The 72089-nt window shown below is 43.6% G+C and overlaps 2 protein-coding genes and 1 pseudogene across 5 annotated transcripts; all 3 read right to left on the reverse strand.

Annotated features, from left to right (window-relative positions):
* Positions 1–1037: 1037 nt before the first annotated feature.
* On the reverse strand, positions 1038–5580 carry LOC117853523 (uncharacterized). The gene is made up of 3 exons (XM_072293442.1): positions 5333–5580; positions 1607–1932; positions 1038–1393 (listed from the first exon to the last, which is right to left on the reverse strand). The coding sequence occupies exons 1-3, from the start codon at positions 5578–5580 to the stop codon at positions 1038–1040; spliced, it is 930 nt and encodes a 309-aa protein (XP_072149543.1).
* Positions 5581–6769: 1189 nt separating this feature from the next.
* Positions 6770–7862, reverse strand: LOC140222610 (uncharacterized; annotated as a pseudogene).
* A 13990-nt stretch (positions 7863–21852) lies between these two features.
* LOC117851716 (mitogen-activated protein kinase 11) lies at positions 21853–30904 on the reverse strand. Of its 4 annotated transcripts, none has more exons than XM_034733592.2 (10): positions 30345–30903; positions 29309–29717; positions 28906–29033; positions 27977–28036; positions 25071–25220; positions 24821–24976; positions 24514–24725; positions 24235–24333; positions 23097–23225; positions 21853–22961 (listed from the first exon to the last, which is right to left on the reverse strand). In XM_034733592.2, the coding sequence occupies exons 1-10, from the start codon at positions 30369–30371 to the stop codon at positions 22940–22942; spliced, it is 1392 nt and encodes a 463-aa protein (XP_034589483.1). In that variant the 5' UTR covers positions 30372–30903; the 3' UTR covers positions 21853–22939. The 4 variants fall into 4 exon arrangements, with proteins under 4 accessions (XP_034589483.1, XP_034589484.1, XP_034589486.1 ...); XM_034733593.2 differs by lacking the exon at positions 30345–30903 and adding an exon at positions 30188–30330; XM_034733595.2 differs by lacking the exon at positions 25071–25220 and having other exon boundaries at positions 30345–30904.
* Between the last annotated feature and the right edge of the window lie 41185 nt (positions 30905–72089).

The raw sequence follows: 72089 nt of genomic DNA on the forward strand, positions 1-72089 counted from the left end.
GAATAAGCTGAGAACACAACCAAAATGGCTTTCTAAAATTGATGAATTGGCTATTGGTAAAACATCTAACAAGAAGCAGAATATAAGCTCAACTGCTGACCCGAATGCAGGTTCACCAAGTGAAATAGGACAAGGTGAGATTCAAGGTCTAGAGGATAATGCATTGACAAGGCTGATTGGTAAGAAGAAGGCAAAAGCAGCACTGCTGCAAGAGAAGAAAAAAAGTGTGACAACAACCTTAGAAAATATGTGGGAACAGAAGAAAGAAGCTGATGTGGAGAAAGAGCTAAAAAAAGAGGATATGTTCAACAAAGCTTTTGCTCTTGAACAAGATCGAGTTGCTCTTGAACATGATCGAGTTGCAAATGAAAAACTACTTCTTGAGTTGAGGAGCCAGGAGGTCCAGTTGCAGAAAAGAAGGGATGAAGAAAGGATTATGACCATGGACCTAACTGCCATGGCAGATGATCAAAAGAAATACTACATGTCCTTGCGGGCTGAGATTATGAGCCGACTATCATGATCAAAAGAATCAGTTGTCTTATTCCTCAATTTATTGTTTGTACTAAACTCTATCACTTGGTAACTTTATTCCTCAGTTTATTGTTTGTACTAAACTCTATCACTTGGTTATTCAGGTTACACAAAGTAGAAAAATGTCGTGTTTCAACCAGCATTCTTGATGTTTGTGTTCATATTTGTCTGGCAGTAGCATCCTTACTCAGATGGACAGTAAACCCAAATATTGCACTTCAAAGCTCCTGCCTTGGCCGTCTGCTATTGCTGGCAATTACAAATACTGCTGCTGCAAACCCAAATACTACTGCTGGCAATTACAAATAAATTTATAAAGTAGCAAAAAAATTAAAAATTACAATTACTATAAACTATAGGTAATCATTTGTAGAGGTCTGGATGATGTTGCCACAGGTGCTCGATGAGGTCATCTTGAAGCTGATTGTGAATATTTTTGTCCCTTATATTCTTATAATTTTTAATAAACTCCTCAAGTTCAGGTGTTTCATCATGAGAAATCTTCACCTTTTCTCCACCCCATCATAATTTAAATCATCTTCCTCATCGCGCTCATCCTCAAGTATCATGTTGTGCATAATGACACAAGCCCTCATGATTTGTCCGATGGTGTCTTCATCCCAAAATCGAGCTGGCCCCCTAACGATAGCGAAACGAGACTGTAGAACCCCAAACGCTCGTTCCACGTCCTTCCTACAAGCTTCTTGGGCAGTTGCAAAATATTTCTTCTTGTTACCTTGTGGATCAGGTATGCTCTTCACAATTGTGGCCCACGAGGGATATATGCCATCAGCAAGATAATAACCCATTGTATATTCGTTGTTATTAATGGTATTCACCTTTGGAGCTTGACCTTCAGCTACTCGTGCGAATAAAGAAGATCGGTGCAAAACGTTGATGTCGTTGTGGGAACCAGGCATCCCAAAAAAAGCATGCCAAATCCAAAGATCTTTATCCGCAATAGCTTCAAGTATAATTGTAGGCTCATGCACATGCCCGGTATACATACCTTGCCATGCCGAAGGACAATTTTTCCACCTCCAATGCATACAATCAATCGACCCAAGCATACCAGGAAAACCTCTACTCTCTCCAATGGAAAGTAATGTAGCAGTATCATCTTCATTAGGTGATCTCAAGTACTCATCTCCAAAAACCTCAACAACAACATTGACAAACCTTCTCAGACTCTCAATAGCAGTACTCTCACCAATACGGACATAATCATTTGTAGCATCAGCTGCTACTCCATAAGTTAACATCTGAAATGCTGCAGTAATCTTTTGCAGACTAGAAAGGCCAAGTACACCAGCAGCGTTTCTTTTCTGCACAAAATATTCATCGTGTTGCTCTACGGCATTCCATATGCGTACAAACAGTGTATGCCTCATTCGAAACCTACATGTCAAGAGTAACGAGACACATGTATAATATGATTTTTTGAAATAAAATGGTCGAAATAAATCTATTGTTTACGTACTGTCATCTGAAATAACTATGTCCGTACGTAGGATCATCTGAAAAATAATCTTGATACAACCTTTGATGCCCTGCCTGTCTGTCTCGCCGAAGTACTTGATAACCGATGATAGAACCACGATGTTTTTTTCATCATCGGACTCATCCGCATTCACGGCTACATGAGTAACAGAGATGAGGAAATTATCATCGTCATCGTCTGACGATGAATCCAGCACCAGATGCAACGAAAAGCTTCGTCGACTCATAGGGAATCTTGGACGGCCGGCACAAGATGCAGGGCTGCCGGCGTTGCACGGCGCAGTGCGCAGGGGCTTTCGCCGACCGGCGTGACAGGGACTGCACAAAGACCCTGCAGGGCTGCCGGCATTTGAGAACGCCATGCGCACCTGGGTCTGGCGGCGTGATCTGAGTTGTGATGATGGCGTGAGTCCTGATGATGGCCTGGGCCTAGCTACGTGCAATCGGTGATATGGCCTGGTTCTGGTGGTAGAAATTAAAATGGGTCCGGCGGCTGTCACGCCAGCGAAGCCCAGTGACACTGTTTAAAAAAAACGGATTCTAAAATGGGCCTACGATGACGTGGCCTCATTTGAAATATTGGGGGACTAATTTTTAGCATTCTGCTGTGGCTTGATATATTTTTTGGGGGAAAATTTTTTAGCATAGCTCCCAATACCTCGTTTTGGGGAAGAATTTTTTGGGGAACTCTTGGAGTTGCTCTAAGGCACCTTCCAAAAGAAGGGGGAGCAAAACTCACGGATGAAAAAGTCCCACTAAGAAGAAGGATGATAATTAAAATTATGGTAATGCTATAATCCAGGCGTCCGGATGAGAGAAAAATATCGGACGGAACGGACCCGAAATTTCTTTCCGATACAATTAAGAATGAGTTCACGTCCGGTCGTTCTTCGTGTCCACATTCATCCCCAACACCTGCTTCTGTTAGATACGAGCCTAGGATCTCTAGATGCATATCTAGTCGGGATCACGATAAACATGAAGTTCTTGGGATTTCTGGTGTGAACCGAGAGCGAGAGAGAGAGAGAGGGAGAGATAGGAATACCTTCACCCCTAGGGGTGGTAGCAGCGGAGCTGCTAGCCATCTCTTGTTCACGTGATGGAGTCTGCGCAAGGCAGCGACGCACAGTGCCGTGTAGAGTCGTCGGCAGCGGCGGTGGCTGGCGGCGGCGGTGCTGCTTCCCGTCACTACTGCGCAAGACCTAGATCGGTAGGTGTGTCGGTGGGGTGGCTGGCAGCGGCGAACCTCGTGAGCCAAGTCGTGGTCCCCACCCTGTTTATATAGCGCAGCGCGATAGGGGCCCACCACCCAATGCTAGGGTGGGCACCCCCGATCAGGGCGCGGATCAGGGTCCCAATGGGCCTTTGGGCTTATTGGGGAGGAGATCAATCTAACATTCCCCCCCTTGATCTCATCATTCACTTTTAACTTTACACTTTTCGCTTTCATTCGTTTCATCATAGATTAATGCGTAGAGCGTGCCTCATCGTCACAGCTTAATCGCCGATAGAATCAACAGCTACAACACACTTCTCTATTTTGAAACAATTTTGTTCTTTTTGGCCCTTTACAATCTAGGAATCATAGACTTTCCCTTAAACCCATGCCGGCTAAGTGTTCTCTAAACACATTGGGTGGTAAGCCTTTCGTAAGCGGATCCCCAAGCATATCCTTTATTCTTATATGCTCGAGACTTATAGTGCGATTCTGGATTTGTCTTTCACAACATAAAACTTTATCTCAATGGTTTTGGAAGCATTGCTTGATTTGTTGTTGTGAGCATATAATACTGCTGGCTCATTATCGCAGTACATCTTTAATGGTCTATGAATACAATCGACCACTCTCAATCCGGGTATAAATTTCTTTAACCACATCGCCTGCCCCGTGGCCTCATGACATGCTATAAACTCTGCATGCATCATGGATGACGCAGTTACTTTCTGTTTGGAGCTTCTCCACGAAATAGCTCCTCCTGCGAGAGTGAACACGTAACCAGACGTGGATTTTCTATCATCTTTGTCTCCCGCAAAGTCTGCATCTGAATACCCTTTTATCTCTAGGGAATCAGATCTCTTATATGTAAGCATGAGGTCTTTTGTGCCTTGCGCATAACGCAATGCTTTCTTCACCATCTTCCAGTGTTCTACACCTGGATTACTTTGATATCTGCCAAGTACTCCGGTGACAAAAGCTAAGTTAGGGCGAGTGCATACTTGAGCATACTGTAGGCTTCCGACAGCTGAAGCATATGGAACCACTTTCATTTGATCGATCTCGTATTGGTTCCTGGGACATTGAAAATTCCCAAAACTTCCACCCTTGACTATGGGAGCAGGTGTGGCTTTACTCGCATGCATATTATACTTCTTTAGAATCTTTTCTAAATATGCCCTTTGCGATAATCCAAGAACCCCATTCTTTCTATCTCGGCGAATTTCTATGCCCAAAACATATGATGCTTCACCGAGATCCTTCATATCGAAGTTTGAGGACAAAAACTTCTTTGTCTCTAGTAGTAGACTGATATCACTGCTCGCAAGTAAGATATCATCCACATACAGAATTTGGGAAATGTATTTCCCATTTTTGAACTTTGCATAGACGCAAGTGTCCTCTATGTTCTCTTGAAACCCAAATTTCTTAATTATATCATTAAACTTTAGGTACCACTATCTAGAGGCTTGCTTTAATCCATAAATAGATTTCTTTAGATGACATCCCATATTCTTTTTGCCTTCCATGATAAAACCCTTGGATTGTTTCATGAAGACATTTTCTTCTCAATCCCCATTTAGAAATGCCGTCTTTACATCCATCTGATGTAACTCTAAGTCAAAATGTGCAACCAATGCCATTACAATTCTAAAGGAGTCTTTACATAAGACAGGAGAAAAAGTCTCATTGATCTATTCCTTCTCTTTGTGTAAAGCCTTTAGCCACAAGTCTCGCCTTATACCTTTCTATATTTCCTTTTGAGTCACGTTTAGTCTTGTAGACCCATTTGGAGCCTACTGTTTTGGCTCCTTTGGGAATTTCTTCAAGTTCCCAAACTTTGTTGGAACTCATTGATTCATCTCATCTTCCATGGCCTCTAGCCACTTTGATGAGTGAACGCTTTTCATGGCTTCTTCATATGAAGTGGGATCACCTTCTATATTAACTTCTTCTGTGTTATAAACTTTATAGTCATCAGAAATAGCTGATCTTCTAACTCTTTGAGACCTTCTAGGCCCCTCACTAACGGGCACATTCTGTGCCTCTACTTGTGGCACAACATCCAGAGGTGGTTGCTACAATTCTTCCTCATGTGTAGGTTCAATTGGCTCCTGAAAGACAGGTTCCAATTTTTGACTCATCGTTTCCATGGGTGGAATCATAGCAGGTGCTTGCACCACAATATCAGGAACTGTAGCGGGTGCTTGCACCACGACCTCAGGAACTGTCGGTGCGGGAACAACAGGTAGTGAGAAGAATGGTTCCTGAATCATTGGACTGAGTGCACACATTCGCTTCTCCTCAAGATCAATCTCTCGAGCCACCATGCTCCCCTTCACCATTTCATCCTCTAAGAAAATGGCATGTCTCGTTTCTACAAACTTTGTATATCTGTCTAGATAGTAGAAACGAAAACCTTTTGATTTTTCCGGATAGCCAATGAAGTGGCAGCTTACTGTTTTGGGATCTAACTTCCCAATGTTTGGGTTAAATACTTTAGCCTCAATTGGGCTACCCCACACACGCAGGTGGTTTAATGAGGGTACTCTTCCTGTCCATAGTTCATACGGTGTTTTGGGCACCGACTTGCTTGGCACTCTATTTAGAATGTGAATGGCGGTTTTTAATGCCTCCATCCACAGTCCCAATGGTAAGGTGGAATAACTCATCATGTTGCGCACCATATCCATCAGTGTACGGTTACGCCTTTCAGCTACTCCATTTTGTCGAGGCTCGCCCGGCATTGAATATTGGGCTACTATACCATTTTCCTGTAAAAACCTTGCAAAAGGTCTAGGAACTTGGCCAAATGGGGTATGTCGACCATAGTACTCCCCCCACGGTCGGATCTTACTATTTTAATTCTTTTGTTGTGCTGATTTTCAACTTCAGCTTTAAATATCTTAAATTTATCCAGCGCTTCTGATCTTTCTTTAATTGGATAAATATAACCATAACGGGAGTAATCGTCTATGAATGTTATGAACGAGTCATAGCCATCCACGCTTTTCACAGGAAATGGTCCACAAATATCAGTGTGGATTATCTCTAAAACTCATGTGCTACGTTTAGTGCCTTTTTTAATTTGCTTTACAAACTTTCCTTTAATGCAATCTACGCATTGTTCTAAGTTTGAGAACTCTAATTGAGGAAGAATTTCATTCTTAACTAGTCTTTCTATTCTCCCCCTCGAAATATGGCCTAAACGACAGTGCCATAATTTCGACGATGTTTCATGAGTTCTCTTTCTTTTCTTTGTTTCTTGCTCTGACGAGGATACATTCATATTCACATCACACAAAGAATTTACTTTTTCACGCAGTGATAATAAATAAAACTCATTGTGAAGGATGGTAACACCAACACATGCATTATCAAACCAAATGGCACACTTGCCATTTCCAAAATGACATTCATATCCATCATGGTCCATACGTGAAATGCTAATCAAGTTTTTGTGTAATGAAGGAACATAAAGAACATCTCTAAGTACAAGCGTGAAACCATCAACTAGCTCTAGAGAGACATCGCCAACAGCTTCAACATCTGCTTGGACTCCATTCGCGACTTTAACGCATCTTTCGCTTCTTTGCGTAGTCCTCGTCGAGCGGAATCTCTGTAAAGAATTTGCAATATGAACAGTTGCACCTGAGTCAATCCACCAAGTAGATTTCGAATACTGTGTATACAAGGATTCATTTACAAAGGAGATAGTGTTCTCACCTCTTTTTGCCATTATCGACTTTAACCAGTCGGGACATTCTTTCTTGTAATGCCCCCTTTTCTTGCAGTGGAGACACTGATCTTTATCTACTGTGAGAGGCTTTTGTTGATGCTGCTGCTGCATGGGAGCCTTTCCACGTGCCTTGAAAGAAGAGTTAGCATTCCTTTTCTTGTTGTCCTTCACATAGTGCAAAGAACCACCATGTGAGGATCTAATTCTATCCTCTTCCTACACGCACATGGCTATCATCTTTTCCATATCCCACTGTTCTGGCTGCATGTTGTAGTTGACAACAAAAGTGTCAAACTCTTTTGGCAGGGAAACGAAAACCAAATGAATAATGTGCCCAGGCTTGAGCTCAAGATCCATTGGCTTCAACTGTGATGCCAAGTTATACATCCTCAAGATGTGCTCTCTTATGCTAGTTCCTCCTCCAGTGTACCTTTCTGTGGCCAGCTGCTTGAACAGCTGGGTAGCATATATCTTTGAGGAACCAGTGAATTGATTCCTTATCTTTTCTAGGTACTCTACGACGGAGTCACACTCTGCGATCGAGCCCAAAATTGTAGGCTCAATCATGTTCTTTACCAAAGCCATACATTTCTTATTGGCAGTGGTCCACTGTTTATTTTCAAGGGTATATGCCAACTCTAGGGGAGCATAATCCCTTTCCTTTTTCTGCCATGCAGCATCATCATCACCTTCAGCCCTCACTGGCTTCTCCAGAGCTGTTGGCTGTGGTGTAGTCACAACCCAGTCAACTTCTCCACAAACGAAGGAGAAATCAATCTTCTTCCTCCACTCTACATGGTTGTCTCCTCTCAGAGTAGGTATCTCTTTGAGACAAGCCATTAAGTTGAACCCTCCTGAAATTTGCAATTCAAGGTGAGATCATAACAACAATTGTATAATTTATTTCCAACGTTGGTCAAAAAATAAGATATACAACTGTTTATGCAATTTAAATCTATATCACCGTTGGGTAGAAATAGAAATAAAAGCATGGAAACTTTTTAAATCATGATACAGTTATTAACAACGTTGGTGAGAAAATAACAGCATCATAATCTAACTTTTTAAGAAAGAATTAACTTTATCATGCTCTCAAAAATTTAATTGTCTGTGTTGGGTCAAATTAAATTTAAATAGAGCAACAAATTAAGCTTTTGCAGCGGAAACTATGAAATAAATCTATTTTCAGAAGCAAAAACACTTTATAAACTTTACTAATCTCTAATACAAATTATCCCGTTGGTTTGAATTTGAATGGAGATCAAAACTATGCAAAAATCACCAAAGAAATGCCTCTAAAAATAGAAAATAAAATTGTCAAGCATTACGGTGCAAAATTCTCTTTTCGGCCCAGCAGCGAAAACAGCCCACAGCCCGTTCCCGCACTCGACCCGCACGCGCGACGCAGCCAGCCCACCATGGCGGCCCGCTCGCTCGCTTGTGGTGCCTGCCCGCGGTTCGCAGGCCGCAACCTGGGCCTGGGCTACCAAATTGGCCCGTGACTTTCACCCACCTGGGCCAATTCCTACTCGGTTAATCCTAGCCGTCCGTCGCGATGAACGGTGGTGCGGCGTTTTCGGCGGATCAAAAACCGGCGAACGGCCGGTCTCGCCCGAACCCTAGCGCCATTCTCTTTCTCCCCCGCGTCCGTGCGCCGCAACCGCGGCGGCGGGGTCATCTTTCCCGCGCCCGGCGAGGCTCGCCGACAGCAGTTGAGGGATGGCTCCGCCGGCGCATGGCCGCGGCGCCTCCCCCCTTTCTTCTTTCTATCTTGCCTCCCCCCTTTCTCCCTCCGAGCCTCCCGAACTTTGAGATCCAGAGGGCCATGGCGACCATGGAGGAGGGCTGGTGCCACCGTGGGTCCCCTAGCCGGCGTGCGCGTCCACTGGAGGTTGGGCGCGCCGCTGTCGAGCGGTCCTGTGGTGGTGCTTTTGCGCCCCCCGAGCCCCGAGCGGACGCTCCGGCGACTCGGGTGGAGCTTTTCCCCGGCGAGCTCGTGGCTCGGCCGGCCTTTGCCGCTCGCCGTCGGTGGACGTGCGGTAGTGAGGACGGCAGCAGGTAAGCCGCTACACTTCTATTCTTTAGATCTAGGGTTAGGGTTAGGGTTTTTATTTTCTTTTCTGTTTCTTTTTCGATCTTCTTCTTTTTCCCGACCTAGAAAAACTTCTAGTGCGGCGACTGATACCATTGTTAGATATGAGCCTAGGATTTCTAGATGCATATCTAGTCGGGATCACGAGAAACATGAAGTTCTTGGGATTTCTGGTGTGAACCGAGAGTGAGAGAGAGATAGGAATACCTTCACCCCTAGAGGTGGTAGCAGCGGAGCTGCTAGCCATCTCTCATTCGCGTGATGGACTGTGCGCAAGGCAGCGACGCGCAGTGCCATGTAGAGTCGCCGGTAGCGGCGGTGGTGCTTCCCGTCACTACTCCGCAAGACCTAGATCTGTAGGTGTGTCGGTGGGGTGGCTGGCAGCGGTGAACCTCATGAGCCAAGCCGTGGTCCCCACCCTGTTTATATAGTGCAACATGATAGGGGCCCACCACCCAATGCTAGGGTGGGCGCCCCCGATCAGGGCGCGGATCAGGGTCCCAATGGGCCTTTGGGCCCATTGGGAGGAGATCAATCTAACAGCTTCCTCCCGCTCCTGCTCCTGCTCCTCCTCCTCACCTCTTCCTCCCTTCTCTCCCCCACTCCCCCCTGCTGCGACGGCAGCTCCTCCTCCTCCTCGTCCCTCTTCACCGGTGAGGAGGTTCTAGGGAGCGACTGCGCAGAGCTGCAGCCCATCACGGGCGGAAATATGTGCATGTGAGCACACCCGCACCACCCCTTCAATGCCACCACGACCTCTTCCTCCGGCGGAATATGCGAAAAATATTTAGGAAAAAATATGCAAATAAACGATGTTAACACTGAACTTTCCCACAAAACATGTTTTATTCGGAATTTTAGGAAAAATCACACAATATTTATTAGAGTCAACCGAGCCATGCATTCTACAAGCGTAAATTTCTCTTCTAGATCAATTATCTTCTTCCTGCCTCTCGTCCCCCCAGCGAAGTATTCATGGATCTCCATTAATCACATCCAAGCACAACGGAGATGCATTTTGGTTCAAAAAAACACACATGAACTTCGCTATGTCCCTTGGCATTGATACTTGCATGGCATCCGCATCCATTGATACTGACAGGGGCCTCATCGAGGCCTAGCTACCGTCAACGAAATAAAGCTGAATGCTTTTCCTCCTCGCCATGCATGACAGTGTCAGTATCGACGGTGTCGTGATCATCTCAAGCCGCTGGTGATGGTACACTTTGGAATGCAATAATCTTCTCCGCAATGATCGTTGTTTCCTTCACCATGTATGGCTGACTGCTTCCCCTTGAAAACAGGACAATCACAATGTTGTCGGCACACGATACAACAAACTCGTTCTGAGAAAAACGAGGAATACTTGTTTTTGAGAAAACCGGGAATTCTGGGTCTGTAGAAAACAGATAATGCTTATCCTCGTGGTACGGGAAACAAACAAAGCTTTCTTAGAACCAGGCCAAAACTAGATTTATGGAAACTAGTTTTCACAAAACTAGAGAACCTCTAAACATTGTTCGGAGTATATATAGGAGGAAGATCTTCATTTTAAATTATCAATATTTAGATAATAAAGAATAGTCCCTCATATGTCTTGTCTATTTGTCTATTTTAGATTGTATGTGTGCGAGAGGCGTGAGAGGGAGAAGATCCAGCCGTTGACGACGCAACACGTTATCAGCATGACCACTCTTCATCGACCACGTCGAAAGAGTCGGCATCAAACTCAACACTGGCAACCTCATCGTCGTCCTCAACATCGACTACTTCGACGACATCGATTACATCAACATCGCCAGCAAGCGGATCTGCACTGACTTTCTGTGGAGCTGGCAGGTCCCCCGGCCTAGCCAAACTGTCCTACACGACAAGTTTCAAATCCGTTCGTTGAATCAAGCAATACGGTATGAATTATAATCAATTTTTAGTAGATTAGATCCGTAGAACCAACAACTTTGGAGTTGATCGATTTTAATCTGCTAAATCAATCTACCAAGAAGTAGCTAGATGCGCTTGATCCCGCATGATCTGTTGCTGGCCTGAACGTCAACAATCTACAGCCTATATTTTAAGAAAAAGGTTTTCCATAAGATACACGGCATGTAGCTAGTAGATTATACGTAAGATTAGATTATTCTTGCTCATGGCCTTGAACGGCAATTCTTGTTAATCCATCATCTCTTTAACATAAGAGATATGTAAAGATAGCTTGTAGCGTGTGCGTGTATGTTTGTACTTGTAACAGATTGTGTATCCCTTGGATGATGGAGTCTTCTGTTACTTAGAGCAACTCCAAGAGACTGCTAATCTTACCCCAATACTTTTTTTAGGGAAAAAAGGAGAAAAAACAAACTCCACCAGTCCACCCAAACCTTCCCCAATTTTTTAGCAACGCTAAAAAATAGTCTACCACCGCGTATATTTTAGCGTTGGCATTCCTTCCCCAATCCTGATTTCCGCACGCTCGCACGTCCCTTCCGATGGACCCAATACAATGACGTGGCCTATTTTAAAATATTGGGAGCTATTTATTAGCGATCTGCTGTGGATTGATATGTTTTTGGAGGAAATTTTTTTTGGAAGAACCCCTAATACATAGTTTTGGGGAAGAATTTTTTGAAGTACTCTTGAAGTTGCTCTAGAGATATTTTGGTTTGTTGTAACAATCTCCAAGGGATCACAACTGCCTCGTGTAAATCCATCTCCAGGGAGTTTCTGGCGCTATATAAACACGCAACACGTGCACGACAAGGGTGCAACATTTTACCCCAAAGCTTCCGCACCTCTGAGATCTTTTATGGTCATTGGAGCCAATTACATATAGATCCAATCCATGTCATCCTTCTCCTCCTCTGGGTTCACCATGAATCCCTTATCTGGCTAAGAACAACTATGCAACTTGAAGGCGCAAGTGCTTGCTGTCATTTGTGGAGCACGCCTCCAAGGCTTCATCACCGGCGCCAAGATGGAGCCTCCTAAGGAGATCACTAGCAAGGTTGGAGACAAAGAAGTTGTGCTGCCAAATCCGAAGTATGAAGAGTGGTATGCCACAGACCAACATGTCTTTGGCTATCTCTTGATGTCCCTATCCAAGGACGTTCTGGAATAAGTGTAACAATCTCTGATGTTAGCATTGTAATTAAGGACTAATCGTCTGCATAATCATGGTTATTAACATTGTTATGTGTGCATGTTGGAATGATTAAATTTTCCAGACTATTGTGACACCAATGATGTGGTTTTACATTTTTTAAAATGAAGTTAAAGAAAGATTTAAGCTAATTAGTCTTCAAATATAAATAAAAAGAGTTTAATGTGAAAGTATTGAAAATTTTCCACCTAATAATGTTGAAATTGTTAAATGAACCAAATTAAGATCATGAACATGAAAAATGTTGAAGCAAGTTTGAATCCTTCATTTAAACTTGTGGTTGAAAATCATGAATTTAACCATTTTTGAAGGCTAATTTAAATTAATTTTCACTAAACACTAAACTTTTTCACATATGAAATTTGTGCACTGAAATATGTATTTCAGCATAGACATGTTGTGGATCGAAGAAATTAGTGTTTAAGTGCTGAAATTGATAGTCAAACCTCTGTTTTCGAAACCATTTCTGAAAAAGTGTTAGATGAACACAAGTTTTTCCCAAACATTGACCGACCTGATCTAGTTTTCTGTGCACCAAATCAAAAATATCTGAATAGAAGAACTCTAGTTCAATGTTTCATCTAGAATTTGTAGTTCATAAATTTTTGAAGTTTACATTCCAAATCGTGAGGAAAATCAATTTGGAAATCAAACCTTGGTTGTTTTGCGTCTGAATGAATCGTTGCTGGGCAGAGAAGCCCTGCCACGCAGCCAGCGATGCCCAGCCACGGCCGCGCCTCCCCAACTGGCGTGCTGCGCGTCCGGGATCTCGCTCGCCATCTCCGCGTCTTATCCCCTCAAGCCCGACACCTCCCCGCTCTCCCTCCGTCCCATTCCTCCCCTCTTCTTCCTTTAGACAGGGGAGAACCGAGCCGCGCTCGCTGGTGAAATACGCCAGCCACATGCCACCACCGTCCAATAGCTCGCGCCCATGCCTCCACCACATCCTCTACCTCCTCCACCACTCGTTGCTCGATTCCATCGCCCCTTCAATCGGGGATTTGAAATTTCCCAGCCGTCATTGCCGCCATGGCCACCTTCCCTCCGCCGGCCAAATGCTCCCAACTCCGGCTACCTCTCTCAAATCACCTCCACCCACAGCCGTGGGCCAAGTGCAGTCCGTGGGCCATCTCGCTGGGAATCGGCCTTTTCCCCGACCACCCGTGCGTCACCACCTGCCATGGCCGCCCTCCCGTGGAAAACCCGCCTCGGGCCACCTCCATGCCAACAACACACGTGAATGGAACCCCGGTGAGCCCCTAGTTGTCACGCGCTTGTCTTTTAGTCGTTTTGATTGAGTTTCCACGCTCATCTCCGCGCGCGCCGCCGTTAGCCGGGGGACAGATAGAGCTAGGGTTTTGGGGAGATGAGAGGGGGAAAAGGTGTGCTAGAGCTTGGGGGACGTGTTGAGGTAGTCAAAGGGGTGGACGGTGCAGTCCCCGCGCCGCCGTTGCTCACAGTGGCCGCGCGGGCGAACCAGAGGGAGAAGGAGGGAAGGGTGTGGTTGTGAGAGAAAAGAATGTGTAGGGGGTTATCCGGGAAATGTTGGGTTGTAGTGTTAGGTGGAAATTTGTTCAGGGGCCTAAGCGCTAGATCCAGGGGGCTGTCTGTAAAGATAAGGGCAGATCTGTTAGGAAAGAAAGTTCCTTTAGGAAAGAAAGTTCCTAGGGCCTAGGTGTAATAGTGTTTTAGTTATTTTCTCTTTGGGTAAGGCTGAGTAGAAAAATGATAAAAATACAAACTAAAATTGGTTAGGTTTCTGGTAAAGTCTAGTTTCAATCAAAAATGACCTTGTGCATGTTATTTTTTTTACCCTGCCGGGTTAAAACACCGATAATGGTCATCCTTCGATGCGACCACACCATCTAAAGATAAAGACCCAATAGAACAAGAGTTTGGTGCCATAACTCAAAGCATCGATTAGGATTAGTCAAAAATCAAGCTCAAATCTCGAAAAACAAATTCACAAGCAAAATCACTATTTCGCTTGTCGTCCCGTGAATCACAAAGCCGATTAAGGTGGTATGATCCTTAACCAAGCTCTGATATCAATTGAAGGACCGGAACAGGCGACCATAGTAGGGGTGAATGTGAGTCTTTAAAATTCTCTCCGAGAACAAGACCTATATCTCGATTACCAACCCAAACACACCTCGCTTCTAATCACCAAGATAACACAAGTCAACTTGTGACAAGCTCACCCTGGGAACAATTAGAAATGCTCAAAGCGTAGCAGAACGATAAGAAACGCCCAAAGCTTCATCGCGTGAAGGAGAAGACTGTTCTTCGCCAAGATGACACAAGTCAACGAACAGAAACAAGAACAGAAGAACACCAAAGAAAGCGCCCAACTTGGAACTCAAATTACTCACTCAATACTCGACGGATTCAAATGAACTTGAGCCATAGAAGCACCTCCTCAAGGGCTAATAGATCTAGGAAAAAGATCTCAAAAAGCTCAAGGATTCATCGCGGACTTTGGAGAAAACTGAACGCCCTACAAAAAGCTTGGTTTGGGAAAGTCTTCAAATTCGTGGTGCTAAAGTGACGGATTTTGTAGGGGATCACTCATGTCCTAGTACCGATTTACCCCAAGAAATTCGACCCAAATCACAGCCAAATGCGAAGAATGAAAAATCCCTAAAAATATCTCCAGAAATACCGAAAAAGATAAATCTCAGATTCAAAGAGGATGGAACAAGATAGCACGAAATTGAACTTTGGATTACTCTACCATGTTCGGTTACAAGCCACTCCTAGCCTACTCAAAGCATTGGATAGCACAAAGATCAAATCAAAGATCCATCATCTCTGTACTCTCTCACCCCCAAAGGGTCACACAAACAAATGAGAAGCCAAGCACCAAAAGACCCAAGAGATATGGCTGCCCCAACCGTCCTCTCCACACACACACGCTTGTGCGCGCGCGCACACACACTGTATGTCTATTATGCACCTAGGTGCATTCTACGTACATAATGCACCCAACCTGGTGGGCGAGTCAGAGCGAACCAACCAGCATGCATGCAACTGAGACAACCAATAGCTAATTTGCTACTTCTCACCCCTCATGGTTAGCCACATGCAACAAAGACAACTAGCAGCCTGTATGCATGCATGGATGGAATCTTTTATGAGTTCAATTCTTTGAAATAAATTTTTTTCTAAACCGTAACCCCGATTAACAAACCGTTTGTTGTATCTTACTCAAAAAAATGTGCTTAACAAAACTAGATCCAATATGGATATATTTTATTATTTTGCACGAGTTGCATATCTGTGTATTACCAATTGCAACTTTGTATACTACCAAGTTGCAACTAGTTATAAGTCTGTGTTGATGAGGACATCACATGCTTGGATACAACCATATTGGCATCTTTTGACTCCGAGGTGAAACAATTCTTTATCATAATTATATGTGACACATTTGATGAATCGATGCTGCACCATGATGTGTATTCGTTGTCAATTTCAGAAATGTGTACATGGATCAAAAATAGTGTTAAACAGACATGGAAGGCATGGAGGACTAAAGAAGTAGATTGGGGGCCAAGTCCAAGTATTCCTAACGTCCTCCACCAGGCCACCACGTCACTTTTGGCCCAAGGAAAGAAAGAGTTCCAATCCAATACGTTTTGGGGCTGGATTCGGACTGCAGCTTTGTGTCAACTTGCAACGGCCGCCACGACCTCATCCGGACTCCGTTTTAGGTGTTCAAGTACTCCTTGGAATCCTTATGAAGTCTATTTTCATATGGATCTGGAATCATATCCATATCTTCTCTGAGTCGGCCGCAATCATCGAAATACTACCGAGAGGTTTTCTGTCCAGAAGTGCTGCGTCGCCTTATTTTGGCCCAATGGGCCGTGTATCAAGTTGAGTCCATTAGGGACATGTCCTAGGGTTGGAGCACGACCCCAACACCCCCTGGTCGTCCTCCTAGGTATTAATAAGGATTAGAGCCGCCACGAACAGATTGGGTTTTGTTTTGTTGAAAGTTTAGCCATTGCTACTTCCTCATAGACGCGTGTGTCGACTAGACCATCCGTTCTACCCGATTCAGAACCCCAACTTTGTAAATTCAGATTAGTTTTCATCTTCATATTTGCAATTTAGTTGCTTGTTCTACTTGTTCTTGCTTGTTCTTCGATTGCTTGCAGGACGAGTGCCCTAGTGGCCGGGTGACGCGCTCCACAAGATCGCGGCAGCCATTGGAGGTGGTGTATCGGTTGCTAAGGCGCAGCTTGGAAGGCTGTAGTTGAGCCGTGAACGTCGTCTCCATCCACCAATCGAGTTATCCACGCCTTTCTCATCGAAAGATCGGGAATCAACCCTAGCGGTTTCATATCAGTTGGTATCAGAGCAAGGTTTATCGGTGAGAGACTTCCAGTTCCTTGCTGTTTTTTAATTACCTATAGTCTAGAAAAGCACAAAAAAAGATAGTAGATTAGTTTACCTGTAATCCTATAAACCCTTTGAGCCTTTGCTAGCATTGCTTAGTTAGGGCTTGTTGAGTTTTTGGTTGCATCGGTTGTGTCGAGTTGCTGGTCTTAGTGTCTATTCCTTTGGAGTTTTGAGTTCTATCACGTTTTGGTCACCACGAGACCCACCATCACCATATACATCATCGCTTCATTTCTGCCACCACGGTTTCATATGATGTCCGATTTGGGAGTTTAAATACAATCTGGAAACTTGAAGTTGTCTTCTTTCCAACGGATCTGACCTTGCAGCGAAATTCAACCTGAGCGCTCCACAATCGTCTTAGAGATTTCCGCATCTGCTGTATTAACAAGAGTTGTTAAATCTAATATTCGAAGGGGCTGTGTGCTATAGCCTTATTGTTTGGGTTGTTATAGTACCAAATAAAGTTTTAGGCCTCTGCAAAAAAAAGAAACAAAAAAAGAAACAAAAAGAAGAAGAAGAAGAAAAAGACAAGAGAAGGAGAAGAAAGAAGGGGCTGAATCTGTTGATTTCTTTGTGCTGTGCTAGTTTCTCTTTTCAGTGACTACCTTTGTGCCTAGGCTCACGTCTCTAGCATGGTTTAGCCTAGGACCAGCACAGTACCACCGTTGAATGATTACTCAACTTGCTTTTGTGACTAACGTGGTGCTAGTATATTTCCTTGCTTAAGCCCACCTACAGCTCCACATATTCGACTACAGCTTGACAGGTTTTTTTTTGTTGCTGCGGCACCGATACACTTCACTCCACGGTTGTAGACTTGTTGGTTGCCGTCACCTCCTGTTTGGCTTGGTAAGAACTTGTAAGGGCTTGTTTTAAACAAGTTGAGTTAGAGAGAATTACAAAAGACACATCATAGTAGTTGACAGGAGTATACATATTATTTTTGTGTTTCTTGTTTTCTACTAATCATGGCAGGTTATACGAAGATCGTTGAGCTGTTGAAACTAGACCCTCATATTCAGGATGTCATTGAACACTTGCCGTTATATGATGGTAAGTTTGATCCTAAAGCTTACATTGATTGGGAGATAAAAGTAGATAATGAATTTGATGAGCATGACCTGTCCGAGAAACAAAAGATTTATATTGCCTCTAATGTTTTGACTGAATATGCTTTGCTTGAATGGAAACGCATTTGTAGGCACAACAAAGTTCTAGAATCTTGGGAAGACTTCAAATTTCTTTTTAGAGATGCATTCATTCCTGAATATTATGCTAATTATTTGCTTGCAAAATTAGACAACTTGAGGTAAGGTAGTAGGACTGTGAAAGAATACTTCCATGATTTTAAAATTTGTATCATGTATGGTGGATTAGATGAGTGCATGGAAGATGTTATGTGTAGGTTCATGAGAGGGCTCAATTCTGAAATTCAAACCTTGTTGCTAAGCAAATCATACATACATATTGGTCAATTGTTTTGCCTTCCTCTCAATGTTGAAAATGAGATTCTATTATCTGTGAATACTTGCAAGAATGATGTGACCCATTATATCCAAAATTTGTCCACTCTCCATGCTAATGAAGAGCAACAAATAGTGGAACCCATTGCTGATTTTCCTTTGTCACAAAATGAATTACTTGTTGTTCCTTGTGATAAAGAGGACTTGTGTGCTGATGATTCTTTTACTCCTATACCACAAGTAGTGAATAAGTGTGATACTTTTGGTTTGGAATCATACAAATGTGCTGAAGATAAGCTTTTTCATCCTATTACTTGTGCACAAGATGAACTGAATTTGCTATCCTCTTTAAATACTTTGGGTTACATTGAATTTGATGTTTTGTGTAATCTAAATTGTCTAAAAGAGAAACTTCAATTTGATTCTGGTTTGCCAAGTTTTAATCATTGTTCGCTTCATGCAATTGGCAAATATGATAGCAAAGGAGAATATTTGGTGCATAAAGTTTATGTTTGCTCTACTCTGAAATATCCTTTTGGGCTACAATACCATGATCAAATAGAGGGCTGCACTAACACTAATAATGTCTTGTAAAGTTTTTCTAGTTTTTCCCATATGCAACAGGGTAAGACCAAAGAAGGGGAGCATTACTGGTTGTGGCCATGCAGCATGGCTGTCGCTCCGTGCTCCAACATCAAAACAAGCACCTTAGAATGCCATCGGAGCAAGTCGAGGACGACTTGCAGCCAAGAAGGGGAGAATGATGAGGACATCACATACTTGGATACAACCATATTGGCATCTTTTGACTCCGAGGTGAAACAATTCTTTATCATAATTATATGTGACACATTTGATGAATCGATGCTGCACCATGATGTGTATTCGTTGTCAATTTCAGAAATGTGTACATGAATCAAAAATAGTGTTAAACACACATGGAAGGCATGGAGGACCAAAGAAGTAGATTGGGGGTCAAGTCCAAGTATTCCTAACGTCCTCCACCAGGCCACCACGTCACTTTTGGCCCAAGGAAAGAAAGAGTTCCAATCCAATACGTTTTGGGGCTGGATTCGGACTGCAGCTTTGTGTCAACTTGCAACGGCCGCCATGACCTCATCCGGACTCCGTTTTAGGTGTTCAAGTACTCCTTGGAATCCTTATGAAGTCTATTTTCATATGGATCTGGAATCATATCCATATCTTCTCTGAGTCAGCCGCAATCATCGAAATACTACCGAGAGGTTTTCTGTCCAGAAGTGCTGCGTCGCCTTATTTTGGCCCAATGGGCCGTGTATCAAGTTGAGTCCATTAGGGACATGTCCTAGGGTTGGAGCACGACCCCAACACCCCCTGGTCGTCCTCCTAGGTATTAATAAGGATTAGAGCCGCCACGAACAGATTAGGTTTTGTTTTGTTGAAAGTTTAGCCATTGCTACTTCCTTATAGACGCGTGTGTCGACTAGACCATCCGTTCTACCCGATTCAGAACCCCAACTTTGTAAATTCAGATTAGTTTTCATCTTCATATTTGCAATTTAGTTGCTTGTTCTACTTGTTCTTGCTTGTTCTTCGATTGCTTGCAGGACGAGTGCCCTAGTGGCCGGGTGACGCGCTCCACAAGATCGCGGCAGCCATTGGAGGTGGTGTATCGGTTGCTAAGGCGCAGCTTGGAAGGCTGTAGTCGGGCCGTGAACGTCGTCTCCATCCACCAATCGAGTTATCCACGCCTCTCTCATCGAAAGATCGGGAATCAACCCTAGCGGTTTCATATCATGTGTATTGTTTGCATCTGGTCACAATAATCATATCAAGTTGCAACCAGAGTACCAACCGTGTTGCAATTGAGTAGTAACTAGCTACAATCAATAGTAACTAGTTGCAAGTGGGTAGTAACTGGTTGCAGTTGTATTCAGTAGGAAGTACATCTGGTTGCACTTAATCAGGTTGCAACTGAGTAGTAACTAATTGCAATTAAAGGAAAAGGGTTACATTAGATTATAACTACTTGCAACCAATGCTAAATGTGTTGCAAATGTGCTTGCAACTCACAGTACAACTTAGTTGCAAATTTTGAATGCACAAGCGTAGGTTTGGCAAGAAAATGTGGGGAGGGCCTTGCGGGCGTGCGTTGGCACGTGGACCATACGTTTAAACAAGGTCTGTGCATATCTATATATGCATTTAGCAAATATCCAAATACCCTTACATGAAGCATACAACTCAAATACCCCATAGGGGTAAAACCATCCAACTTTTTATTGGTACATCGGACAAACTCGGCGCCTTCACGACTACGCTTTGCCTCGGCGCAAGCTTCATGACAGTGCCACGCGTCCTCCGACTCGACGTCATCTAGCCGCACTGGACTTGCTCCCCGATTTTGAGGCCAAACCGGTCAAAGCCTCTTGCCACCCCGCAGGCGTGACTCACCCCTGGTTTTGAGGCCAAACCGGTCAAATCCGCACACCCTACAAGGCGTGACTCAACCTCGATTTTGAGGTCAAACCCTCTTGCATGCGCACACGACGTGACTCACCGATGTTGAAGCGTGTCCAGTCTCCGCCAAGCCTTTGACGCTTCCAAGTCTTTCGCTCTCGCTCCTAGGCTGTCTACTCGACTCGCCTCTGTTCTGCTTGACTCGACCGACGCCGTCTCCATCCCGTCCGTGTACTCTTACTCTTCCGTGCACCATGTGGATCGCCCATGACTCCGTCTGGACTCCTCGGGTCTCTCCATCCAAACATACTCATGTCCACCCTTCACAGCCCTAGTCCATCGGCATGAACCTTTCGCTTGACCTGAACACCTCATGCCGTCGACCGCCATGCTGCATCCTACACCTGCATCTCACAAGCCAAGAGACACAATTTTGCACACACCACAACACAACGCACACAACATAACACCTCCAATTAGCCATTAGCATCATCAAGCACATATGAAATACGGATTCAACTAGTAAAAGCCTCAAATCATCCATCAGTCACTCATCACAAATAGACTAAGGCACATCTCAACTTGATCTCTCGGAAGGTATATTGGTGATTGGCAAATTGAATTATCCCCTCAAATGCCAAATGGAGACTGATCATTGTCTATAGTGGAACTAGCCAAATTCAAAAGATCTACCAAAATAGGTCATTGGCGCTAGCTTAGAATCCAGTTAGATAGAGTTGCTATTATTTGACATTCAAATATTAAAATTTGAAATGTAATATCAAGAAGATAGATATGCAAATTGGCAACTTATTATCCCATATTCCTGTGAAAGGATAAAATTTTATTTTGTGTTGCACATTTAAAATAAGTGCTTACTAGTTCTTGAAGAATTACAAATTAAATTTTTGAAGGACTAAGTTTTATACTCAGGCACATTTATGTAGAGGCACATTTATGTAGAATGTTACGAAGACATTTTAAACATTAAAGTTCAAAGAATGTCGTCACGAGGAGAGCATATCTTTAATCATATTTAGAGATATTTAGAGATGAAGTCTTTTAAGTTGCACCTAGAAGGAATCAACTTAATGATTAATTATTGAATTTACCATGAAAGTATACCACTTGATTTCCTGATCAGCAAAAATCCTGATGAGCATCAGAAGATGATCTTGTGATCCACCTAAAGACGCATTGGAGACAGATTATGTACGCTTCTAGCAGGCTTAGTATTACAGCTAAGCATGGAGACATGTTGCCTTGAGAAATTTTGATTGGCACAGCTATTACACATCTTACATGTGAAATATTTGAAAAACTTTTCAGATGACTGGTAACTTTATTTAGAAGTCAAAATTACAGTTTCATGCATTCGTCTCACAAGCATTGGATCAAAAGCATAATGAATCATCCCTAGTGTGTTCAGCAGTACTAATTCAGGGCCCAAATATCAAATATTAGATTTTGATCCCAACTGTCAGTGAACTGGAGAATTGTAGCACCTCTGTATTCTGGCCTCTAATTCCGAGTAACCATTACAATTACAATACGGGGTTATAGAGCTTCCAGAAAACCAATGGCCACTTAACTGGGGCTCATTCACAGGATTCCAATACTGGGTAGAGAGCTTCCAGAAAACCCATGGCCACTTGACTAGGTGGTGCTCACAGGATTGAAGATCATATCAGGCTGAGTCAAAACCATTGATTATGTGTTGCACTACTTGCATTCTTTCAGTCTTTCACCTTGCAAACCCAGATTGCTAAATAAAGCATATCCGAAACACCTTTACCACTAACAACTCTGGAACACAGGATAACAATAATATAAGGTCGTGATGATCATGTTATTTTGCTTTAATACCTCAAAGGTCTTCTGTAGGCATTAATTTGATCACTTGGTGGGGCCAAGACTCAATGTTCCATTGACTTTGGTTGCAAAGAGAACTTGTTGATCGTCCTGTTGTCTGACCTGAAATATCTGCCTCCAGCTGCACTTCGATATTCATACTTCATTGGATAGCAGATAAGAAAGCCAGATTTCCTTGATCCAATAGATTAATGGTCATAACCCTGGCATGCTGTAAGGTACAGCTGGAACAGGGCCATGAGAAGCAGAGGCTGCTTGTACAGCGACTCTGTCAGCAGTAACTGATTAATGCATATACAAGTACAATTGCCCTGGTCTGGACTCAGTGCTTGGAGTGGCTACAGGCATATTCTGGGCTGGGCTTGTTGCATCAAGTAGAGAACCCATAGATGGCAGGTTCTGAAAATTCACAGCATGATTCGGAAAATGGATGATATTTGGTTGCCATGGATTTGAGGGTGCCAAGCTCCTTGGATCATTCATATCCTGGGAAATTTTACTATCACAGGACATCACAGGCCTAACAGTTGTTGAATGTTTGCCTACAAAGCAGAAAGGAAGGCATTATTGCTAACATGACCAGTCAGTCAGTAGATTGAAACTGACTTGACAATACCACAAATCATATTGACTAACAGATAATATTATTGTTTGCAAGGAATGTAATATCACAATACCATCTATACTTGCATGTACTCCATGAATTTTGTTCATTCCAAGATCCATCTACCACACGCTTTGTACTAGATGATGCCTCATGTCTATGATCCTTTGAAGGAATAGAAGCTGAATGCACTACTGTTGACCTATGTTTGTGTCAAAGAAAAAAAGATGCCGCTACACATGAGAGTCCACACGGTGGAAAGTCATCAACTTATTATGAAGCTACATTTCAAAACAGTAAATTACCAATTTGTACCCAACAATTAGCTTTGTTGCCACAAAACTACCAAAGTTATTGTAGGTCATCCATTATAAGAACTTCAAGCAAGATTTCACTTGAAGGGTAAAAATTACTCCCTCCGCCCACAAATGTAAAGAATTTCTTGCATTCAAAATTTGTCCAAATGTAAGCATTTCTGGCATAATCCACCCCTCCCCCTCTCTCATCATTAGTTTAAACTTGGTGATTGGTTAACTAAAAAGGCAGGCGTTAATTGCATCTATGTAATCTTGGTGATTGATTAAGGGGCACCACAGTCATTTCCATTACTCTTAAAATTGTCCTAAAACCCCTAGAAACACTTACATTTGTGGACAGAGGGAGTAAAAATTCAATAGGATTTCAGTATGACATAGGGTGACAGGATCACCTGAACTAGAAAATCATGCTTCTACACATTAATGGTCATTAAGAAGGAAACAAATCCTAAGGGCTTTACACTAATAGTATTCACTAATAAGTAAAAACTCAAAAAGGTTTTGTTTGTCAAGGTTCGCAGGTAAGCTTCCTGGCCGATAGGGTTTGGTACTTTGGTTAGGAGATGGTAGGCAGAACTAAAGGGCTGACAAGGTTACAGCTGAAAGACCACGATGTGTGTATTAACTTATTCCTGTCCAGACAGAAGCAGGGATAGAAGGGCCAGCAAGCTAATGAAGAGGACAGAATCACAAAATCTCTATGCTTTTCAAGAATGTTAGCCTCAGTATTGCGAAGCATATGAGCACAGACACTGAAAAAGATAATTTTTAAAAACAGGGCAAATTCATGGTCTACCAGGTAGGCACTAGATCATATATGTACTGAATGATGTGCATTGATACTAGGACATACTGCTAGTGGGAGATGCAAACTGAACAGAAGACAGAATTTACCTTGGCAAAGAAGCATGTTTCCTCTGTACTGGTGCTACTTCACTTTTGTTGCCATTTTCCTCAAGTTGGGTAACTTGTTCTCGAAATTGGTCAGTAGCACTGCATGATCTCAAAATGAGGAAAATGTATAGGCAGTTGTAACAGGTAAGGGAATGCAAACGCCAGCAACACAAATGCATGGTTTTGAAAATTATTCTCGCATAGGGGAACATTTTCTTTGCAATGGCATTTCAGTAATTCAATAACATTCCAATGGCATATAAAAAGAACTTTCATAACCTTAAGTGAAGAAAATTTGGCCTTTCTGTCCCACTGGTGTACTCCTTCAGTAGTTGAGGATGGTACTCCAAAACTTCTTGAAAAATCAGTTCCTTGATGTCCTCCTTTCTTACTCTATGGCGCTCAAATTCAAACTCCACTTTTGGAATTGGTTGACAAGAAGGTTCTCTCTCTACCTTTGCTAATCCATTGAAGTAAGGATCTGCCAATGCCTGTGATTTGCACATATGTCAAGATCATCAAGACCCTAAAAGACCATTAAAGTAGGAGTGATGTGATTAACAAGACAATCATTTGCATGACATGCCTCTTCTGCAGATGGGCGATCCTTTGGATCAAAAGCTAGAAGCCTCCTAAGCAACTGTAAAGCTAATGGATCAGCCTTCGGAAACTTCTGCGAGAAAGATGCAGGTTGTTTCTTCCGCATGCACGTCAGGTATTTTCTTGCCTTGTCATTCCGTACCTAAGCAGAGATAGAACCAGTAGTGCCAAAATTTAGAAGCAGAATCACTGAATCTTGCACCTTAATAAAGATATCTAAAGGTCAGATATTGCACCTTAGAAATAGCATCTAATGGCGGTGTTCCCAGAAGATCAGTTATTAAATCCAACTGGTGAACTACATTCTTTCCAGGGAATAAAGGTTTTCCTATCAACACCTCAGCAAATATGCACCCTATACTCCAGATATCAATAGCTGGTGTATACTGCAATTCAGAAAACAGCAAATTCATGGATAAAGACTATTATATTGTTTATATTGATATGATAGAAGTTGTCAAGATCTTTTCTTAGTAAGTTTGAATGTGCTCGTTATGATAAAGGTGACACAATCTAGGGTTTGCTATGCATGTCAACTGAAGGCTGTTGCTCATTAATTGTGCTTTATCCTTGAGATTTATCTTACAGTTCTGTTCCACATAAGTTTGCAAGTATCATAGCCTTAAGCTGCATCTAAATTTAGTTGAACAAACCTATGAACCATTTAGTGTGTCTGTTGCTATTTTCTTAAAATATTATACCTGAAATTGCTGCCCATCTAAGCAAATTAGTGAGTAAAGCCAAAATGAGAAATCCAAATCATAGGACCAATAGTCTTGTGCATCACAATGCTACTAGTTGGCCGCTTTGTAGAGTGTTGTAGACTTGTAGGACGGGTGGGCTAGGGGTCCAGGAGGGAGAGTGGCTCAAAAAGAGCATAGGAACCATAGGGTAGCATACTGCTTCCTTCAGGTGCTTGCGCTATTATATCATTATAATTTATTCACCGTGAAACCTTTGCCAGAGAAGCATTCTTTGCAACTTATTCAGATAATAAAAGACGCTACTGATATCGTCTTATACACCGACATGTGATCTTTCAACGAAAACAAGCACTACCAACCAGGTAACTAAAAGCTTGCCAGAAGTGCCATGTAGTAAATTTAAGGAAAAATTGGTTCTACAACATCGAAAGAACACCGTTTTAGAAATGTACCATCGAACCGACTTGTTACACTTTAATGGCACCCAAAGATTACGCCATTTAGAAATTTACCATTCTGTCACGTTTTCCGTCCAGACTTTCTAGTTTCCGTCATCTACAGTCTTCTTCGCGAGTCAAGAGCGTCTGAGCATCCATTCCTCTTTCCTTTTCCTTCTTTCCCTTCTTATCCCAAACCATAAGCTCAATTCAGTGCAAATATGTGACAATGAGATGATTTGGACGAGGTGGAAATTGATCTCGTCCACGGCGGCAAGCTCCGCCTGTACTGATTGATGACACTTCAACTGGCGACCTGCTCATTGGAACCCTCAATTTGATGCATTGTTTTTTTTCTCGAACGATGCAGGAGAGCTGCATGTCATTTCATTAAGAGAGAAAAGAGCGTACAACAAAACCGGTTAAGGACCAAAACCCGAGCACAGGAACCCACACCCACACACCTCCACGGAGAAACTTACAGACACGCCACAACAACCTACAGGACCACGACCAAAAGAACCCTAACCTAGACAGGTGGGGCCAGCGACCTCACTAGGAATTCCTGAAGTTTGGTTGCTCCAGCCATGCCCCAAATGCTACACTCATCTGTCACTCTCTGGAGCAGAACAGAGGTGCTTGGTCTAGCATTCTCGAATGCACAGGAATTCCTGTGTTTCCAAACCTCCCAGGACGCCAAGATAATTAGCGAGTTAAGTCCTTTCATCATCTCCTTAGGAACTGAACGCCAAGCCTTCCTCCACCAACTAGAAAAACGACCCTCAGAAGGTGAGGGTACCAGGGCGGTCAGTTGTAGGGGTTGGAGAACCAAAGTCCAAATCTGCCTTGTAAAAACACAGCCAACTAACAGATGCTGAATGGTCTCCTCTTCTTGATCACAAAAAGGACAGACATCAGGATGAGGCAACTCTCGTTTGGCAAGACGGTCTGCTGTCCATCATTGTTGTTCCGTTTGTCCACCGGCATGTTTTGATTTGTTGCACTGTGGTTCAGTTTTGTTGCTGAGCTGCTCGATTTGGTGGATTTATAGATCAATGTCGGTGGCCCATGGTTTGATTGGGCTATTGGTGCTCGCTTTTGGTGAACGGCAACGATGAAAGCAATCAGCACCCGTGTGAGGGGCGGCGTTTTGGCCTGTGCACTCTTGACCGTTGCTCAGACGGCGTCACTTGCCTGCTGCTCATCACTCACGCAATTGCTCCCGGAAGCTTTACCAAGAAACGTGAGGAGCTGTGAAGCTTTTGGAGGAGAGAGGCGTGCAGCTTGGAACAGAGCAACAGGACGAAGATGCAACGGAGAAGATGACTGCATTGACAGAAAATGTGACAGAATGGTAGATTTCTAAACGGCACGATCTTTCGATGGTATTAAAGTGCACCGAGTCAGTTCGATGATATATTTCTAAAACGGTGTTCATTCGATGTGAGTAAATCAATTTTTCCTAAATTTAAATATCAAACTAAAACATATGGATGGAAACAATAGTAAACACCTGTAAGTGGTAACAAGGATTCAAGAGGCATCTTCCAGTTGAAATTTGTGTTGGAATTAAGTATGAAATCACTGTAATTTAGTCAATATTGAGGATTTCTGGGAATGATTTTACAAAACCTTTAGCATGGCCATTTGCCATTCTTCTGTTTGCATGGGATACTCCAGAGCATATAGAAAGTTAAATAAAACATACTTTGAGTTGTTTCTTTATCAAACAGTACAAAGCCAAATTTCAACTGTTACTAGCCCACTAACCAGACAGCTGCAAATTATTTGCTCCAAAATGCGTTTGCGAATTCCCCATCCTACTACCCAGCATATGCGCACAGCGAAAAGATCAGCATCCCGCTAGAGCATGGCCATTTTCATGCGATTTAACCATTGTGAAAATCAATTTAACCCAGCCCAATTTTGTTGTGCTTTCAATATGCATCATTGATTTTCATTATGCCAGCTCATCTATCTTTAATCATAATAGACCCTTACCTTGGAGTAGAATGACCCACACAGTTCAGGAGCTCTATACCATCTTGTCGCCACATAATCCTGCAAAAGGAAGTTGATGCTTGTTATCTATGAGTTCATATTTGATAGTACTCTACAAGTAAAAAATAGGAAGCAAGGTAACTATTAGAAAGCACACTCATTGGTTTACATGAGTAACATATTCCAAAACTCATAAGCTACAGGTTAGCCACCCAAACCATCACGCTCCAATCACACATGGGGGGTGGCGGGCAGGGGGGGGGGGGGGGGGGGGGGGGGGGGGGGGGTAGTCACTCCCATCTGACCACATGTGGAATTAGGCCCACTTGAACACAAAGTATTTGTAATTTTTTTCTGGAAAAGTCTGCTTTGCCCCTCCCATATATGATGTAACCCCCCTAAACCCAGTATCATGGCTCCCTGAAGCACTTAGCCATTTCTATAATGTTTTGTTTCATCTACTGATTCACTATTGCCACATTTGTAATCATGTAAGTCATCACAGTAGAAAAATGGCAGGATAAGGAACATGGTGTTATACTTCAGGCGGTAAATAGACTTTTCCATTTTTCATTTGAATTTCATTTTTCTTTTTCCTTTGTCTCAAAAATTGTAGCAATAGGGACGTCCAAAGTTTAACATGAACGCTTGCTAACAGCATACTATATGGAAGTACGAAGTTCCAATGCTGCCTAGTAGCACTGCTATAGATAGGTATCACAAGAAACACATTGAGGTGCATATACAGACAGTGGACTGAAAGGCATATCATGCGTTATCAGTCACGGGACCATCAATAAACTACTAGTTTCATGAAAGAGGTAACTGGAACCTAGAACTATCATATATATCTGCTACGTGCTGCCATAAAATCTACTACCAATGCATGATACAACTTTAAGATAAAATAACATCAAATAAATCCTTACGGTCCAGAAGACTGTAGTGGGTGCATCACTAAATGCCACTCTTGCCAAGCCGAAGTCACATATTTTGAGTTTGCAATTTGCATTAGCAAGTACATTTTTGGGCTTTAGATCTCGGTGATAGACATTTGCTGCATCAAATCACACACAACAATATTCGTTAAGATCATATTTAGAAAACAAGAAATGATACAAACTGTCTCAACATAAATAACCAAAAATGCAAATATTAATAGTTTATGATGAACGGTATAAAGTGCTATTTACAAGAAAATAAATATAATGAAGCTATGCAAGGCAAAGAAAGGAACAAAGAATATATGTGTGCATGGTACAGGTAGTTATATAAAAAATAGAAGCACTTTAACATTGATATTGATAATTAAGAACATAAGGAAATAGATACCTGTGTGAATATATTTCAAAGCCCGAAGCATCTGGTAGAGGAAAAACTGGTAATGCTCCCTCGTCAAATCATCATTAGCCTTTATGACCTGATGAAGATCTGATTCCATAAGTTCAAAGACAACATATATGTCTTTAAAATCCTTTTTGGATGGGGGTAGCATTATATGCTTTATCTCCACTATGTCAGGGTGCCTCAGAAGCCTCAGAAGTTTTATTTCACGGAGTATGCGTGCTGCATCCGATATATGCTCAAAAATATTGTGTATCTTTTTTATTGCAACCTTCTCTCCAGTATGTTTATCGTTTGCTGAACATACAAGTCCATAACTTCCTTTCCCGATGACCTCCAAAATTTCATATCTATTAACATCACCGTATTCAGAAAAGAAATTCATTTCCTGTGCATTCTGAAATAGAAAATAATAATCAGATGACTAATAATAATCATTTACAAAAACTACAGAACAAGAATAGCACTATTCACATGCAAAGATGCCACTATCATAGTTATAATGATAAAGCTGCAAATCAAGCCAGTGATCGTTGGCAAGACCAAAGAAAAAGATGCCTGAGGCGGGGCCTGCAGATTGTCATCCTCGGATAACTAATAAACATTCTTTTTTCCCACTGATTTTCAACCTAAGAAACATTAGCAAGAGGTACCACTTGTTTTCAAACTAAGAAATATTAGCTTAATTTCAATGTCTTACCATATTTTGCAGAGACATATTTTCTCTTTCATAAAAAATGGAATGGGCAGCATAAAGGGTTGGAGTGCAGGTACCAAAGGTGTGTTTCTCAGATTTTATGATCCTCTAGCAGTTACCTAGTTCCTTGTTCATCGAACAAATTATGCAAGGAAAAAACAAATATATACCTGTATTCTAATATCGCATCAATCTGTTAGAAACGCCAAACTTTAGTTTCCTGCACTGATTCTTTATCAAAATATCGGTATCTTGCATATTTCACTACCCTAACCCGCTGGAACTAGGAAGATCAATCAATCCAAGAAACAGAGGTCGAGCTCGCACCTTCTTCCGCCAGTCATTGTTCTGCATCTTGGCGCCAACTGCTGAGCAATAATCCCAAGATACAATATGTGCTCTTTCCTTGCTCCCGATACTCGCCTTCCCTCAAGAAAATCCACCAGACAGCCCCTTGTTCTCTCGTTATCTCTCTCAGGCTTGGATCAGCCGCACTTCCCCCATCTGCTCCTGCTCCGGATGGCGAGCCCGCAGTCGTCCCCGCCACTCCTCCTCCTCATGCACCCCGCGCCTCTGGCGGCCGTATCTGCCGCGGCCACCGCCACGGCCGGGGTCCTCGAAGGCTTCCAGACAAGACAGCACCGCAGGGGTGGGCGATGGCGACGGCGGAGGCTGTAATTCCTCTGATTCGGGATCTGGGGAGGAGGAGGAGGCGCTGAGCGGGCAGGACAAGGGGGATGGAGACGGAAGAGCGGCCGCCTTGTCGGCGGGTTGTTGTGCGGCAGGGCAGCGGCGGTCGGCGGAGCAGAGAGGTGGGCGACGGGGTCGAGAGCGCAGCTGAAATGGGGTTGGGGAGGGATATTTTCCGCGTGTGGTGCGGTGAACTTTGCGTGCGTGGCGGTTATCTGGGGTTGAACCTGGAAGGTAGGCTGCAAATCTCGATCGAGAGATCTTTGACTTTTGCATCGTTCTTTGCTGATACGCTCTCTTCCCTCCCGTTCGAAATTCTGCGTTTTAAGCTAGTTAGAAGTTAAATATTTCGAACTTTAACTTAAATTATTTTTATATGTTGAGTTTGATATATGAAAAAGATAGGAGTAGATTCATCTCGAAATATAGTTTCATAAAAGAATAATTTGGCTCTATTTTATTAATATTTTGTATAAAAAATAGTAGTTAAAGTTGCGATTGACCGTGTTAATTACTACTAGAGAACGAGGTATTACCAGTTTATCTAAAACTGATGATGATATCGTCTGTTCTAAAATAAGATGGAGATGTGGACTATTGCAGTGAAAGTTTTCTTTCACCGCCGGTCGATGGTTTAACTCGGTGGTGATAGCACCGCCGCTGGATAATAACGCGCATCGATGATGATAGTAGGGTGCGGACCCAAAAAACAAACTCACTCACGTTAAATGTCTTACTCGCGTCCAACCGAGGCAAGTCCTCTCTCGCACCTCCCACCTCTCTCGATCCCTCTCTCCCCTCCATCTCTCTCTCTATTGTTGTAGGTATGACCCAAAAGGCAATCATAGAGATGATGATATTCCATTTGTATCCATGATTTGTATATTGTGTTCATTGAATATCCATTAAAGGCTACTTAAATTGATTTGCAATTATGTGAATTGTATGTGAAACTCTTTACTTGTATGGTTATTCTAAAGTTGTCCCTAGTCGGAGTTCATGTGAGGACACACATGAATATTAGACTAGCACATGTATTAGTTGATGACTATGTTTCATAAGTCATGGACATGGAGATATTGAACTAATAATGTGGACACATGTGGAGACATGTGCTAGGACTGACCCAACACGAGAAGTAGTTCTCTCTTTAAACAACATATACGCTTTGTCCTTAGACCTGAGATTGTCGCATGTATTCTAGATGTGGATCGACCTACTTAGGGGCTATCAAACGCTACGCCGTAACAGGGTAGTTATAAAGGTAGCTTTCGGGTTTGTCAAGAAGCATGCTATGAGACATGGTCAATCAAGATGGGATTTGCCCCTCTCTGATTGAGAGTGATATCTCTGGGCCCCTCGAGTGATCGGATCCGAAAATGCATGGCCATGCTACATACGGTTAAGAGTTAACCTGCAAAGGGATTCCGAATCACAGGATCGAGAAAGAGCGGTCGGCTTGAAGCTAGACCAAATATCACGAGGCAAAGGGATTAGCATGTATATCATGTTGTGATGGTTCGTTTGATATGATCTTCGTGTGCGTATAGGAGTTGGCACGTCTTGCTAGAGGCCGCTACCGACTATTGGGCCGAGTAGGAGTACTCGGGCCATGTCTATACGTATCCGAACCCATAGGGTCACACACTTAAGGGGCTGGAAGCCCAATTCGGATCTGATCCGAGTTGGATTAGGTTTAGAAGTACTAATGGGCCTCGGACCCAGAGGCCCGTCAGAAACATCTATAAATAGAGGGGTGGGGGCGCCCTAGGGTTTACACCTTTTTGGCGAAACACACCTGCCGCGCCTCCCACGCCCTCGCCTGTTGCAACTCGCGGATCTAGCAGTCCGGCTTGCGACGCTTCCTCCCTGCACGTGTGGATACCTTGGAAGTGTTGCGCCTGCAGCACTTGGACGAGCCGACGACGAGCCGCGGTACCGGAGGCGATCTTGTTGCACGTGGACGAGCTGTTGAGGAGCTGCTGGACGTGATCGACTACGTACGACTACGTACGGCTACGTGATCGTCTTCACTGCATCGACGCATATCTACATCTTCCGCACCAGTAGTGCGTCGAGTGGTAATCCCGTGATCCTTATACGGCAGTTCTTCCTGGTTATACGGGGTAGAATTTTTGAATTGCGCTAGTGTAGCCTACCTCATATTCCAACAGTGGTATCAGAGTCGTAGCTGCTTAGTTTTGGATTCGGGATGTGTGCATATGGAGATATGCGAGTTTTCAGTTTGATCTATGTCCTGGTTTCGTGCTCTTGCTGCAATGGTAGTGTAACGACATACTCCTACCGGTCGGTTTTCGCCATCGGAGTTAAGTGATACACGTAAATCCAGTTGCAGTGAGCGAAGATCAATATGATTGGTCGAATCGAGATCCAGGGTCATACACCAGGCGCATTAGATGTGCAATAGTAGATGAGATCTACTGCCGGGGTCGGGATTTTTGCCGTATGCGTATGCTTCGGTAAATCAGCCGTAACTTTTCGGTACGATCTCGGATCGGGGCGAATTTTATATGAAAATTGATCTACAGAAAAAGTTACACATGAAATTCAACGGCTTTGCCGTTTTCGGTGAAATTAGATTTCCCAAATTCGGCTTGGAAGATGGAGTTTCGGGCTTCCGAAGTTTGGAACGTTAGGGCGCCTAACTCTGTTTTGCAGGATGTATGTATGTATCTTGTGATCAGTATGGCCCCCTTGTGTATGTGATGCATGTGTGTAACTCATTCGTGACCTGCGTGTCGCGCGTACGGCAACACGGCAGGAGCCATATGTGTTGTCACTTTATTGTATTTAATGGTCTGCGTACCAATCTGTAATGATCCAAGCAACTATGTAATCTTCATTACTAGATTCTTTACTAGCTATTAGGTGTAATAGCATGTTCTAGTTCTTGGAGGACTCATCACCAGGAGGATGACGCACATGGAACATGGAGATGGAGATCACCATGGTGAACAGGTTCTATGGAGATGGAGATCACCATTTGAAAACGGGCCATACTGTGTCACAACTGTGTGAATGCTATTCTGTTTATGTTTTACTTTCTGCATGTTGTGATGTTAGAAGTAGAACGATCCCTCACAAAGTTTAAGTTAGTATGCCCTCCCAACTAAAACTTGCACCGTCCCATGTCTTGTACAATTAGTGGTGGGTCTATGAAATTAGGGTGCCACTAGTTTTCCTTGACTAGACGGGTTTGTGTCGGACACTTACACGCATAAGGGTTGGTTTGCTTAACAAGGTTATCTTAACGGTTAAGGACCTTGGGGCATAAAGGTTGGGCGCCGAGACATAGAGATGTCACCCAACAACAGGAGTCATATGTGATATGATTAGCAAAAGTTGCTTACCGATCTACCTCGTTTGCTAGCGGTGATGCTAAAGCTCACTAGTAGACTTGTTAGTTGTGGATTCTGAATCACTAAGTTTCAATAGAGGGATATTGATTTTAGTGGGAGTAGATTCTGTTAAAATAGTTTAATGTAATTTGCTCTATCATGGATACGTTTGTCTTAGTGTATTTTGCATTACTTTGTTGTAGATTAAATGGCACCTAGCAGCACTACACCGTTTGCTTTGCGTTCGGTCCTTGAGAAGGACAAGTTGAATGGAACAAACTACTTGGATTGGATCCGTAACCTGAGAATTGTTCTCAGGGCTGAGAAAAAGGAAGATGTTCTAGACAACCCACTACCAGAAGAACTTGCTGATGATGCACCCGCTGCTGCTAAGAATGCTTACAAGAAAGCATGTGATGCTAACCTCGAAGTAAGCTGCCTTATGCTTGCTTGCATGGAACCCGAGCTGCAGATGCAGTTCTAAACAAACCATGAGGCGCACGATATGATCGTGGCGCTTAGAGACATGTTCCAAACACAGGCCAGGACTGAAAGGTTCAATGTGTCTAAGGCCTTTGTTGAGAGCAAGCTAGCAGAAGGCGCAGCAGTAGGACCACACGTAATCAAGATGGTTGGTTACACTCAACGGTTGGAGAAGCTAGGCTTCCCACTGGGCCAAGAGTTGGCCACTGATTTCATTCTTTCGTCTCTTCCGCCTAGCTATGGGAACTTCATCTCGAACTACCATATGCATGGGACGGAGAAGGGTCTGAATGAGCTGTGTGGCATGCTTAAAACAGTAGAGGCTGACATCAAGAAAAGCGCTAGTACCAGCCATGTGATGGCGACACAGAACAAGCCTAGCTTTAAGAAGAAGGGCAATTCTTGGAAGAAGAAGGGCAAGGCTGGAACATCCAAGCCAAACCCACCGCCCAAGGTTAAAGCTGGACCTGGACCTGCTCCAGACAAAGAGTGCTTTTACTGTCATGAACTTGGTCACTGGAAGAGAAAATGCAAGCAGTACCTAGCTTCCTTGAAGAATGGCGGAAGTAAGAGTACTTCTACCTCAGGTACGCTTGTTGTTAATGTTATAGACAACATATTTCTCGCTGATACAATTATTAATTCTTGGGTATTTGATACCGGATCGGTTGCTCATATTTGCAATTCGATGCAGGGAATGATAAGAAGTAGAAGCGTGGAATGAGGAGAAGTTGATTTCCGCGTGGGCAATAATGCAAGAGTTGCTGCTTTGACCGTCGGGACGATGCAACTCCACCTCCCGTCAGGATTTATTATGGAGTTGAATAATTGTTATTTTGTTCCTAGTTTAAGTCGAAACATTTTATCTCCTTCATGCTTGATGAAAGATGGTTATTCATTTGCGAGTGAAAACAATGGTTGTGTGATCTCTAAGAATAATATGTTTATGGCTTTTGCACCCATTGTGAATGGATTATTTGTTTTAAATCTTGATGGTTCACCTGTCTGTAATGTAAGTGCTAAAAGGCCTTGGCCTAATGATTTGAGTCCTACCTACTTGTGGCATTGTCGTTGGGGTCATATAAGTGAAAAGCGCATGAAGAAGCTCCATTCTGATGGACTTCTAACTTCGTTTGATTTTGAATCATACGAGACATGTGAGGCTTGCTTGCTAGGCAAGATGACCAAGACACCTTTCACAGGATTTCCTGAGAGAGCAGTAGACTTGTTGGAACTCGTACATAGTGATGTATGCGGACCAATGAGCACGACGGCTAGAGGAGGATTCCAATACTTCATAACTTTCACTGATGATTTTAGTAGATATGGCTATGTCTACTTGATGAGGCACAAGTCTGAAACCTTTGAAAAGTTCAAGGAATTTCAGAATGAAGTTGAAAATCAGCGTGGCAAGAAAATTAAGGCCTTACGATCTGATCGTGGAGGCGAGTATTTGAGCCACGAGTTTAGCAATCATCTAAAGAGTTGCGGAATTGTTCCACAACTTACGCCGCCTAGAACACCTCAGAGAAACGGTGTGTCCGAGCGACGTAATCGAACTTTGTTAGACATGGTTCGATCAATGATGAGCCAGTCGGACCTACCGTTGTCATTTTGGGGATACGCTCTAGAAAATAGCAGCTTTCACACTTAATAGGGTACCATCTAAATCCGTAGTTAAGACACCATATGAGATATGGACTGGAAAGGTTCCTAGTTTGTCTTTTCTAAAGATTTGGGGATGTGAAGTGTTTGTCAAGCGACTTCAGTCGGATAAGATCACACCCAAGTCGGATAAGTGCATTTTCGTGGGATATCCAAAGGAAACTTTGGGATATTATTTCTACAACCGATCAGAAGGCAAAGTGTTTGTCGCTCGGAACGGGGTTTTCCTAGAGAAAGAGTTTCTCAAAGGAGAAAAGAGTGGAAAGATAGTGCATCTTGAAGAAGTTCAAGATGAGCCGATCGGGCAAGAATCAATGAGTGATGCTAACGTAGCAGAACAAGTTGAGATACCCATGGCAAGAGAAGTACCGCCACAACCACGAAGGTCGGCAAGGCTCCGTGAAATGCGGGAAATATTATTGTTGGACAATGATGAGCCTGCGACATATGCAGAAGGTATGATGGACCCAGACTCCGAAAAATGGCAGAATGCCATGCAATCCGAAATAGAGTCCATGGGAGACAACCAAGTTTGGAAGTTGGTTGACCCGCCTGATGGTGTTAAAGCCATAGAGTGCAAGTGGATCTATAAGAAGAAAAAGGACATGGATGGAAATGTTCACATCTATAAAGCACGACTTGTCGCAAAAGGTTTTCGACAAGTTCAAGGAGTTGACTACGACGAGACCTTCTCGCCCGTAGTGATGCTTAAGTCCATTCGGATTATTCTAGCTATAGCTGAGGACGTGTATATGATACAGCCCGAGGGTTTTGTCGATCCGAAAAATGCTGGAAAGGTATGCAAGCTTTAGAGATCCATTTATGGATTGAAGCAAGCATCTAGGAGTTGGAACATTCGTTTTGATGAGGTGGTCAAAGGGTTTGACTTCACCCAGAATGAAGAAGAGTCTTGTGTTTACAAGAAGGTTAGTGGGAGCTCTGTAGTATTTCTAATCTTATATGTGGATGACATATTACTGATTGGAAATAACATTCCTATGCTTGAGTCCGTAAAGACTTCACTGAAAAATAGTTTTTCGATGAAGGACTTAGGGGAAGCGGCATATATTCTGGGCATTAAGATCTATAGAGATAGATCGAGAAGGCTTATAGGTTTAAGCCAAGATACTTACATTGACAAAGTGTTGAAGCGGTTCAGCATGGAAGAGGCAAAGAAAGGGTTCTTGCCTATGTCACATGGCATACATCTCAACAAGACTCAGTGTCCTTCGACTGCTGATGAGCGGGATCGCATGAGTAGAGTGCCATATGCCTCGGCTATTGGATCGATCATGTATGCAATGATAAGTACTCGCCCAGATGTTTCATATGCGCTAAGTATGACAAGCAGGCACCAATCTGATCCAGGTGAGAGTCACTGGACAGCGGTGAAAAACATTCTTAAGTACTTGAGAAGGACTAAAGATATGTTCCTCGTCTATGGAGGTGAGGAGGAGCTCGTTGTAACAGGTTACACCGATGCTAGTTTCCAAACCGACAGAGATGATTCAAAGTCACAATCAGGATTTGTGTTCACGCTGAATGGTGGTGCTGTTAGTTGGAAGAGTTCCAAGCAGGAGACGGTGGCCGATTCTACGACAGAAGCCGAGTACATCGCGGCTTCGGAAGCCGCGAAGGAAGGTGTTTGGATAAGGAATTTCCTCATTGAGCTTGGTGTGTTCCCGAATGCGTTCAGCCCATTGAATCTCTACTGTGATAATAATGGGGCAATTGCGCAAGCAAAAGAGCCAAGAAACCACCAGAAGAACAAACATGTAATGCGGCGATTTCATCTCATTCGAGACTTCGTTAACCGGGGTGAGATCAAGATATGCAAAATACACACGGATCTGAACATTTCTGATCCGTTGACAAAACCACTCCCGCAGGCTACGCATGATGCGCATGTAAGAGCTATGGGTATTAGGTACCTTCTAGATTGACTCTAGTGCAAGTGGGAGACTGTTGGAGGTATGCCCTAGAGGCAATCATAGAGATGATGATATTCCATTTGTATCCATGATTTGTATATTGTGTTCATTGAATATCCATTAAAGGCTACTTAAATTGATTTGCAATTATGTGAATTGTATGTGAAACTCTTTACTTGTATGGTTATTCTAAAGTTGTCCCTAGTCGGAGTTCATGTGAGGACACACATGAATATTAGACTAGCACATGTATTAGTTGATGACTATGTTTCACAAGTCATGGACATGGAGATGTTGAACTAATAATGTGGACACATGTGGAGACATGTGCTAGGACTGACCCAACACGAGAAGTAGTTCTCTCTTTAAACAACATATACGCTTTGTCCTTAGACCTGAGATTGTCGCATGTATTCTAGATGTGGATCGACCTACTTAGGGGCTATCAAACGCTACGCCGTAACAGGGTAGTTATAAAGGTAGCTTTCGGGTTTGTCAAGAAGCATGCTATGAGACATGGTCAATCAAGATGGGATTTGCCCCTCTCTGATTGAGAGTGATATCTCTGGGCCCCTCGAGTGATCGGATCCGAAAATGCATGGCCATGCTACATACGGTTAAGAGTTAACCTGCAAAGGGATTCCGAATCACAGGATCGAGAAAGAGCGGTCGGCTTGAAGCTAGACCAAATATCGCGAGGCAAAGGGAATAGCATGTATATCATGTTGTGATGGTTCGTTTGATATGATCTTCGTGTGCGTATAGGAGTTGGCACGTCTTGCTAGAGGCCGCTACCGACTATTGGGCCGAGTAGGAGTACTCGGGCCATGTCTATACGTATCCGAACCCATAGGGTCACACACTTAAGGGGCTGGAAGCCCAATTCGGATCTGATCCGAGTTGGATTAGGTTTAGAAGTACTAATGGGCCTCGGACCCAAAGGCCCGTCAGAAACATCTATAAATAGAGGGGTGGGGGCGCCCTAGGGTTTACACCTTTTTGGCGAAACACACCTGCCGCGCCTCCCACGCCCTCGCCTGTTGCAACTCGCGGATCTAGCAGTCCGGCTTGCGACGCTTCCTCCCTGCACGTGTGGATACCTTGGAAGTGTTGCGCCTGCAGCACTTGGACGAGCCGACGACGAGCCGCGGTACCGGAGGCGATCTTGTTGCACGTGGACGAGCTGTTGAGGAGCTGCTGGACGTGATCGACTACGTACGACTACGTACGGCTACGTGATCGTCTTCACTGCATCGACGCATATCTACATCTTCCGCACCAGTAGTGCGTCGAGTGGTAATCCCGTGATCCTTATACGGCAGTTCTTCCTGGTTATACGCGGTAGAATTTTTGAATTGCGCTAGTGTAGCCTACCTCGTATTCCAACATCTATCTCTTCTCTTCACCCTTCACCCTTTCCTTGCAGCCCGACGGCAGATCCGCCCCCTCCCTCTGCCACCTCTCCCCTCCTCCTCCGCTCGCCCTCACTGGAAGTGAGGATGGGCGGGGCAAGAAGGTCAGGGCTTGGAGTGGCACCATCTCGTCCACCCCTATCTCTCTTAGATCCCCAGTGTGCCACCTCGTCCCTCCCTAGTGCACCGCTTCATCCCCTCTCTATGTCCCTCTTAGATCCGGTGAGGGAGAAATTCGGCACCTTCTCTCGACCCCAGTGCTTGCCTCTCGTTCCTATCTCTACGCGCGCGCGTGTGTGCGTGCGCGCACCGACGGGGATGCAACGACGTAGCGGTGCTCCAGCTGCACGAGGGCGGCGGGGCTCCAGCTACATGGGCGGGGTGGAGGTAATTTTTTTAATAAGACACCACCATCAACCTTTACCCTGCTGAACCCCCACACTGGTGATGATGCAAGGTTGGGGACTGGTGGTGAAGGCCTCCTCTGCAGCACTGAATGTCCAAAACGTCAAGAACTAGATATCAAAAGAAACAAAGTCAAAGTTTAATTAGCAACCTAAATATTTATAAATTTTAGAGGATTTCAGTATATTAATGGATTTTATACAATTTAAAATTATCAGTAGTGAAAAGGAGTATTTGGTACTGCTGCAACATTTGAAACATCAAATATTCAAGAACCATGTGATCCACTATCATAATGTATGTCTCGCTGCACTTACACTCACAGATAATCATCAATATTTTATGTTATTTAATTGTGTTGTTGACTAAATTAATCTCTCTAAGTTCTTAAAGTACAATGTTAATAAACAACATAGGTTGTTTAAACAGATTTCCCTTAACATAGTTATGGACACATGGAACACCCTTCATTGTTGTGGGATATAAGATGTCCTTAGAGTTTTCCAACAATATGGGGCCAATGGTCAAGCAAGAGACATAGTACTTGTAGTCAAGTATTCTAGTGCAAAAAAGAGACATGGTGACCATGACGCTCTCAGCGATCATGGCATTCTCGAGCGCACGGCGATCTCTCCCCCCTTCGCGCGGCAATGTTGCCGGAGTTCATGGTGGGCCTATCTTCCCTGGACTTCCAGCTGAGGTTGGATTTCTAAAAACTCATCTTCGATCGTTTTGGCTCGGGTACTCAAGTCTCTTCACCATCTCCTGATGTTGATTTCTTCCGTGTAGCTTCTTTCTCTCGTTCGACTGTTCAGATCAATGGGGATTCCACTGTGTAATACCTGCCATTTTAGTCATCAAAGTGACTTTGAAGAAATGGAAGCAATTCGTGAAGAAAAGAAAAAGAAATTGGCCAAAAATCAAATTCGGGTCAAATTTGACCGAAATTTGAATTTTGAATTTGAAATTTAGAAAAATTTGACAAAAATATGGAATGGAGATGTAAGGATGATTGGAACTTAAAGATCAAGATTTGGGACCAAATTTGGGTCTAAATACCTCAAAAGGATCAAAGAAAGAAAATGAAAAATTCAAAGTACTGTTCCCTGTCCGACAACAGGTATTTCAGAAAAACAGCATAAGGTTCCTTTTTGGAAATTAGATTCTGTTCAATTTTTTCAAATAAGTGGATCCAAACAACTATACCATATCAAAGTATGGACTTTGGACTCCTAGATTTGGGTGTTGTTGATCGAAAAAATAGTAGAGGGAACTATTTCAAATGAAGGCCTAAAGTCGGCACTTTGTCACAGTAGGAAGCCTTGCTGAAAATGGCTATGTCTGAAAACAGCAATATATGGCCGAGTTTGGAGCTGATTTCAGAGGAATGTAGATCAAAGGGTGTAGATGTTTTTGGGCAAAATGGAATCCTTGAAGGTTGTAGAACACAAATGGGAAGAAGTTGGACTATAAGGAAGGGATTTGGATCACTGAATTCATTCACAAAGTAAGGTAAATGGCACTGTCATGTAACTGACGAACTGAATGTCGAGTTTCAGAGGAATTCAGGCAAATAGAAGAAAGGATTCAAAAATTTGACTATATTCGGATGATTATCTCGGGTCAGAGCAAAAATAAAACATGGAGAGTTCAAGTTTATCTACAACTTTGGTTAAGACACTTGTGCACCGTTGGATTGGAAATCGACCGTGATTTAGGTCTGAAGTTCGGGTGTCAGAAAATGAAAGAGTGAAGGGGCGACAGAGCAAGCTCGACGTGTCGCCGCCGCCGTCTTCGGTCGCCCGCCAGCGCGGCAGCTACGCCACCTCCTCACCACGCAAGCCTAAGAGTAGACCACGGTGCCGCCCATGCGTGCAGTAAAACGTTTGTATATCTACCGCTCCCGCACCGCCCGTTTTATGGCCGCTCTTTTCACCGCCGCCGCTTCTCTGTTTAAGCCGCCGCCGCCCTGTAAAATTCCCCCACCACACCGCCGCTCTCGTCGATTCCCTCCGTCCACATCTCCACACATACCCCACCAACACCCCTAGCCACTTGTTGCCCAGCTTCCCCGCCGGCGTGCTAGAACCCGCCGTAGTTTCTGTCCGCCGTCACCGCATCTCCCGCTAACGGTGAGCACCTCCTTGCGCTTGCTCTCTTCCTTCTTGGGTAGTCGTAGGCAGGTCCTTGGGGTGCTAGGATGGTGTAGTAGTAGTCGTTGGGGAAGGTTGCGCCGTCATCGTGCGTAGCCGCGACCGGCCGTAGGTGCCGCCGCCCGCCGCCGTGGAGGGAGTGGCTCCGGCCATCTCCCGAGGAGCTGTTACCGTGCACGGGTGCGTGAGGGCACGGAGATGCTTTCCCGACCTAGTCCCGCTGCCGGTAGGGCGCCGGCCAGCGAGCCGCGCCGCCCCTGTCGCGCTCGGGATTTTGGCGGGAGGAAGAAGAAGGTGCTGGAGTTGGGGGCCCGCGCGTCAGTGGAAAGGAGGAGGAGAGGAAGTAGGCCGGCCAGACGCGGAGGCCAGTTGGGCCGCGGTCTTGAAGGCCCAGGAGCGCGTGAGGTTGGTCGGTAGGGAGAGAAAGGCCCGAGGCCTAGAGATCCAGCAGGCCGGCACTACGGAGGAAGGAGAAAAAGAAAAGTGGGCCGTTGGGCCGTCACCGGTGAAAAGAAAAGAAGAGAGAAGAAGAATCGGCCTAGTAAGGCCCGCCCGGGGGAGAAATAGGCCGGCGGGTAGATTGAATAGGAGAAGGAGTGGGTCCGCGCCGCGGGCCTAGCGTAAGAGAGAGGGGTAGAGTCGAGTCGCGTGAGAAAAGTTGCCGGGGGAGTTTTTCGGGAAAATTTAGATTTCCTTTATAGAATAATTAGTTTAAGTCCGAATCTCACTATTTAAATCACAGAAATTTCTAGAAGTATCCAAAATTAGTGAAACCAATTTTGTTAGGCTTGTTTTAATTTCCTTTATGCATTAAAATTTTTATACCCTAGAAAAATAATAAAAATTTGGGTATTTATTTAATACCTTTCTTTTAAGGTAATTAAATAAATACTTAATCTTTATAAAATTCATAAAAAAATGGAATAACATTTTCATAATCACAAATTATTATTAACGCATAGGAAATTAGGTTTTCCAGTTAGAAAATAAGTGTAACATTTTCTACAAATAAAAGAAAAGGCTTTAAGTAAGGTTAATTAAGGAAATAAAAATCGTGGGCTAATCTTTTCGGGTTTTTGTGTGTTGGCTTGCAACTTTATCATGATAAATTGTATAGTCCTTGTTGGCTTGCAACTTTATCATGAAGGAAAGTTGTATTATTCCCATGTGGGGGCGTAGCCTGAAACTCACATGGTGATCGGGCCAGATGTGGGGTCCCATGTGGGGGTGCGTCCCTGGATCCGGGTAGTTTTATTCCCAATCATTGGATTTGCTAATCGAAAAGTCGTTACGTACGACCTGGACAGTCGTATATAACTGGTGATCAGGATACTCTCCTGCAGGATGTAATATGATCCGGATCGCCGGAATTCTCGGTTATGAATGTACTTGATCACTGTTGAGCATCGTAGCATAAATCCATGAATGTTACATCCTTCTGATAATGATTGATGTATGACTTAATACCTTGTTGTTGCATTTAATCTTTTATCATCATCTAGAATGGTTAGGTAACAACTTAACTCAAATAAAAAATAAAACTAAGGCATCACTTGTAGTAAGCTTTTCGGCAAAAAGGTATCAGCCAAGTACACCAAAAAGCTATCATGTACTTCCAAGGAAAACTATTATATTGGTTAGTCGGGTAAGACTTGCTGAGTACACCGTACTCAGGGTTATCCCTTGTGGCTATCTTTTCAGAAGCACCGCCGGAGTCCACCGAGGAGGAAGCCCCGAAACTCTAGGGTATTGTTATGAGTCTCACAATACCCTTAGAAGAAGTTTTATAATGCCCATCTCCACCTGAACCGTTTATGTTTTAAATCCTAGAACCCTGTCTAACACTGCACTGTTAAGTTTGCTTCAAACTATGTCTTGTATTAACTCGTACCTCTTGTAAGTATGTAAAAATGTAATATTTGTTGATGCTATCCCATCGCGGATACTATCCTGATGTATGGCTATGAGACACGACGTGGATCTTTCGAGGAGTCCTAGGGACACTCGACGGACGACCGGACTTATACTGTTTTAAGTGCGCTTCGGATAATTGCTGCGTCAGCAGCAATTAGGCGCATTTAAACCAGTTTAAGTTGGATGGTTCCGCCACAGCTGGTATCAGAGCCGTAGGTTGGGATAATCAACAGATATTACCATTTAAAAACTGAGACTCTATTTTAAAATAAAGAAAACATGAGTCACAGGTGGCAGTAGTGTTAACTGGTTGTTTGTTTTGCAGATGCTAACTGTTTGCTGTGTGTCGCTAGTATTCGGTAGTATGTTATTAGGGAGAGATTATGATGCCGCCAATTTCTCTACGAGTGTGTATATGAGTCTGTGAGTCCGTAGGAATCGTTGCATCATGTTGCATAAGCATGTTTTAAAAACTTTTGGGTTTGGTGAGTGCCGTTAGACCTAACCTCATTTCTTTTATAGGATGTTCCAAGAAGGCTACACCGATCAAGATAGATGGACCCGCGGGCATTACCTGGATAAGCCAAGGTTTGTGCAGCTGCTATGGAAGACGCTGCAGGAATTAGGCTTTCATAACCCTCCAGAGTATTATTGGAGGAAGGAGGACACGGGTCACAAGCAGTACTGCACTGTTTATGTGCATATTCAAGATGAAGATACCAATCCCAACTGGCGTCTAGAAGAAGTAATGGAGTCAGGTTTCGAGTTCAACGACACAATTGAAAGAGCGGCTATGACTGCTCTCACCGATTTATGTGAAAAGCACAAGGTAGAGATAGGGTCGAGCTCTGCTCGATTCTATCCTATAAAGAATCAAGACGACGGAATCTGGAAAAGAAGAATTAAAGCTCTGAAGAACTCTTCTCGTGTAGAGCATGACATCTTGGTTGCTGCTACTTCCGACTACATGACGGCCATGTACAACTTACACCAGTCTTGCATCAGAGAGTATTACAATTAGAGGAAGAAAAATGAAGATGCCAAGATGGAGTTAATGGGCGCCAGACATGATAAGGAGTTGTACAAAAAGGCGGCATTAGCAAGGGAACACGACATGGAGAAAATAATGAGGGAGCAATCCAGAAGAATAGATGAATATGAAGAGAAATCAGGGTAATGCAAGGATTCATAGAAGCCAGCAGGAGCATGGCAGACAGGGCAAGAGAAGAAGCCGAATCCAATGTTAATAGGCTCGAGGCAGAAAGCTTCCAGCAGCTGGACGAGATCTTATCACTTCGTCTGGCTTTGGAGGAAATGCAGGCCCAGGTACCTGCGCAAAGTATAGTCAATGTTCCACCGCCTCCACCACCAGAAGAACCCCAGCCACCGAACCCAGAAGAAGCAGACCAGTTGGTGGATGTTGTAGGAGTGGAGGGTGATATTGCTCCACCTGCAGCTCCCGAGATTGACCTATACGCTCACGAGAACTTAGAAGGGTTTGATGTTGACATGGAAGATGATCAGGGTGAAGCTCCCGTGGGAAACCAACAATTTGCCTGGGCCAATGCAAACGCCGATGGGCTAGATCCACAAGGCTACGGGCCAATGCAGCAGTGGGGCGAAGCGGAGCAAGAAGACGGGGAAGAAGAAGAAGACCCCGAAGAAATGGAGGGAAATTCCGGAGTTAGTACCTCTGCATCCTACACTTCCTACACTTCGAGCAACCCCGGGCCAGAGTCAGAAAGTGAGAACTCAGTGAATCAGGCCCCACCTGTCGCTCCTCCCGGACAGACGCTGATGACAGTGGACCAAGATATTCTGCAAGCAGCGATGGCCCGACTAGGACTGAATGCCGAAGAGCTAGGCATCTACCCTTACGATGGTTGAAGCAAGACCTTAACTGAGAGATGTTGTAATGTATTTATGTAAGATACATGTGATGGACGGGGTAGCACGGTGGCTTTGTAAAAAGTAACTTCAAGTCATGTAATATAAATAAATATGTATATAAGTGTGGTTTATGAATGGTCATGCTGTGATGTGTGAAATATTAGTGTGCAGGGAACTGTTGATAAAATGCACCTTAGATATTAATGTTCTGTTTACTTTTGACAGCATGACGGATCCAAGAAGTCCACGAGCTTCAGGGTCAGGGGGCCATGAGGAGAATTTACCGAGAGCTCCAACGCTGGCAGATGCTATAGCTATCCTTATGAATTCAGGAGCCGAACAGGCTCGATTGCTTCAAATGATCGTGCAAAACACCAGTAACGGTGGAAATCGACGGGATCCAGAACGGGGTGTATCCTACACCCAGTTCTTGGAGACTCGTCCTCCAATATTTTTGAAGGCTGAGCATCCCCTTGAAGCTAACGGATGGCTTCAAACGATGGAACAGAAGTTTCGAGTAATTCCCCAATGCACCACCACCCAAAAGGCGGAGTTTGCAGGACTCCAGCTCCAAGGTCCCGCTGGGACCTGGTGGACCAGCTATCTGGCTAGGCAACCAGTTGGAAGGGAGGTTACATGGGAGAACCTTAAGGAAGCCTTCAGGACACAGTTTGTGCCAGAAGGTATCATGCGGATGAAACTGGAGCAATTCTTAGGGCTACAGCAAGGGAACCGCAGTATTCTTGAGTATACCAATGAGTTTGACCACTTAGCCCAATATGCACCGGAACATGTCAATACCGAGTCCAGAAAAAGAGATTGTTATCTTCGTGGGCTTAATGCAAGAATGCAGGAGAAGCTGTCCACCTGCACTTTTGCCGACTATAGCTCTGCAGTAAGTACAGCCATTACTGCAGAAGAAAAGATGAGAATCCTAGATGAAACCTTAAGGAAAGAAGAAGCTTTGAAAAGGAAGAATGTTCCTTTTGGAACCTTCGGGAGTGCCCCGCAAAGAATGAAGGTGGTATATCGAAGTCCTCCTCGACCCATGTATCGACCTTCGTTTCAGCAGAGACCCTTCCAGCCCTGGAATGTTAGAGCTCCCATTAATGCTCCTCGTCCTGGAAATACGCCACCTCTCGGGTTTCGTAATCCTACTCCTCCAGGGAATCCACAGGTTTGTTTTAACTGTGGGAAGCCGGGACATTTTGCCCGGGACTGCCGTTTTCCCAAGGTTGGGGGAAACGCAAATTTAAAGGCTCAAACCTCTGGTCAAGGCACTGGGAAGAAGTTTGTTCGTCGTAAGTTTGTGAACACCAAGACAGGACAGGCTCATTATATGAACGTGGAGGAAATTCCAGAAGGAGAGCCTATTCTGGCAGGTATGTACCATGTTAACAATTATCCTGCCATGGTTTTATTTGATTCGGGTGCATCACATACTTTTATAAGTAGAAAGTTTGTTACACAACACCAACTAGAAGTACACACCTTAAATGTGAAATATGCTATTCAAGCTACTGGGGCTACTCAGAATACAAATCAAGTAGCTCGCAATGTGATTTTGAACTTAGAAGGAAATAAGGTGGGTGCTTATCCTTTAATTCTGGAAGATCAAGGAATAGATATTATTTTGGGGGTAAATTGGATGAAGGAACATAAAGTTCAAATCGATATGGATAATCGAGTCGTTAGTATGAAAGATGACCAAGGCCACCCTTTTGAGCTCCAATTACCCGCTCATCCTTGTTTGGACCAGATGGTCAAAAAGACTAGAGCAGTGACTCTAGAATATATTCCTGTGGTTAATGAGTTTATAGATGTGTTCCCAGAAGATCTGCTTGGACTACCGCCTGATAGAGCGGTAGAGTTTACCATTGAGTTAGAACCGGGCACTGCTCCTATCTCGAGAAGACCGTATTGAATGCCACCTAAGGAGTTAGCAGAATTAAAAATACAACTCCAAGAATTGTTGGATAAAGGTTTTGTCCGACCTAGCACTTCACCATGGGGCTGCCCTGCTCTATTTGTTAAAAAGAAGGATGGCACATTAAGGTTATGTGTGGATTACCGTCCTTTGAATGCGGTAACCATTAAAAACAAGTATCCGTTACCACGGATTGACTTGTTATTTGACCAACTAGCTGGAGCCAAGGTCTTTTCAAAAATCGACCTTTGGTCAGGATATCATCAGATTAAGATAAAACCCGAAGACATACCTAAAACAGCCTTCTCAACCCGATATGGACTGTATGAGTACTTGGTTATGTCCTTCGGACTGACAAATGCCCCAGCGCATTTTATGTACCTCATGAATTCGGTGTTCATGCCAGAGTTAGATAAATTTGTGGTCGTCTTTATAGACGATATCCTTGTCTTTTCTAAAAATGAAGAGGAACATGCGCAACACTTGCGTATTGTTCTAAATAGACTCCGGGAACACCAGTTGTATGCCAAGTTCAGTAAATGTGAATTTTGGTTAAAAAAAGTTCCATTCCTTGGGCACATATTGTCCAAAAAGGGAATTGAAGTAGATCCCGGAAAAGTTAAGGATATATTGGATCGGAAATCCCCAACCTCGGTTCATGAAGTAAGAAGTTTCTTGGGAATGGCCGGTTATTACCGTAGGTTCATTCCCAATTTCTCAAAAATTTCCAAACCAATCACAGAGTTATTGAAGAAAGAAGTAAAATTTGAATGGAAACCTGAATGTGAAGAATCATTTCAAGCCTTAAAGAAATTGTTGACTACAGCCCCAGTGCTAGCTCAACCTGATATAGAGAAGCCCTTTGACGGATACTGTGATGCCTCGGGAACAGGCATAGGGTGTGTTCTTATGCAAGAAGGTAGAGTTATTGCTTATGCTTCTCGTCAACTGAAGCATCATGAAGAGCATTACCCTACCCATGATTTAGAGCTTGCTGCCGTAGTGCATGCATTAAAGATATGGCAACACTATCTTTTAGGTAGTGAATGTCGTATCTTTACTGACCACAAAAGCTTGAAGTACATCTTTACTCAAATGGACTTGAACATGAGGCAAAGACGGTGGCTGGAACTGATTAAAGACTATAAATTAGAAATCCACTATCATCCTGGTAAGGCTAATGTGGTGGCCGACGCTTTGAGCAGAAAGGCCCAATGCCACTGCACTACCATCCAGTCTAACCTTAAGACCTTATGTGAGGAAATGGAAAATTTAAGTTTGGAAATAGTAAAACGAGGCACCCTTCAGAATATTATGGTACAAGATACCCTAAAGGAAAGAATTATAACAGCCCAAAAAGAAGATCCATGGATTAAGATACTGTATCAACAAAAAGCAGAAGGGAAGATCCCCGAATTCAATCAAGAAGAAGATGGAGGGCTGTACTTCAAGAAAAGGATAGTAGTTCCTAAGGATGAGAGCCTAAGAAAGTTGATCTTAGAAGAAGCACATCTGTCTAAGTTCGCTATTCATCCCGGAAGCAATAAAATGTACCAAGATTTAAAGCAAAGGTTTTGGTGGGCCAAGATGAAACCTGAAATTGCAAGATATGTAGCCGAATGTGATACTTGCTGGAGAGTTAAACCCATACTACAAAAGTCGGCAGGTTTACTTCAACCTTCAGAAATCCCTGTCTGGAAATGGGAGGATATTTCCATGGACTTTATAGTTGGATTGCCTACCACTTCAAAAGGATATGATTCCATATGGGTTGTTGTTGACCGCCTTACTAAGTCAGCTCACTTTATCCCAGTCAAGACTACCCATCCAGTGTCGACATATGCTAAACTCTATATAGCCTGGATCGTATCCTTGCACGGAGTACCAAAGACAATTGTCTCTGATCGAGGTTCCCAGTTTGTTTCCAGATTTTGGGAACAATTACAAAAGGACATGGGCACTACTCTAATTAGAAGTTCTGCCTATCATCCCCAAACTGGAGGACAGACAGAGAGGGTTAACCAAATCCTGGAAGACATGTTGAGAGCATGTGTCCTTACCTTCTCTAAGCTATGGGACGAATGTTTGCCCCTAGCCGAGTTCTCCTATAATAATAGCTATCAAGCTAGCATTAAAATGGCACCTTTCGAAGCCCTGTATGGTCGAAGATGCCGAACCCCTTTGAAATTGTCAGAAGTAGGAGAAAGGACACATTTGGGATCAGATCTGGTTATGGAAACCGAAGAAAAGGTCCAGAAAATTCGCAAACATTTGGAAATAGCCCAGTCTCGACAAAAGAGTTATTCGGATAAAAGAAGACGGTCCTTGGAATTTCATATTGGAGATTTTGTATACTTGAAAGTATCCCCGATGAAAGGAGTACAACGATTTGGAATAAAGGGTAAGTTAGCCCCAAGGTATATTGGTCCTTATGAAATTCTGGAACGAAAGGGACCGGTGGCATACAAGCTGTCGTTACCAGACCAACTAGAAATACATGACGTATTTCATGTATCCCAGCTTAAGAAGTGCCTAAGAGTTCCAAAAGAGATTCTAGACGATCCAGAAATTGAGCTCAAACCAGATCTAACCTATGAGGAAAGGCCTATTAAAATTCTGGATCAAAAGACAAGAGATACCCGAACTCGGAGTATTACGTTTTACAAAGTACAATGGAAAAATCATACTCCAGAGGAAGCCACTTGGGAGCAGGCCAAAGACCTAGAGTCTAAATATCCTGAGTTATTTGGAACCGTCAGGATCAGATGAACAGAAGCCACCACCCCACTTTCCTTATACAGAAAAGAGAAAATTAGTTAGCCTGACGCAGTTTCCTTTCCATTCTCAAAATCGAGGATTTAACCCCGGGAATCTCGGGACGAGATTCTATTAAGGGGGAGAGGCTGTAATACCTCCCATTTTAGTCATCAAAGTGACTTTGAACAAATGGAAGCAATTCGTGAAGAAAAGAAAAAGAAATTGGCCAAAAATCAAATTCGGGTCAAATTTGACCGAAATTTGAATTTTGAATTTGAAATTCAGAAAAATTCGATAAAAATATGGAATGGAGATGTAAGGATGATTGGAACTTAAAGATCAAGATTTGGGACAAAATTTGGGTCTAAATACCTCAAAAGGATCAAAGAAAGAAAATGAAAAATTCAAAGTACTGTTCCCAGTCCGACAACAGGGATTTCAGAAAAATAGCATAAGGTTCCTTTTTGGAAATTAGATTCTGTTGAATTTTTCAAATAAGTGGATCCAAACAACTATACCATATCAAAGTGTGGACTTTGGACTCCTAGATTTGGGTATTGTTGATCGAGAATAGTAGAGGGAACTATTTCAAATGAAGTCCTAAAGTCGGCACTTTGTCACAGTAGGAAGCCTTGCTGAAAATGGCTAAGTCTGAAAACAGCAATATATGGCCGAGTTTGGAGCTGATTTCAGAGGAATGTAGATCAAAGGGTGTAGATGTTTTTGGGCAAAATGGAATCCTTGAAGGTTGTAGAACACAAATGGGAAGAAGTTGGACTACAAGGAAGGGATTTGGATCACTGAATTCATTCACAAAGTAAGGTAAATGGCAGTGTCATGTAACTCACGAACTGAATGTCGAGTTTCAGAGGAATTCAGGCAAATAGAAGAAAGGATTCAAAAATTTGACTATAATCGGATGATTATCTCGGGTCAGAGCAAAAATAAAACTTGGAGAGTTCAAGTTTATCTATAACTTTGGTTAAGACACTTGTGCACCGTTGGATTGGAAATCGACCGTGATTTAGGTTTGAAGTTCGGGTGTCAGAAAATGAAAGAGGGAAGGGGCGACAGAGCAAGCTCGACGTGTCACCACCGCCATCTTCGGTCACCCGCCAGCGCGGCAGCTACGCCACCTCCTCACCACGCAAGCCTACGAGTAGACCACGGTGTCGCCCATGCGTGTAGTAAAACGTTTGTATATCTACCGCTCCCGCACCGCCCGTTTTACCGCCACTCTTTTCACCGCCGCCGCTTCTCTGTTCAAGCCGCTGCCGCCGGGTAAAATTCCCCCACCACACCGCCGCTCTCGTCGATTCCCTCCGTCCACATCTCCACACATACCCCACCAACACCCCTAGCCACTTGTTGCCCAGCTTCCCCGCCAGCGTGCAAGAACCCGCCGCAGTTTCTGTCCGCCGTCGTCGCACCTCCCGCTCACGGTGAGCACCTCCTTGCGCTTGCTCTCTTCCTTCTTGGGTAGTCGTTAGCAGGTCCTTGGGGTGCTAGGATGGTGTAGTAGTAGTCGTTGGGGAAGGTTGCGCCGTCGTCGTGCGTAGCCGCGACCGGCCGTAGGTGCCGCCGCCCGCCGCCATGGAGGGAGTGGCTCCGGCCATCTCCCGAGGAGCTGTTACTGTGCACGGGTGCGTGAGGGCACGGAGATGCTTTCCCGACCTAGTCCCGCCGCCGGTAGGGCGCCGGCCAGCGAGCCGCGCCGCCCCTGTCGTGCTCGGGATTTTGGCGGGAGGAAGAAGAAGGTGCTGGGGTTGGGGGCCCGCGCGTCAGTGGAAAGGAGGAGGAGAGGAAGTAGGCCAGCCGGACGCGGAGGCCAGTTGGGCCGCGGTCTTGAAGGCCCAGGAGCGCGTGAGATTGGCCGGTAGGGAGAGAAAGGCCCGAGGCCGAGAGATCCAGCAGGCCAGTGCTATGGAGGAAGGAGAAAAGGAAAAGTGGGCCGTTGGGCCGTCACCGGTGAAAAGAAAAGAAGAGAGGAGAAGAATCGGCCCAGTAAGGCCCCCCCGGGGGAGAAATAGGCCGACGGGTAGATTGAATAGGAGAAGGAGTGGGTCCGCGCCGCGAGCCCAGCGTAAGAGAGAGGGGGTAGAGTCGAGTCGTGTGAGAAAAGTTGCCAGGGGAGTTTTTCGGGAAAATTTAGATTTCCTTTATAGAAAAATTAGTTTAAATCCGAATCTCACCATTTAAATCACAGAAATTTCTAGAAGTGTCCAAAATTAGTGAAACCAATTTTGTTAGGCTTGTTTTAATTTCCTTTATGCATTAAAATTTTTATACCCTAGAAAAATAATAAAAATTTGGGTATTTATTTAATACCTTTCTTTTAAGGTAATTAAATAAATACTTAATCTTTATAAAATGCATAAAAAAATGGAATAACATTTTCATAATCACAAATTATTATTAACTCATAGGAAATTAGGTTTTCCAGTTAGAAAATAATTGTAACATTTTCAGCAAATAAAAGAAAAGGCTTTAAGTAAGGTTAATTAAGGAAATAAAAATCGTGGGCTAATCTTTTCGGGTTTTTGTGTGTTGGCTTGCAACTTTATCATGATAAATTGTATAGTTCTTGTTGGCTTGCAACTTTATCATGAAGGAAAGTTGTATAGTCTTATATTCAAAAATTTGCATTCCTAACCCCTGCATATGTTGTGCTATAGACCCCGAAGCGCCAGAAGGAGATTACTTGGAATTTTCAGAAGGATCTTCGGAGTTTGAGGAAATCTTTGAATTGGTCCCCTGCGAGGCCAACCCTTTGGACAGTGCTAACTTTTTAAGCAAACAAGGCAAGCCCCGGTGCATTACACCTATTATTTTGAAGTCAATATTTCATGTGTCCTATATTTAGCTATTTACTATATGTATGCACTAAGTCTAGGAGTTGCTTGAAACCCACTCTTGTGCATGATTATACCTTGTTTTAAGGACATCTTTGCCACTTGTTCAAACCTGTAGTAGATAACCCAAGTCTAGAATTGCTTAGTTGCTTAAATGCTTGGTTTACCAACCTTAAGGAAAACTTTTTAGTCATACATGTTATTTATGGAAAGATGGCATGGAAATTGAGAAGCGGGCAGAAGCTAGGGATGTAATTCTGTCTGCTAGATTAAATTGGTTAAGGCCCGATTCGTTGTCTTAACCTTTGATCAAGTGATAATCATCTAATCACTTACTGGGTATGGGACCAGTAAAGCCCAGTAGGTTAGTAAACTCTCTGATCGGGAATACTTCGTACCCGCGCTTGACGTGCTGGAGATTGGCAGGGGCGTAGCCTGAAACTCACATGGTGATCGGGCCAGACGTGGGGTCCCATGTGGGGGTGCGTCCCTGGGTCCGGGTAGTCTTATTCCCAATCATTGGATTTGCTAATCGAAAAGTCGTTACGTACGACCTGGACAGTCGTATATAACTGGTGATCAGGATACTCTCCTGCAGGATGTAATATGATCCGGATCGCCGCAATTCTCGGTTATGAATGCACTTGATCACTGTTGAGCATCGTAGCATAAATCCATGAATGTTACATCCTTCTGATAATGATTGATGTATGACTTAATACCTTGTTGTTGCATTTAATCTTTTATCATCATCTAGAATGGTTAGGTAACAACTTAACTCAAATAAAAAATAAAACTAAGGCATCACTTGTAGTAAGCTTTTCGGCAAAAAGGTATCAGCCAAGTACACCAAAAATCTATCATGTACTTCCAAGGAAAACTATTATATTGGTTAGTCGGGTAAGACTTGCTGAGTACACCGTACTCAGGGTTATCCCTTGTGGCTATCTTTTCAGAAGCACCGCCGGAGTCCACCGAGGAGGAAGCCCCGAAACTCTAGGGTATTGTTATGAGTCTCACAATACCCTTAGAAGAAGTTTTATAATGCCCATCTCCACCTGAACCGTTTATGTTTTAAATCCTAGAACCCTGTCTAACACTGCACTGTTAAGTTTGCTTCAAACTATGTCTTGTATTAACTCGTACCTCTTGTAAGTATGTAAAAATGTAATATTTGTTGATGCTATCCCATCGCGGATACTATCCTGATGTATGGCTATGAGACACGACGTGGATCTTTCGAGGAGTCCTAGGGACACTCGACGGACGACCGGACTTATACTGTTTTAAGTGCGCTTCGGATAATTGCTGTGTCGGCAGCAATTAGGCGTATTTAAACCAGTTTAAGTTGGACGGTTCCGCCACACACTGCCATCATCCTCCAATCAATTTTGGGGGGAGTGGCCAAAGAGAATTTCGTGTTGCTCATCAATCGGACTAGTGCATTTATTTATCTATTGCCTCCAAAGGGGCGGGTCTCATAATTCATCGTCTTGGTTGTTTTATCTATAAGCATTTTGTGATCTTCTTTACCCTCTGGCATAATGGAGGGCTTGACTCTATTAGAGAAGAGTGCATTTGGAATGAACAGCAAAATGTTGAGTGGCATCATGTCTATCATCGCAAGAAAAGCTTTGCGGGAAGTAGCTGTTGGCAAGCCATCTGTTTTCAAAAGGATTTCTTATCCTTCTTCTTATTATCATTCCAACTATGCTCGAGATTTCCAAAATCTTGCCTATGATGGATCATCGAGACCAATGCCTGACTGTGGTTCTTTCACCCACTCTGCGGGTTCTTCGTTCTTGCAGCGAATTGCTAGGCATGAATTGTGAGATTGTCCTTCAAATTCAAAATCCAAATTTGTCAATCCAATTGGCAATCTCCCTACACAATTGTTGCCTTTGATTTTATTGTGTTTCTGCTGTCTTGCCCCTAGTCATTTGCGTGCAGTTTGTACGCAGCAAATCATGTGCAAATCCTATTTTGGTTATGGGCATACGACCGTGCTTGCCCAAGAAACAAATCCAAAGTTCCCATATGCCGAACTAAACCCGTAATCCCTTCATGTCAGTCTTTGGGGGACTCAGATGTTAATATAAATGCTCCGGCCGACTCCACATCGTCCCCTTCACCTTCTGTTGCAAGCCCAGAAAACCCCACCATACCTCTCCACCCTCGTCGTCTCTGTTGAGGGACATGGCAAACTTTGATATCGATCCTCATCCCATGCTCTGCGTTGGTTTGAGGTGCCCCTTCATCATCCACTCCCACAACGTCCGCCTTGGCAAGGTATAGCTTTGTCCGCTTGGAGATGCATTTGTTAGATTCAATAATCCATTGGAAAGAGAGAGGTTCTTGGATAGGATCCTTCAGCTTAAACCTGATTACCAACTTAGATTCATTAAGTATGATGAGGGGGATAATGTTATTCCAGGATATGGATAGAGAAGGTTGGATCATGCTATTGGTGTATCCAACCTGAATGATGATGCTAAGATACCCTAACCAATAACTGTTTCTATGGGTGTGCCTCCTCAGGTTAGATCCTTAACCTGTCCAGTTTTTGCTCTGAAGTGTAAGAATGTCACAATGTTGGCGGATGAGGATCCACCACCTCTGGAGGGTCCCCTGCACCCTTTGCCCATGGATGCTCCTTGCTGGATGGGACCTGGTGCTGGTCAATCCTCGGTGGTTCAAGGGTATTATGCTACTGATCAGGTTGGTAGGGCTGACAATATTCAGAATGCAGATATGGTTGATCAAGGTGCTTAGTCAGTTAACAGGGAGAATGCATAGTTCTCTGGAGTTTCTGCCAATTTTGAGGCTTGTGATCAAAACCCTTCTCCTCTGGCATTGATTGGGCAATTGGTGGCTCCTCCTAGCTTTGAGGGAGTGGACAAGGTGATTTCATCTCTTTTCAAATCTTATACTTGCCCATGGTTACCTTTCCAATCCAATCTTTTTTTCCTATCTAAGATGGATCTAAAGCTGGATACTATCACCCTATCTTACATCTTTGATGATGATGTCCTCCTTTCCTAGCCAAAATTTCTTTTGCATAGACTCCTGCAATGGTCTTCGACCCTGCTCTTCCTCCTGGCAGTATTCCGCTGGTGCCATATGCTGATGATGAAGAGGATGAGGAGGAGGAAATCAAAGTGGTTGAAGGGCCTCTCAATGTCACCCCATGCAAGCGCCGATCTCACAAGTTGAAGGAGCTACTGGAAACCGAGTTCCTTAGGTGCAGCAAGCGTCTGAACCAAGATGTGGATGGATTCAAGGATGCAGAGAGTGCACATGCAGAGAAGACAACCCCTACATCTACATTGCTCAAGTTGTTGCTGGTTCTAGTGTCATGCCTGCCCCCCCCCCCCCCAATCTGTTCATTGCTAACATCCAAGGAATAACGACTGGCTTCCTGCAGATTCAACGTGGAGCTATTTCTGAAGCTGTTCTCACCAATCTGTTAGATGATGAAGAATAAATGTAATAGGACTAGCCTTCTGCAGCTTCTAGCTTGTAGCTTTTGCTTAGTATCTGGATGGTGTCCCAAGATTATCTTTATGTTGAAAGTTGTGGTTAAACTCTATGACCTAGTGACCATTTTCTATCAAGTTGGTCGGTTTGCTTACTCTTGGTGGGTGCTTGCGGCTCCTCTCATGATTTTGAGCTCTATCTCATCTCTGTCTCAATAGGCTCTGCCTGCTGAGTGCTTGTCATTCTCAATTGTTAGTTTCCAGTGAGCAACAACAAATCAGTTAAGGTTCTAGTGTGGAATATTAGAGGTATTAATGCACATGCCAAGTGGGATTCCTTGCATGATAAATTTCTAAAAGTGATAATTTTATTATTATCTTACATGAAACTAAGCGTGAGACCTCTGATTCTTCATAAATCAGAAATTTTTGTCCTAGGAATTAATCAATTTGCTTACTCCCCTTGTGCTGGGGTGTCGGGTGGTTTAGCTATCTTATGGAATGGCAATGTCTTTTGACACTTCAACGGTGCTTATTAACCCTTTTCTCAATCGTCCTGAAATTCACTTTTTGCTTATCGGGGAAATCATTTCATCTAACTAATATCTATGGCCCTTCTTCATCCACTACTAAATTTTGGTCTATGGCAACAATGAAAAAAACATTGTAATAGGGCTAAAATCGTGGCAATAGGTACCAATTGCCACAATGGCACTTTGGTTGGCAACCGTGGCAATTACCTTCATGGTAATAGGTGCATTGTAATGGTTTTTTTTGTTTTGTTGCAATTTTATGGTAATTGCGATGCAATGAAAGTGTTGCAATAGATAGTTTTTGAAATCATATATTTTTGTGGCAAAAATAAACTAGGAATCAAAACAACAAAAATTATTGTGTGATGGAATCAAACCTAGGACCTCCTAGAAAATTGGACACACATTCAGTTACCGCTACACTAGAACAACTTTTGTTTTATATTTTGCTAATAATGATGTTTTATCCCCTCTATTAACAATGATAATGCAAAAAAATGTGGAAATAGATGGGAAAATGTTGCAATAGTGTATATGTATTGCAACAGTACTTCCCTCATGGCAAGAAATATTAGTAACTAATCTACAACTATTTGTTAAATGATGGCAACAACAGCTACCTTTTGCAACAAAATTCAAGATTAACACAATGGAAGATATTTGACGCAATGTTATTAACATATTGCAACCATTTAGCAAAATGGTGGCAACAACACTTATCTATTGTAACAAATTTTATGTTGTTGCAATGTGTTATGTGGCAATAGGGTAAAATCTAGTAGTGCTCGGATGGTAGAGCATCTTTTATTAATTGCATATACAACTTTGACACCTCCAATATTGAGGATTTGATTTTGGCAGGGGACTTTATCCTATAAGATCTCCCGAGAATACAAATAGGCCGGGGGGAGACATCAACAACATGATGCTTTTCAATGATCTTATACAACACCTTGATCTTGCTGACATCCCTTTTCAAGGCAGGAATTACACTTGGAGCAATATGCAACAAAGTCCATTGTTGAAGAAATTGGATTGGGTCTTTAATCCTGCTACTTAGATACAAACTCTTTCCAAACTGATCTCTGATCATGCTCCTTATGTGATTAAGATAGGCACTGCTATCCCAAAATCTAATATATTTAGATTTGAGAATTATTGGATTGAATTTGATAGTTTCTTGCAACTGGTTGAGCTTCATTGGAACACCACTCCTTTTCTTTCAAATGCTACACAAACTCTCCCTAGAAAATTCAAACATGTTACAGCTGGACTTAAGCAGTGGAGCAAAGAGCTATCTAAGCTTGGCAAACTAATCAAGAATTATTACTTTGTGATTGCTCTGTTGGATGGGTTGGAGGATCAAGGGCCTCTAAGCTTTTGAAAGGATCTAGGATGTCGACTAGAGGGGGTGAATAGTCGAACCTGAAAATTTTTACACTTTGAACAAGCTTATTAGCAACTTCCAGAAATTTCCGAAGATTTGGAATTTTTTGGAGAAATCTTCGAATTTTTCCGGACTTTGATAGGAAACAACTACAACCTCAAGTTAGATTTGTTGAAAAGTAAATCGCCGAAAATAGGTTGATCCACAGGTTATTCTCAGCCTTTGACACAAGATAGTATAGTTTCAAACTTGCTAGAAAAGTAGATCGAGCACAAATCCTAGAAATATGTTCTATGTAAGAATATGATGAATGTAAGAACAACAAGCAAGAGAGATACAAGGATTTGTTATCGGAGTTCAGCTTGACACCGCGAAGCCTACGTCTCTGTTGAGGACCCATGAAGGGTGGGCTTTTCACTCCTAAGCCACTTTCCTCTCTCTAGCGACCACAAAGATCGAGCTAGAGTCACTTACTCAATCGTCGGGGTAATACAAACTTTCCGGGCAGCAACAACGCTTGGATGCTCAACCGGGCAACGCCTAGCCAGCTAGGAGCTTGAAGCTCCAAGAGTAACAAATGCGGAACACTAGCTTGATGAAGAACAAAGGTGCTCAAGAGATGGAGTTGCATCTCACTAGCACAATCTCTTGCCCTCTCAAGAATCTCTCCTCAAATCCCCACCAAATCTCTCAAAGGAAGTCAAAGGGGAGCCAAGGAGGAAGCTAGAGTGTTTTCTAAAGTTCAGAACAATGAAAGGCCAAGAGAGGGCGAACAGGAGGGGGGTGGAGGCCCTTCACCCCGAAACTAGCCATTGGAGGTTAAGTTCCAGAAATTTCCCAAACCTCCGGAATTTTCCGAAAAAATTTCCGGAAAAATCCGGACCTCCGGAACCTCTCCGGAAACTCTGAACCTCCGGAATATTCCGGAAAAACTTCTGGAAGATTCCGGAACTCTCTTGTTAGCAACACTAATTATCTCCATGTGATGTGCAGGTGCAAATGGTGTCTCTCATAGGTTTGTTTGGTCATCTTGAGGACCTTTTTCAACATCAAGACCAGAGATCACGCATCCCTCTTAATAGTGCGGTATTTCTATACTCAAACTAAAACCGAAAATAAATTTAGACTTGAGAATATGTCGTTCATCATTTCATTTCCTTTTGAGGGGTCCATCACAAGTGCTTCATGACCAACAATCCTTTTAAACCTGCTTATGCACTTGAAACTTTATTAGACACTTAAGCTTGCATCATTAAATCACCAAAACCCACTTAAGGGGGCCAAAATACTCTTCAATCTTCCCCTTTTTGGTGATTGATGACAACATGCTTAAGTCTTACAAGAGATAGAATAAAGTATCAAAATGTAAGTGAAAAGCGAGAACATGTGCAACACCCCTTAATTTATGCCATAGAATTTGAATTTCATGAATGACTTTTTAGATGTCATTTGGCACTATGAATGAGATGAGAGCACATGTACTTGACAACAGTGGGGTGCAAGAAAAGTGTGTGACAATTCATCTGTGATGCATATATGACAAAAAATCCACTTCAACAAATAATCAAAGAGAAATATAACAGGATGTCTAGAGATTTCTAGAATAATCTCTGGAAATTCAATTCTCCACACATTTCTGACAAACTGAAAAACAATCATCACAGAAATTTTCACAGTAACACAACCAACAATCCTTAGGAAGATAAAAGCAGTCTAAGCACACATTACACCCATTACAAGTTCATGCTCACATAGTTACAAGCCATAAAGACAAAATGATAGAGTTTGATACACAAAAGCATCCAGCCCACAAATCACTCCCCCTTTGACATCGAGTGCCAAAAAGGAAATGAAACCACCAAAGAGTAGCTACTCCTCATCATCATAGTCATCCTCCTCCTCCTCATCATCATCGTCGTCCTCGTCGTCCTCTTCTTCTTCATGTGGAGGAGAGAGAGCACGAGTGGCACCTCGAGGGTGAGAAGGACCACCTGTGGCACGCGGTGGAGGAGTAGGGGCAGCAGCCTCAGCTGCATCCTAGGCATCCCACTCAGCAAACGGATCATCAAACTCAGGCAACTCGTGATAGGGATCAACTAGAAGTCCTGCAGCATCCTTGAGCTCAATGATATCTTTTCTATTTTCATTCACGTCATGAGCAATGTGCTTACACATAGAGAAGATGCTCCAGAGCACTCTCTTAACCATAGAACCCCTAGGTCTCCTGGAGTGCCTCGGAGGGGAAGAAGCACATGGCTCGTCATCATCATGTCGTGGGGTGTGGCTAGAAGATCCTGCAGCTCGACGACGAGAGTGTTGGGATACGAGGTAGGCTACGCTAGCGCAAATCAAAATTTTTACCGCGTATAACCAGGAAGAACTGCTGTATAAGGATCACGGGATTACCACTCGACGCACTACTGGTGCGGAAGATGTAGATATGCGTCGGTGCAGTGAAGACGATCACGTAGTCGTACGTAGTCGAACAACGTAGTCGTACGTAGTCGATCACGTCCAGCGGCTCCTCAGCAGCTCGTCCACGTGCACAGCAAGATCGCCTCCGGTGCCGCGGCTCGTCGTCGGCTCGTCGTGGCTCGTCGGCGGCTCGTCGATGGCTCGTCCAAGTGCTGCAGGCGCAACACCTCCAAGGTATCCACACGTGCAGGGAGGAAGCGTCGCAAGCCGGATTGCTAGATCCGCGAGTTGCAACAGGCGAGGGCGTGGGAGGCGCGGCAAGTGTGTTTAGCCAAAAGGTGTGAAACCCTAGGGCGCCCCCACCCCTCTATTTATAGGGGTTCCTGATGGGCCTCTGGATCCGAGGCCCATTAGTACTCCTAAACCTAATCCAACTCGGATCAGATCCGAATTGGGCTTCCAGCCCCTTAAGTGTGTGACCCTATGGGTTCGGATACGTATAGACATGGCCCGAGTACTCTTACTCGGCCCAATAGTCGGTAGCGGCCTCTAGCAAGACGTGCCAACTCCTATACGCATACGAAGATCATATCAGACGAACCATCACAACATAATATACATGCTATTCCCTTTGCCTCACGATATTTGGTCTAGCTTCAAGCCGACCGCTCTTTCTCGATCCTGTGATTCGGAATCCCTTTGTAGGTTAACTCTTAACCGTACGTAGCATGGCCATGCATTTTCGGATCCAATCACTCGAGGGGCCCAGAGATATCACTCTCAATCAGAGAGGGGCAAATCCCATCTTGATTGACCATGTCTCATAGCATGCTTCTTGACAAACCCGAAAGCTACCTTTATAACTACCCTGTTACGGTGCAGCGTTTGATAGCCCCTAAGTAGGTCAATCCACATCTAGAATACATGCGACAATCTCAGGTCTAAGGACAAAGCGTATATGTTGTTTAAAGAGAGAACTACTTCTCGTGTTGGGTCAGTCCTAACACATGTCTCCACATGTGTCCACATTATTAGTTCAACATCTCCATGTCCATGACTTGTGAAACATAGTCATCAACTAATACATGTGCTAGTCTAATATTCATGTGTGTCCTCACATGAACACCGACTAGGGACAACTTTAGAATAACCATACAAGTAAAGAGTTTCACATACAATTCACATAATTGCAAATCAATTCAAGTAGCCTTTAATGGATATTCAATGAACACAATATACAAATCATGGATACAAATGGAATATCATCATCTCTATGATTGCCTCTAGGGCATACCTCCAACAGTCTCCCACTTGCACTAGAGTCAATCTAGAAGGTACCTAATACCCATAGCTCTTACATGCGCATCATGCTTAGCCTGCGGGAGTGGTTTTGTCAACGGATCAGAAATGTTCAGATCCGTGTGTATTTTGCATATCTTGATCTCACCCCGGTTAATGAAGTCTCGAATGAGATGAAATCGCCGCATTACGTGTTTGTTCTTCTGGTGGTTCCTTGGCTCCTTTGCTTGCGCAATTGCCCCATTGTTATCACAGTAGAGATTCAATGGGCTGGACGCATTCGGGAACACACCAAGCTCAATGAGGAAATTCCTAATCCAAACACCTTCCTTCGCGGCTTCCGAAGCCGCGATGTACTCGGCCTCCGTCGTAGAATCGGCCACCGTCTCCTGCTTGGAACTCTTCCAACTAACAGCGCCACCATTCAGTGTGAACACAAATCCTGATTGTGACTTTGAATCATCTCTGTCGGTTTGGAAACTAGCATCGGTGTAACCTGTTACAACGAGCTCCTCCTGACCTCCATAGACGAGGAACATATCTTTAGTCCTTCTCAAGTACTTAAGAATGTTTTTCACCGCTGTCCAGTGACTCTCACCTGGATCAGATTGGTGTCTGCTTGTCATACTTAGCGCATATGAAACATCTGGGCGAGTACTTATCATTGCATACATGATAGATCCAATAGCCGAGGCATATGGTACTCTACTCATGCGATCCCGCTCATCAGCAGTCGAAGGACACTGAGTCTTGCTGAGATGTATGCCATGTGACATAGGCAAGAACCCTTTCTTTGCCTCTTCCATGCTGAACCGCTTCAACACTTTGTCAATGTAAGTATCTTGGCTTAAACCTATAAGCCTTCTCGATCTATCTCTATAGATCTTAATACCCAGAATATATGCCGCTTCCCCTAAGTCCTTCATCGAAAAACTATTTTTCAGTGAAGTCTTTACGGACTCAAGCATAGGAATGTTATTTCCAATCAGCAATATGTCATCCACATATAAGATTAGAAATACTACAGAGCTCCCACTAACCTTCTTGTAAACACAAGACTCTTCTTCGTTCTTGGTGAAGTCAAACCCTTTGACCACTTCATCAAAACGAATGTTCCAACTCCTAGATGCTTGCTTCAATCCATAAATGGATCTCTGAAGCTTGCATACCTTTCCAGCATTCTTTGGATCGACAAAACCCTCGGGCTGTATCATATACACGTCCTCAGCTAGGTTTCCATTCAGGAAAGCTGTCTTGACATCCATCTGCCATATCTCATAATCGAAATATGCAGCTATAGCTAGAATAATCCGAATGGACTTAAGCATCACTACGGGCGAGAAGGTCTCGTCGTAGTCAACTCCTTGAACTTGTCGAAAACCTTTTGCGACAAGTCGTGCTTTATAGATGTGAACATTTCCATCCATGTCCTTTTTCTTCTTATAGATCCACTTGCACTCTATGGCTTTAACACCATCAGGCGGGTCAACCAAGTTCCAAACTTGATTGTCTCCCATGGACTCTATTTCGGATTGCATGACACTCTGCCATTTTTCGGAGTCTGGGTCCATCATTGCTTCTGCATATGTCGCAGGCTCATCATTGTCCAACAATAATATTTCCCGCATTTCGCGGAGCCTTGCCGACCTTCGTGGTTGTGGCGGTGCTTCTCTTGCCATGGGTATCTCAACTTGTTCTGCTACGTTAGCATCACTCATTGATTCTTGCCCGATTGGCTCATCTTGAACTTCTTCAAGATGCACTATCTTTCCACTCTTTTCTCCTTTGAGAAACTCTTTCTCTAGGAAAACCCCGTTCCGAGCGACAAACACTTTGCCTTCTGATCGGTTGTAGAAATAATATCCCAAAGTTTCCTTTGGATATCCCACGAAAATGCACTTATCCGACTTGGGTGTGATCTTGTCCGACTGAAGTTGCTTGACAAACACTTCACATCCCCAAATCTTTAAAAAAGACAGACTAGGAACCTTTCCAGTCCATATCTCATATGGTGTCTTAACTACGGATTTAGATGGTACCCTATTTAGTGTGAAAGCTGCTGTTTCTAGAGCGTATCCCCAAAATGACAACGGTAGGTCCGACTGGCTCATCATTGATCGAACCATGTCTAACAAAGTTCGATTACGTCGCTCGGACACACCGTTTCTCTGAGGTGTTCCAGGCGGCGTAAGTTGTGGAACAATTCCGCAACTCTTTAGATGATTGCTAAACTCGTGGCTTAAATACTCGCCTCCACGATCAGATCGTAAGGCCTTAATTTTCTTGCCACGCTGATTTTCAACTTCATTCTGAAATTCTTTGAACTTTTCAAAGGTTTCGGACTTGTGCCTCATTAAGTAGACATAGCCATATCTACTAAAATCATCAGTAAAAGTTATGAAGTATTGGAATCCTCCTCTAGCCGTCGTGCTCATTGGTCCGCATACATCACTATGTACGAGTTCCAACAAGTCTACTGCTCTCTCAGGAAATCCTGTGAAAGGCGTCTTGGTCATCTTGCCTAGCAAGCAAGCCTCACATGTCTCGTATGATTCAAAATCAAACGAAGTTAGAAGTCCATCAGAATGGAGCTTCTTCATGCGCTTTTCACTTATATGACCCAAACGACAATGCCACAAGTAGGTAGGACTCAAATCATTAGGCCGAGGCCTTTTAGCACTTATATTACAGACAGGTGAACCATCAAGATTTAAAACAAATAATCCATTCACAATGGGTGCAAAAGCCATAAACATATTATTCTTAGAGATCACACAACCATTGTTTTCACTCGCAAATGAATAACCATCCCTCATCAAACATGAAGGAGACAAAATGTTTCGACTTAAACTAGGAACAAAATAACAATTATTCAACTCCATAATAAATCCTGACGGGAGGTGGAGTTGCATCGTCCCGACGGTCAAAGCAGCAACTCTTGCATTATTGCCCACGCGGAAATCAACTTCTCCTCTTTCCACGCTTCTACTTCTTATCATTCCCTGCATCGAATTGCAAATATGAGCAACCGATCCGGTATCAAATACCCAAGAATTAATAACTGTATCAGCGAGAAATATGTTGTCTATAACATTAACAACAAGCGTACCTGAGGTAGAAGTACTCTTACTTCCGCCGTTCTTCAACGAAGCTAGGTACTGCTTGCAGTTTCTCTTCCAGTGACCAAGTTCATGACAGTAAAAGCACTCTTTATCTGGAGCAGGTCCAACTTTAGCCTTGGGCGCTGGGTTTGGCTTGGACACTCCAGCCTTACCCTTCTTCTTCCAAGAATTGCCCTTCTTCTTGAAGGTAGGCTTGTTCTGTACAGCCATCACATGGCTGGTACTAGCGCTTTTCTTAATGTCTACCTCTGCTGTCTTGAGCATACCACACAGCTCATTCAGACCCTTCTCCGTCCCATGCATATGGTAGTTCGAGATGAAGTTCCCATAGCTAGGCGGAAGAGATGAGAGAATGAAGTCAGTGGCCAACTCTTTGCCCATTGGGAAGCCCAGCTTCTCCAATCGCTGAGTGTAACCAACCATCTTGATTACATGTGGTCCTACTGCTGCGCCTTCTGCTAACTTGCACTCCAGAAAGGCTTTGGACACATTGAACCTTTCGGTCCTAGCCTGTGTCTGGAACATGTCCTTGAGCGCCACGATCATATCGTAAGCCTCATGATTTGTTTCGAACTGCATCTGCAGCTCGGGTTCCATGCAAGCAAGCATAAGGCAGCTTACCTCAAGATTAGCATCAAATGCCTTCTTGTAAGCAGCCTTAACGGCAGCAGATGCATCATCAGCAGGTACTGGTGGTAGTGGGGTGTCTAGAACATCTTCCTTTTTCTCAGCCCTGAGAACAATTCTCAGGTTACGGATCCAATCCGAGTAGTTTGTTCCATTCAACTTGTCCTTCTCAAGGACCGAACGCAAAGCAAACGATGCGGTGGTGTTGCTAGGTGCCATTTAATCTACAACAAAAGTAATGCAAAATACACTAAGACAAATGTATCCATGATAGAGCAAATTACATTAAACTATTTTAACAGAATCTACTCCCACTAAAATCAATATCCCTCTATTGAAACTTAGTGATTCAGGATCCATAACTAACAAGTCTACTAGTGAGCTTTAGCATCACCGCTAGCAAACGAGGTAGATCGGTAAGCAACTTTTGCTAATCATGTCACATATGACTCCTGTTGTTGGGTGACATCTCTATGTCTCAGCGCCCAACCTTTATGCCCCAAGGTCCTTAACCGTTAAGATAACCTTGTTAAGCAAACCAACCCTTATGCGTGTAAGTGTCCGACACAAACCCGTCTAGTCAAGGAAAACTAGTGGCACCCTAATTTCATAGACCCACCACTGATTGTACAAGACATGGGACGGCGCAAGTTTTAGTTGGGAGGGCATACTAACTTAAACTTTGTGAGGGATCGTTCTACTTCTAACATCACAGCATGCAGAAAGTAAAACATAAAACAGAATAGCATTCACACAGTTGTGACACAGTATGGCCCGTTTTTCTTATGGTGATCTCCATCTCCATAGAACCTGTTCACCATGGTGATCTCCATCTCCATGTTCCATGTGCGCCATCCTCCTGGTGATGAGTCCTCCAAGAACTAGAGCATGCTATTACGCCTAATAGCTAGTAAAGAATCTAGTAATGAAGATTACATAGTTGCTTGGATCATCACAGATTGGTACGCAGACCATTAAATACAATAAAGTGACAACACATATGGCTCCTGCCGTGTTGCCGTACGCGCGACACGCAGGTCACGAATTAGTTACACACATGCATCACATACACAAGGGGGCCATACTGATCACAAGATACATCCTGCAAAAGAGAGTTAGGCGTCCTAACGTTCCAAACTTCGGAGGCCCGAAACTCCATCTTCCAAGCCGAATTTGGCAAATCTAATTTCGCCGAAAACGGCAAAGCGGTTGAAATTCACGTGTAACTTTTTCTGTAGATCAATTTTCGTATAGAAATCGCCTCGATCCGAGATCGTACCGAAAAGTTACGGCTGATTTACCGAAGCATGCGCATACGGCAAAATCCCGACCCCGGCAGTAGATCCCATCTACCATTGCACATCTAATGCGCCTGGCGTATGACCCTGGATCTCGATTCGACCAATCATATTGATCTTCCCTCACTGCAACTGGATTTACGTGTATCACTTAACTCCGATGGCGGAAACCGACCGGTAGGAGTATGTCGTTACACTACCATTGCAGCAAGGGCACGAAATCAGGACATAGATCAAACAGAAAACTCGCATATCTCCATATGCACACATCCCGAATCCAAAACTAAGCAGCTAAGGCTCTGATACCACTGTTGGGATACGAGGTAGGCTACGCTAGCGCAAATCAAAATTTTTACCGCATATAACCAGGAAGAACTGCTGTATAAGGATCACGAGATTACCACTCGACGCACTACTGGTGCGGAAGATGTAGATATGCGTCGGTGCAGTGAAGACGATCACGTAGTCGTACATAGTCGAACAACGTAGTCGTACGTAGTCGATCACGTCCAGCGGCTCCTCAGCAGCTCGTCCACGTGCACAGCAAGATCGCCTCCGGTGCCGCGGCTCGTTGTCGGCTCGTCGTGGCTCGTCGGCGGCTCGTCGATGGCTCGTCCAAGTGCTGCAGGCGCAACACCTCCAAGGTATCCACACGTGCAGGGAGGAAGCGTCGCAAGCCGGATTGCTAGATCCGCGAGTTGCAACAGGCGAGGGCGTGGGAGGCGCGGCAAGTGTGTTTAGCCAAAAGGTGTGAAACCCTAGGGCGCCCCCACCCCTCTATTTATAGGGGTTCCTGATGGGCCTCTGGATCCGAGGCCCATTAGTACTCCTAAACCTAATCCAACTCGGATCAGATCCGAATTGGGCTTCCAACCCCTTAAGTGTGTGACCCTATGGGTTCGGATACGTATAGACATGGCCCGAGTACTCTTACTCGGCCCAATAGTCGGTAGCGGCCTCTAGCAAGACGTGCCAACTCCTATACGCATACGAAGATCATATCAGACGAACCATCACAACATAATATACATGCTATTCCCTTTGCCTCACGATATTTGGTCTAGCTTCAAGCCGACCGCTCTTTCTCGATCCTGTGATTCGGAATCCCTTTGTAGGTTAACTCTTAACCGTACGTAGCATGGCCATGCATTTTCGGATCCAATCACTCGAGGGGCCCAGAGATATCACTCTCAATCAGAGAGGGGCAAATCCCATCTTGATTGACCATGTCTCATAGCATGCTTCTTGACAAACCCGAAAGCTACCTTTATAACTACCCTGTTACGGTGCAGCGTTTGATAGCCCCTAAGTAGGTCAATCCACATCTAGAATACATGCGACAATCTCAGGTCTAAGGACAAAGCGTATATGTTGTTTAAAGAGAGAACTACTTCTCGTGTTGGGTCAGTCCTAACACATGTCTCCACATGTGTCCACATTATTAGTTCAACATCTCCATGTCCATGACTTGTGAAACATAGTCATCAACTAATACATGTGCTAGTCTAATATTCATGTGTGTCCTCACATGAACACCGACTAGGGACAACTTTAGAATAACCATACAAGTAAAGAGTTTCACATACAATTCACATAATTGCAAATCAATTCAAGTAGCCTTTAATGGATATTCAATGAACACAATATACAAATCATGGATACAAATGGAATATCATCATCTCTATGATTGCCTCTAGGGCATACCTCCAACAGAGAGGTGAGAGAGGGATGCGGCCTATCATCATCTCGAGGCTGAACACGAAGACCCTCATGTGCACAGTCCTTTGGGTAGGTAACCTTGGTAACTCTCTCAATCATATACATCAAGTATGGAGCATAAGGGAGATGCTTCCGAGCATCTATCATGGCACGTCAAAGCTCATTCCATATGAAATCAAATATGTTGAAGGGTCAACTTTTTGGAGCCATGCGGAGCAAGAGATTGCCTGCATAGTAGTTGAGTGTAGTGGCATCACCTCCCTTAGGATCAATGGTGCTCCTGAAGAATGAATTGAGCACATAGTAGTAGGGGAGCAAGTTGTTGGTACATCCATGAATAGCCACTATGGGATTATAAAACATGAATTGAATATCCTTGTTTTTGACTGTATTCTCAACATGGATGGGGTCTCTTTCTACATCCTTGGTTCCAAGACCCAAAAGGCGAGAAAATGTCATGTAGTCAATAGCATAGTGCTCACCCTGGGTAGTCCAATGAATGGAATTTGTGCTTGCCTCAAAATAATACGAAGAGTTAAACTGACCGGGGATCTCAGCATTCCAATCATATATTTGAAACTCATTAATTCATAGAGACCATGTGCCTTGCATTTTGCAATAATCCTCTTGAATGTGTTGTTGTTCCTGCTTTCATAGAACTCCCAATCAACATACCTCATGGAAACAATGGGAGGTTTGTTGGGATTGTGAAGGACAACGAAGCTATAGAAGTCCATCTAAAATTCATTCTAGAAACGGGCATCAATGCCCTCCATCTTCCTATACATGAAGGGATCATGACTCCTTTCCACCTTGAGAGCCAAAGACTGATTATGGTAATCCTTCCCCAACCTCGGAGTATAACCAAAAGGACATCTAGGAGCAGCAAGAGTAGGGCAAATGGACTCACTCCTTTGATCCCGATGGAAAGTGGCAACGAGATGCTCGGGAGTGTTGGGACAAACTTCATGTGCCAAACCCCTGTCCCTCTTGACAATCTTGTGCTGAAGGGGCATAGACTGCATTATATTAGGAGCATCACGACCATGAGAGGATCGGTGGGAAGATGACTCAATAGGTTCCTTTCCTTTCCTCCTAGGTGCAACCACAAACTGCTCCTCCTGAGGAGAATCTTTCTCCTCATACACTTATTCCTCCTCCTCTTCCTCACTCATCACTCTACGAGGATTTGGATTATGGCGTGCTTTAGTCTTCCATTGAGTCGCACTAGCAGTGGGGATCCTTTGCCTACCCATCTGAATAAAACAGAGATGACAACTAGGATAAGCAAAGAATCTTAAGAAATTCAACAAGTACTTGATTAAATAAGATTTGGACTATGAGTTTTGAAAGTTTCCGGAAAAAGTCCGGATTTTTTTGGAACCTGCGGAGATTTTCGGAAAAGTTTCTGAGATTTTTGCACGTTTTGGAATTTTTCGGAACTTTTCAAAATTTTCCGAAACTCACACACCAAACCCTAATTTCTCGTACCCGATGAATCCTCGATGAGATTAATATGGAATTGAAGATCCTACACCTACACATGCTAGGGACGATATCTATCCAAGAGAAACCCTAAGGAACTACTCTCATTGTTAGATCGGGCAAAGACAAGTTAGGATACCTTAGGGAGAGAAGAGAGGAGCCTTGAAACTTGAAAACCGAGAGCACCACCTGAATCCCCTTCGCAAATGAAGTCTCCCTTGATGAGCTTGCGAAGTTTTGGTGGTGGAATCTCAAGATCCCTAGGGTGGGCGAAGATGAGAGGAGAGGGAGGAGAGAGTTACCGGGGTGAGTGAAAGAGATGAATGAACCAGTAACTCCTCAGCGTAAAAAGATATACTCGCAAAGTTTCTGAATTTTCCGCAACTTCCGGAATTTTCTGAAAAAGTTTCGGAAATTTCCGCACAATCAGAATTTTTCTGAAAAAGTTCCAGAATTTTCCGCTCCCCCTGGCTAACAGCCACTAGATTTAAGTGGAATTAGATGTGGGATAGATTTGGATGACTATGGTTGTAAAAACTATATGAGCATGACTAATCCTACCACTTGAGATCAGCCAACAAGCAACCAATGAGAACAATGATCCAAGTGATAGATCCAATGTAACTCCAAATATTTTCAAAGTAAAACCACACTTCAATTTTAACAAAGATTTTAATTTTGAAACCAATCTATCCTATGTCATTCAAATATGCACATGATTTCAAGCTATGTTACGAGAGTCCAAAATATTTAGTTCACTCCTCAAAGCACAAAACCTTTGCTCATCAAGAGACTTTGTGAATATATCGGCTAGTTGTTTTTCGGTGCTCACATGGCTAAGAGCGATATCTCCTTTGGCTTCATGATCTCTTAGGAAGTGGTGTCTTGTGTCAATGTGCTTTGTTCTAGAGTGGTTCACGGGATTGTGTGCTAGTTTGATGGCACTCTCATTGTCGCACAATAGAGGTATTTTGTTAAACTTACAACCAAAGTCTCTCAAGGTGAGCCTTATCCATAGTAGTTGAGCACAACAAGCGCCGGCTGCAACTTACTCGGCCTTGGCAGTGGATAAGGCAATGGAGTTTTGTTTCTTGGAACTCCAAGACACCAAGGACCTACCAAGGAATTGACAAGTCCCGAATGTACTCTTTCTATCCACTTTGCAACCGGCAAAATCCGAATCTGAATAGTCAAGTAGATTGAAAGTGGAGCCTTTGGGATACCACAAGCCAAGGTTAGGAGTGTGTACTAGATATCTTAAGATTCTCTTAAC

Source organism: Setaria viridis, chromosome 4 (genome assembly GCF_005286985.2).
Source record: "Setaria viridis chromosome 4, Setaria_viridis_v4.0, whole genome shotgun sequence".
Taxonomy (NCBI): domain Eukaryota; kingdom Viridiplantae; phylum Streptophyta; class Magnoliopsida; order Poales; family Poaceae; genus Setaria; species Setaria viridis.

Coding starts and splice junctions, on each gene's coding strand:
- LOC117851716 (XM_034733592.2), bottom strand. CDS start 30,371: ATGCAGAACAATGACTGGCGGAAGAAG. Junction 25,221..27,976: donor GTGGGTCATTCTACTCCAAG/GTAAGGGTCTAT, acceptor TCTGAATTGCAG/TATACACCAGCTATTGATAT. Junction 22,962..23,096: donor AGTACATGCAAGTATAGATG/GTATTGTGATAT, acceptor TCTGCTTTGTAG/GCAAACATTCAACAACTGTT.
- LOC117853523 (XM_072293442.1), bottom strand. CDS start 5,580: ATGGTGGCTCGAGAGATTGATCTTGAGGAGAAGCGAATGTGTGCACTC. Junction 1,933..5,332: donor CCTACACATGAGGAAGAATT/GTAGCAACCACC, acceptor CTTGACATGTAG/GTTTCGAATGAGGCATACAC. Junction 1,394..1,606: donor AGAGAGTAGAGGTTTTCCTG/GTATGCTTGGGT, acceptor TCGCACGAGTAG/CTGAAGGTCAAGCTCCAAAG.